The following is a 71,364-nucleotide window of genomic DNA, read 5'->3' on the forward strand; positions in this document are numbered from 1 at the left end:
ATGACGAATATCTCTCCAATATTTATGTTGACCATCTGGACCATCTAGATTAAACTTTTTTTCATCACTGAAAACAACTGTTTCGAACTCCTTGTCTCAAAACTTAATTTTGTCATAAAAAGCTAAACAAGCATTTTTATGTCTTTGTGTAAGGCACGGTTTGGGAACTTTCGACTCATATTTTAGCTTTAAGTCTTTTTTCATAATTTGTTGCACGCATTTCCTAGTGATAGACAAATATAATGCATTTCTTATTTGTCTGCAACTCATCCTCTCATTGGTAGCAAGAAGCTGAATATGCCGTTTTGTTCGGTTGTTAATAGTTGGTAAGCGGCCCTCTCGCTTATAACACCATAGTTTTCGAGATTTTTTAAAAAGTTTATTATAGTATTCAGGTGTCTATAACCAGCAGCAGATATTTCGCCACTTTTCATCCCAGCAAGACTCATTTCAATAATCTTTCCGCACTCTTCACTTGAAAATTCCGTCCCACGCGGCATTTTTTATCTAAATTAATTAAAATAATAAATATTTATTAATAAATAATAAGTATTTTACTTACCAATTCTTCGTTACTCTTCAATACTTTAAAAAAAAAACTTTATAATACACTTCACAACTTTATTTCCATTTACTGTTGACACTTCGAGAAGCAAAACAATTTTGCACATATAATTATTTTCTATTAAATTTGCTACCTATTGTTATTAATTATGATAACGGTACCACAAATAGTATACAAAAAAAACTATATATGTTTAGAGAAGTTAAACTCAACTACAGAATCAACTGTATATAAAAAAAATTAGTACCATTATTCTAAGAAGAGAATAACGAAAAACAAATTTTGCACATATAATTATTTTACAGGGGTATATATATAATTCTTCTTTTTTATGTGTGTTCAAGTGAATTTAAGAATGGTTTAGATTCACAATTTGGTCCACTGGATAACGTTTTTTTAATTATTATACAGTTTTTTGGTATCCATATACATTTATATTAGACCTTTAAAAGTTAATCATACTTACTTTGATTTGTTTAAAAAGTTTAAACTCTAAAATGAATCGTTCAGCTATCCTGTTGTATTTTTGAATTCGCTGGAATACCAGGAATACCAACACATAACTTAAGATTAAAAATTGGCTCACCTATAATTGTACTGCGGAATTTAAATGCACTTAAGCTATGCAACGGCAATTTTACGATTCATTTTAGAGATTTTAAACTTTTTAAACAAATCAAAGTAAGCATGAATAAATTTTAAATTTCTAATATAAATGTATATGGATACCAAAAAATAAAAAATTAATTAAAAAGACATCATCCAGTGAGCCAAATTGTAAATCTAAACCTTCCTTGAATCCACTTGAACACACACAAAAAATTTCATCAAAATCGGTTCAGGAACCGTTTAGGAGAAGTTCACTGTCAACACACGTACAGAAGAATTATATATATAAGATAATAATAGTATTTAGAAAATATGGACGTCCAACCACTGACGAGAATAGACATTTAAAACAATTAAAATTTAAAATCGATATTTATATCAAAGAGTGCTATTTCTAACTGAATTATCATGTGCCGAGCACTTTAAAAAACGAAATCAATTAGCCAAGGTTTGTGTAGATATTACAGGACACTTAATTTCTTACTTAATTGAAATTGAAAACTATTTAAAGCAGGATTTTAAATACTCTGCTGAAGAGAATTCTTCACAATCTTATTTCTTAAAAAAAATAATTAAACTCCCATCAAGTCTCACTCTCATTAAACACTAATCTAGAAGATAGTCAATATATTCACTTAAAGTATATCTACAAATCCTTATTTCTGTATGGCAGCCATAGTCATAGAACATTTTTGGAAAAATAAATTTAATCAACTAGGGTCGACCTATGACGTTACTTGCAATACAAAGAAGACGCAACAAATGTATAATGAGAATGAAAATAAAACTAAAACTATTTTCAAATTAAAAAAAATAAAGAAATGTAAAAATTTGGCAAACAAATTAAGAAGTTTGCGAATTTCTAAGTTTACAGATAAAAGGACAAGAGCCTTAATATGTACTCAGTTAATTTCAAACTACAGACGTTGACAAAATCTTGAGTGTAATCAAATATTGGTTGGTTGAACCAAAAAATCTTTGAAAAATCAAATCTTAATTACTAAGCAAAGATTTTAAATAGATCTAGAATGCCGTTTCTCCTGTGCTCGTTATTAAGACCAGTTGTTGAACTGTCTGTTATTAAGAAATTTTAATATCTTAACAAAAATTGAAACTGATCGCGTCATATATAACCGAATTTTATTTAATAAAGAAATTTTATGAGGAATTTCATTTTTTAATAATTAAAATAAAAATATTTTTATTTAATCAAAATTCTATAATATCATAACGAAACATATAACGGGACACAGTATTCAATTTAAATTCCATTCGAAATATCATATGTTTTATTTAAGCTTTAAATATATAGACTCCAAGGCTACAACTCCAAGGCCACAAATTTATTTCTGAAGTGAAATGGATGTGAATGTGAAAGATATATGTGGTTTCAACAAAACGGTGCTACAAGTCACATAATACTTTTCCAGAAGTGTAAGTTTTCACTTTGGTTCTGTTAATAGGAGACCAAATTTAATGTGATTTGTCACTAAACAAACAGTTTTCGAATGGTTACACAAAGAATCCTTAAACTCTAGACGCTTTGAAAATGAACATCCCTCAAATTACCACATACATGGCAATAACGTTTACCGACTACATATAAAATATACGTTAAAGAGATTCAGTGCTGATTGATGTTCCATTATGATGTATATTATACGTCATCAAAAAGTCTAAATTATATATTAAAATAAAAATTTGAACTTGGGTTGGTCTGAAACAGGATTTTTGTGGTTATCTAAATTTGATCTGGATCGCGAGTGGGATTCTGTGGTTAAAGTTTTCGACAAAGCCTGCAATTAAAAACTATTAAATAAAACCCATGATGAACAATAAAAAGAGACAACAACAGAAGATATTGATTTATTTCAATACTCTCCATTTAAATAACTCAGTTGGTGGTCCCTAGGAAAGTATTTTGCCATTTTCTTTGACTTACCCAGTATTATAAATGCTCTAAAGTGAGGGTACTGAATTTTTTCCTTCATTTATTAGTCATTATATTGAAAGCTTTGGTATTGGTTTGGTTGACATAAACGCATATACCATAGCTATATAACTGCTTAATTTTTCTCATTGATTTTACAAATTTTTAATAATTATTTATTACTAAGAAATATTTTTGAGTACATATATACACTCCACATATATAATGTACACATATTCATATAAGTAGTTAACCTAAAATAAATAATTATTACAGACTATAAATTTCAGATTTCATTTAACATTATTGTTAATTATATTACACCTGCTTTATATAACAAAGAACCTATACCTTCCAACGAGAAAACCAAATGGAAACTATAGGTAATGAATTTATCTTAAATCTGTAATTATCTTTATTCTGTTAATCTTCAACAGACATTTCAAAAATAATTACTTTCCGTCTTCTTTCCTGTTCCCTTCTCTCTATGTCGCTATTTCTCACATTATTTCAATTTATTATAACTTTATAAAAGTCTGAAGAGGTGCAACTCCAACTCATTTGATTTGAACCTGTGAAAAAGTGAAGTTTGAGAATATCAGAGGTATATATATTTTGCAAAGCCTCAATTTACAAATAAATTAGTGTTTTGTTGATAATTAACAAAAGTCTATTAAATATTTAATAATTAATCTGTTGAATAAGTTGAATTAATATATTGTACTTGAATGGATATTTTAAAATTCAAGGACAATTGGTTCTTTAAATTACAATTTTGTGTTTGTTAATATTATTAATAATTAATTTTATTAATTAATTCAATTACTACAAAATTAGATTAATTTAATTAATACAAGAATACATACTGCCTCTTCTTAGTAGCAGGCTAAGGGTGGTTTTTTTAAACTTTAAGAAATATTTTTTTTAGTTAGTATTTTCATAGCTTAGATTATGAGCAGAATAAATATAAAAACCTATAAAAAAAAATATATACATTTGTCTACTATATATTCATAAACATACCATATAAGTAGAGTTTAAAAATTCCGTCACTGCATGCAAGTGACAATTAATTAGGCAAACTGACTTAAGAAATATCGGATTTAAGGGGTTTAGTATCGGATTGAATATGGGCAAGTTATCAATTCAATTTATTTTTCAAAACATTTTATTACCATAGGTAGGTAGGTAGGTTAAAGTGACGCCTTGTTTCCAAAAAGTCCACTTGAACTCAAATAATGGCCCATTTTAACACCACAGCATTAGTACGTGCATAGATTGAAATCAGTATACAACGAATCCCAAACAAGGTAACGACTCGCCCATTAGGTAAAGGAAAACCAGCCTGACAGCTCTACAAATTTAACTAGGTGCCTAATATTATAGGATGACAGCTGAGGTCGATGAGAAAAGGGGCCCGAAGATTTTTCATCTTTTCCTAACTAAAGAAGGGCATTAATGGAGCACGGTCTCCTCCTCTTCCTCATAGCCACAACCTCGACATAAGTCATTGTAGGGTAGACCTAGTCTCATTGCATGACTTTCTACTTCGCAGTGATCCGTCAGCACAGATACCGCAGAGCTGATCAGGTTTCGCATTACTTGAAGTAACTGAGTAATGCGTTTCTTGTCTAAATTAGACCAAGTCAACCAAGTCAATTAGATATAGTGTGTTATTATTTTATTCATTATCACAGCACTTTAGAACATATTACCATCTTCAGTTTTACCATTCACAAATTTCAATATATTTGACATTGCGACCGAATTAATAATTTTGCTTAATCAATTTAACTGTTTTATTTGACATCTTATACTGGCATCTTATATTGGATATATTATATATATATATCCAATAGCATTCATTGATAGTACAATCAAGACTTTGATGTCAATGCACCATTTGGCTATTTGAAGTCAACGTGTCAGTGTTTTTTCACCGGTGAAAATTGTTGAACAACCTGCAGTCATTAAATTCTTTAAATTAGAATTTCGTACACATAGGAAATACTTTCAAAATATTGGATTGGTTTGTTAAAAAATGTTTGGGAAGCGTATTAAAAACTACTTTATGATTGGTAACTCGGACGAAATAAACCGGGAACAGCGGTATGTTGCGATTTTCATAATATTTTCGTTGACTGTGTACGAGTGTTTAGGATGATGTGCGTTTACATGATTTAAGTCAGTATTTCACTTTTCCCCTGCATTTTTTAATATCATGTTCTATCCCTTTATTTTTTATTGAGAATAATATTTATCAGCCTTATATATATATACATATATGAACTAGGTGGCCCCGCGAACTTCGTGCCTCGTAACAGTCAATGAATGTTATATTAAATTTTATGTTCATCAGCAACCGATCACTTGGTGTCTGTCCAGGAAGCAGCATTTGAACAATTTCTTTCCATTTTGGATTACACGTATTGAATAAATCTGGCCGACCGTAATGACGGACATAAGTCATTGCATCTTGCGCATATTCATGCATATAACGTGGACTACCTGTGTACGATGCCGGTAGAATAATAAATGTAAATATAATAAATAAATACTGTCATCAATATATGAGCTGAAAGGGTCGATTTGTTTGTTTTGTGCGAGTGTTTAATATTAACAATGCCACGACCCAGAAAGTCTAATCTTTCCCAACAAAGGCGTAATGCAATTAGGCGTCGAAATATTATGCATTTGTCCACTAAAGAAGAACGAGAAATCGCACGAGAAAGGAGCCACATTAGTATGACCCACCTTCGCGCTTCTCAAACACAACAGCAAAGAGAGGCAGCCCGTGAAACGGCTCGGTTAGCAATAAGAAATCGTCAAGCTTATCACACAGATCAACAACGAGAAAATATCCGACGATCAAGAAGAAATGCCTCAACTATTGATTTGTATCGGGCAGCGTTTCTACACGATTGGGCAAATGATTACACTTCGCATCCTTTCGTTCCCATTGATCCAATGGACGTTACTTGCGAACATTGCGGAGCATTAAAGTTCGCTGGAGAATCGCCAGGATTATGCTGCCTGGCGAGTGGCCTGGCAAAGTGAAATTGCCATAATTGACTCCGCCACCTGAGCTATTGCATTCATTGCTTTGTGGTGAAACACCAGAATCACGACATTTTCTAGTGAAGACTCAAAAGTACAATGGCTGCTTTCAAATGACTTCATTCGGGGCAGACATTATCAAAAAACATAGATTTAATCCGACGTTCAAGGTAATTTATGTTGAAAAGAGCAAATGTTTAAAGAGATTAGATTTAAAATAAAATATTTGTGTCTAAAATAAATAAGGAATGTTAACATTTTGAAAAAATTGGCATTATAAATCAGTAATATTGACTTCGCTTTCGACTCCTCAGATTCAAGGCCAGATTCACCATCGAATTGGATCATTGCAACCTGTTGAAGATGCACAACATAAATTCTTGCAAATATATTTAATGGGCAATATGATGAAACAACTTGAACGGCGTCAAGAGATCAACACAGCAATGAAAATAGCAATTCTTCAAGATCTACGACAACTACTTCATGAACATCATGCATTGGTCAGGCTGTTCAAGACTGCGTTGAAGCGCATGCCATATATAGCGTTCCTAACTTAGCGCCTAACTTATATTCGGTTGAACCAAACCAAACTGCGTTCAGAGGAGTATATCCATTTACAAGATGCAATTAGCACCGACGGCGATGCAGCTAATATTGGTCGTTTGACTATTCTATCGGCATCATACACAGGTAGTCATATGCATGAATTTGCGCAAGATGCAATGACTTATCTCCGTCATTACGGTCGGCCAGATCTATTCATTACGTTTATGTGTAATCCAAAATGGAAAGAAATTGTTCAAATGCTGATTCCTGGACAGACATCAATTGATCGGTACGACATCACTGCACGTATATTTAAGTAAAAAATTCAGTCGCTGATGAACCTAAAATTTAATATAACATTTATTGACTGTTACGAGGCACGAAGTTCGCGGGGTCACCTAGTTTGAAATATTTGAAAAAAAATTTAAAAAGAAATCAATATCACTTAAACTGTCGACCTGTCAACAGTTTGAAACAGAATTTACAAATTTATTATTTTTACTAAAATTAGTGGATTTTTCCAATATTTTATAATATATTCTGCTATTCAGAACGAAGACGATTCCAATAAATCAAAGATACTTACAATCGGTCCAGAAGTTCTTGAGTTATAAGTGGTCTAACTAACACCACTTTCATTTATGTATATAGATATATATGTATTTATATATAGATTTTATTCGAACAGTAGTGAACTGCAACAACAAAAATTTATTTTATATTATATTAATTAATTGAATTTTTAACTGACCATACAGCTTTTTCGAGTATTGCCAAATACCCATCAGTGGTCTTGGAAATAATTCTTGTATTTAATTATTCGTAAATAAAAATTTTTTGAGACTGCAAGTAACAGGAATCGGACTCGCGTCCTGCCAAATTTTAGCAGGAATCGGACTCGTGGCCTGCCAAATTTGAAGTTCAGAATCAGCGCACCTTAACCAACTGACCCAATATATATATATATATATATAGATTTATGTGCTTGATAAATGAAGTGTTTAATTTTGTATGAAAAATCGTTTTTATAACACTTATTCGCTAAAATTTATTTATCAAGCAGATAAATTTATACGTTTATAAGGTTTATAAGACATTTATCAGTTTAGATGAGTACCCCTATGATGTGTATAATTTTTTTAGTTATTTGAAGGGACAAAATTATTTGAAGAGAGACAAAACATAATTTACAATTTAAAGGAGAAATAACAAGAAAATGTGTTAAAAGATTAAATGAGTAGCTAGATTAAAGAGATCACAACTTTCAATTGAATGCGTCTGCTATCCAAGACATGGATGTTTCCAGTCTTCGAGACATATACACAAAGACATTTGGCTAATTTGTTCAAAAATGTCTGCGAAAACCATCGTACCTTTGGATCGATCGGTCTTCAAGCACGTATCCATGTCTTCAAGACGTCTTCGATGACGGATCGATCCGTTTCCTACTGGGTTATGAAAATATAAACGGAAACAGAAATATTTATTTATGCAAATAAAGTTACATTGAACAACTGTAAAACAGATTTTCAAAATTAAGAATCGCTTTCTCTGTTCTACCAATTAACTTATATAGTAATTTTGTTGAGTTATTGCTTAGAGTTCTTTATATTTGAAATTGGCGAAAGAAATAGAATAAACGTGACACATTTCGAGAAATAATTAAAGGACTTATATTTATTAGTTGAAATAATTTTAATAATATTTCAATTTAATAATTTTATTTTTATTTTGTGTGTATAACAAAAAATTCCACAAAAACCGCTGAAATCAAAAATTCCATCTTAAACAAATGAGATTTAAAAAGCATAATTAGATCTATTTAGATAAAACCTTTCTTCAATAACCTGTCAAGTGAATTCAGACAATGTTTTGATCCTAATAATAACTGTTTAGAAGGAATTAACTTATGTTAAATGGCTAGTTCCGTTTATGAAATCTTTATTGTCAGATATTGAATCCTATATCAAAATAGGAGTCAGATATCTAATATATCTGATATACATAATATTTGTTACTAAATACCAATTCTAATAATACTGTTTTGTCATCTTTTCTTCTTTACAGAAATTATATTCTAAGAAATGCAACATTATTCTGGTAAATTTTTATTATTTCTCATTGGTACTTCAATATCACTCACTTCTGCATTTAAGCTCAATATTGGCAGCGTCAAAATTTCAGATCGTAATGGTAAGTACTGACAAAAATTATAAATTAATGGGAACAAAACTTATGCTACTTTAATTACTCAATAGGACTTAAATGTGACAAACTCTCTTGCCCTCCGGACACAGAATACTGTGTGGTTACCATTGTTGATGCAGAAGACGAATCGGATTTAAATCGTAAAAATTATTGCCATGCAGAAGATGATTCTATTTTAGAAATGAATGAAGAATACAAACGAATTACTTCCGAAGACAACACACCATTTAATTTGAAGGTATATAGAAACGGAAGAGCATCCGTCACAGGTCGTGGAATTCGAATTCATTCACAACTTTAATTGTAGCAGTAATATAAATTTTGTAATTCTCCACGACGATGCAATACAAATAGTCTTGCAATTACGTGAAATTTAAATTTCTTGCAATAATTTTATGTATTAATTTTATTTATTGTATTATATTTATAATTTAATCTATTCAAAATATAAGAGCTCTTATTAAAAATAGTTTTGATCAATATAGATATTTTACTTTGATTTGTTTATAATTCACAGTACAAAAGATTTATTGGTAGTTGTGCTCCACTTCACATGACGGCTTCGTGCAGTTTTATTTTATATATACTCCTGATAATAATCTATTTAGTCCTTAACTTTTCATTATATTTCATACTTTTTGCGTATATCTGGCAGAGTACAAATGATATATTAGAATACAACAAAGCAAACATCGGGAGCCTGCTTTTTATCAGCACGGCTTCAAGTTTGAATACAAACCAGAACCATAGTTATTGAATGGATGAATTCGTATTTGCATTTGTTAGAAGCCACCTTAACCATTTGTTGGAAAAATAAAAATCATATGATTATATCTTATTGCTAAATAAGATATATAAGATATAACATATTTTATATGAACTTTTATTGTTCTTCATTATTTTCAAAAGATCGAATTAGATATGTAATAAATGTGGTCAACATATAATAGAAATTTAAATTAATTTGAACTGATTCCAGCTTTGTTACATCTCTATACTATCTATTTGTTTATCTATTTGTTTAATTTTGTTTATCAATTTTTAATTAATGAGCAAATAAAACTATATCAAAAATTTACTTAATACAATTTAATAATATGGAAAACTTTGTTAGTGAACTCTCAATGAACACAACTTATATTAAAATTTTGGCAAAATCAATGTAAACTCCTATACATTCCCTTTTTCTCATGAAGTGTAAATATCTTTATAAGGATTATATCGACCAGATATTGAACCATCACTTGTCTTAATAATAATCAGTAATTACTACTAATAGTCTCCAATGACAATCGACTCATTGTGAATTGAGAACAATTATATATAGAATCATTTAGGTAAGTTTCTTATTAAAGAATATGTTTTTGAATTTGCTTGGAATATTGAACTAAACCGATATTTCAAATTTATTATTTATTATTCATCAATTGTATTTCGATTTTTAAAGCATAAAGATTAATTGTTGATTTGTATAAAATTTTGTAAACCCCTGATATAATCTTTACACATATATAATATATTCCTCATTCTCAATATATTCCTCATTGAATACTCAATGCAATACTCAATACTATGAATTGCTTGATTTTTAATAATTTAGAATGAAACATTAATTAAATTCATCAATATAAAAAAGTCACCTTGAAGAACTATAAAACAGATTTTCGATAATTAGAAATATCTCCTCCGTCTCGCTGTTAAACTATATAAAATTTTGTTGGATTAAAAATTTTTAGTCAAAATAGCGGAGAGAAGTAGTATGTATATAAGACAGAAACTTATAAGTTGCATTATACTAATAACACTATATATTATATTATAGTAATAATTAAAAATTTAATTAAAAATTTAATTAAAAAAGTAATTCACTTGATTCAGTAACTTAGTGTTTTAATCATACAACCTAGATAAGAACATTAATATTATTTTAAAATAATTTATACTCATGTAATTATTTATAAATTCTAAAAATATTAATGTTCTTTGTAAGTAAAATTATTGATATTAATTTCCAAATATTTTGAAAGGAATTGTACGTATCATTTAAAAACAAAAGACTCATTTATTGGGGAGCATATTACCTGCTTCGATATATAATATAATAATAAGATTATAATAAGATTATATATAATATAATCAATAATAATAGTATTTAGAAAATATGGACGTCCAACCACTGACGAGAATAGACATTTAAAACAATTAAAATTTAAAATCGATATTTATATCAAAGAGTGCTATTTCTAACTGATCTATCATGTGCCGAGCACTTTAAAAAACGAAATCAATTAGCCAAAGTTTGTGTAGATATTACAGGACACTTAATTTCTTACTTAATTCAAATTGAAAACTATTTAAAGCAGGATTTTGAATACTCTGCTGAAGATAATTCTTCACAATCTTATTTCTTAAAAAAAAATAATTAAACTCCCATCAAGTCTCACTCTCATTAAACACTAATCTAGAATATAGTCAATATATTCACTTAAAGTATATCTACAAATCCTTATTTCTGTATGGCAGCCATACTTATAGAACATTTTTGGAAAAATAAACTTAATCAACTAGGGTCGACCTATGACGTTACTTGAAATGCAAAGAAGACGCAACAAATATATAATGAGAATAAAAGTAAAACTAAAACTATTTTCAAATTAAAAAAAATAAAGAAATGTAAAAATGTGGCAAGCAAACTATGAAGTTTGCGAATTTCTAAGTTTACAGATAAAAGGACAAGAGCCTTAATATGTACTCAGTGAATTTCAAAGTACAGACGTTGACAAAATCTTGAGTGTAATCAAATATTGGTTGGTTGAACCAAAAAATCTTTGAAAAATCAAATCTTAATTACTAAGCAAAGATTTTAAATAGATCTAGAATGCCGTTTCTCCTGTGCTCGTTATTAAGACCAGTTGTTGAACTGTCTGTTATTAAGAAATTTTAATATCTTAAAATTGAAACTGATCGCGTCATATATAACCGAATTTTATTTAATAAAGAAATTTTATGAAGAATTTCGTTTTTTAATAATTAAAATAAAAATATTTTTATTTAATCAAAATTCTATAATATCATAACGAAACATATAACGGGACACAGTATTCAATTTAAATTCCATCCGAAATATCATATGTTTTATTTAAGCTTTAAATATATAGACTCCAAGGCTACAACTCCAAGGCCACAAATTTATTTCTGAAGTGAAATGGATGTGAATGTGTAAGATATATGTGGTTTCAACAAAACGGTGCTACAAGGCACATAATACTTTTCCAGAAGTGTAAGTTTTCACTTTGGTTCTGTTAATAGGAGACCAAATTTATGTGATTTGTCACTAAACAAACAGTTTTCGAATGGTTACACAAAGAATCCTTAAACTCTAGACGCTTTGAAAATGAACATCCCTCAAATTACCACATACATGGCAATAATGTTTCCCAACTACATATAAAATATACGTTAAAGAGATTCAGTGCTGATTGATGTTCCATGAGATACATTTGAATTATGATGTATATTATACGTGATGAAAAAGTCTAAATTATATATTAAAATAAAAATTTGAACTTGGGTTGGTCTGAAACAGGATTTTTGTGGTTATCTAAATTTGATCTGGATCGCGAGTGGGATTCTGTGGTTAAAGTTTTCGACAAAGCCTGTAATTAAAAACTATTAAATAAAACCCATGTTGAACAATAAAAAGAGACAACAACGAAAGATATTGATTTATTTCAATACTCTCCATTTAAATAACTCAGTTGGTGGTCCCTAGGAAAGTATTTTGCCATTTTCTTTGACTTACCCAGTATTATAAATGCTCTAAAATGGGATACTGAATTTTTTCCTCCATTATATTAATGATTATATTGGAAGCATTGTCATTGGTTTGGTTAACATAAACGCATATATCATAGCTATATAACTGCACTCAATTTTGTTCATTCATTTTACAAATTTTTAATAATTATTTATTAGTAGAAAATATTTTTGAGTACATATATACATTCCACTTGTTACATCTCGCTTTTATCTTTTGTGAAATTATACATATATAATGTACACATATTCATATAAGTAGTTAACCTAAAATAAATAATTATTAAAGACTATAAATTTCAGATTTCATATAACATTATTTTTAATTATATTGTACCTGCTTTATATAACAAAGAACCTATACCTTCCAACGAGAAAACCAAATGGAAACTATAGGTAATAAATTTATCTTAAATCTGTAATTATCTTTATTCTGTTAATCTTCAACAGACATTTCAAAAATAATTACTTTCCGTCTTCTTTCCTGTTCCCTTCTCTCTACGTCGCTATTTCTCACATTATTTCAATTTATTATAACTTTATAAAAGTCTGAAGAGGTGCAACTCCAACTCATTTGATTTGAACTTGTGAAAAAGTGAAGTTTGAGAATATTAGAGGTATATATATTTTGCAAAGCCTCAATTTACAAATAAATCAGTGTTTTGTTGATAATTAACAAAAGTCTATCAAATATTTAATAATTAATCTGTTGAATAAGTTGAATTAATATATTGTACTTGAATGGATATTTTAAAATTCAAGGACAATTGGTTCTTTAAATTACAATTTTGTGTTTGTTAATATTATTAATAATTAATTTTACTAATTAATTCAATTACTACAAGGTTAGATTAATTTAATTAATACAAGAATACATACTGCCTCTTCTTAGTAGCAAGCTAAGGGTGGTTTTTCTAAACTTTGAGAAATATTTTTTTTAGTTAGTATTTTCATAGCTTAGATTATGAGCAGAATAAATTTAAAAACCTATAAACAAAAAAAAATACACATTTGTCTACTATATATTCATAAACATATAAGTGGAGTTTAAAAATTCCGTCACTGCATGCAAGGCAAACTGACTTAAGAAATATCGGATTTAAGAGGTTTAGTATCGGATTGAATATGGGCAAGTTATCAATTCAATTTATTTTTCAAAACATTTTATTACCATAGGTAGATAGGTAGGTTAAAGTGACGCCTTGTATCCAAAAAGTCCACTTGAGCTCAAATACGTGCATAGATTGAAATCAGTATACAACGAATCCCAAACAAGGTAACGACTCGCCCATTAGGTTAAGGAAAACCAGCCTGACAGCTTTACAAATTTAACTAGGTGCCTAATATTATAGGATGACAGCTGAGGTCGATGAGAAAAGGGGCCCGAAGATTTTTCATCTTCTCCTAACTAAAGAAGAGCATTGATGGAGCACGGTCTCCTCCTCTTCCTCATAGCCACAACCTCGATATAAGTAATTGTAGTGTAGACCTAGTCTCATTGCATGACTTTCTACTTCGCAGTGATCCGTCAGCACAGATACCGCAGAGCTGATCAGGTTTCGCATTACTTGAAGTAACTGACTAATGCGTTTCTTGTCTAAATTAGACCAAGTCAACCAAGTCAATTAGACATAGTGTGTTACTATTTTATTCATTATTACAGCACTTTAGAACATATTACCATCTTCAGTTTTACCATTCACAAATTTCAATATATTTAACATTGCGACCGAATTAATAATTCTGCTTAATCAATTTAACTAAAATTCAGACATCTTAATTCTGAATCTGTTTTATTTGACATCTTATACGCGTACCAGCAATGTTCCCAGAGCAGCATATACCCAATAGAATTCGTTGATAGTGCAACCAAGACTTTGATGTCAATGCTCCATTTGGTTCTTTGTAGTTAACGTGTCAGTGTTTTTTTACCAGTGAAAATTATTGAGCAACGTGTAAAGATTAAATTCTTCAAAACAAAATATTTAAAACGTTGGAATTGTTTTCAAAATAATGGGGATGTGCACCAAAATCCACTATTCAAATCATTCAAAACTTTCAAAACAAAGTTTTAAGAAACTTAGTCAACGCTCCGTGGTTTATTAGGAATACTGACCTCCATTGGGACTTGAAGATCGAATCTGTGGCTGCAGTAATCCAGAAGTTCGAGGTAAAGCACCAAAAACGATTACAACAACATCCAAACGAGACAGTCAACCTCTGTCTAATACATCTGGCCTGCTGAGAAGACTTAAACAAACAAAGCCTTCAGATCTACTCCCGAATTAGTAGTCTAATAATAATTTAGATTACTACTATTAACACTAAGTCTTTGACAACTTCACAATTTTAATAAGTATACTGAAATGTAACAAAACTGCTTGATAGTTCTTGTATGAACTTGTCGTAGTCAAATGAAACATGTATTTATATTATTGTACATATTGTGTTTCAAATAATAAAACAAAAAAAAAAAAAAAATAATGGTTTGATTTGTTAAAAAAGGGTTGAATAAGCCTTAAAGTTGATCCACATGAAGACATCTAAAAACTGAATAAACACTGGAAAATCTTCTGGTAGTTCATTTCATTTCAGTTTAGACTCATTTTATCTCGTTTTTTTATTTTTGTTCCACGTATTTTTTAAACAATCTAGTAAAGTAAGATGAATAAATATTTAAATAAAAATATTTAAAGATTTATATATTGGTGTTCATTTTAGATTCATAACTTAGGCATGAAGAAAGTGAGTCAAAATGCGTTTTGGTTAGTAACTTTCGTCTTTGCCTTAACGAAATATATAAACGCATACAAGTACAGTTTTAAGACTTTGGAAATGGCAGTTACTAAAGGTAAGTACTCAAAAATATTTATTAATAAAATATATCAATGGAGATTTTAATCAATGATTAAGTAATTAATAATAATTATATACATTTTTAATGTTATTTAGATGGTGAATTTTTATGTGATACACTCAATTGTCCAAAAGAAGTAATTATTTGCGAAATTCAAAAATTTAAGTTCGAGGAGAAATCAATACGTACAAATGGTTGCTATATAAACCCAGCAACTCCCTGGGGATATGTAACCATTACTGAAGAAATTGACCCAAACTTTTCGATGTCAGTGAGCATAGTAGCAGAAAGAAATGGTCACATACGTGTTGTTCTCGAAGACGATTTAATTCTGCCAAATGGTGATGAAATAAATTTCGAAATGACTTAATAACAAAGTGTAAATATTTACCAAGTTTCATTAAAAAAATACACTTATGCAAATAAAATCTTTTTATATTCAAATAAAGTAGTACGATATTCTTACATCCGTCAAATGACAGAAACCTTGACGTAGTGCGAGCGCTATTTGCTTAACACTCTGACGGATATAATGTGTCAATAATGTCCCAAAAGAATACAAAAAATCCTTTTCATTATAACTAATAATAAAATGTGATATTGGCATTATAACCCAAAAGCAAAAGTACATCGCATGAAAATTAGCAGAAACCACAAGAAAGAAAATTACGCTTTCACAAAAGGAAAATCATGGTAATGCTAATCATATAGTGACTTTATCAAAGAAGCTCACTTTATGAGTGTAGCATATTCTTTAGGGCTTCAACGATTGTGAGACAGAGTTCGATATTTCGACCTGTGTATCGAAGGCCATGAAGTAAGTTTTTGTGCACGACAATGCACCATCGCATAGTGTAGTCAGGGTATATGAAGTCTCGGTCAACATACATATCATTTTTATCGATCACCAGCCGTACTCACCTAATTTGTCTTCATGCACCAACCATTAAGTGGATTTAGAAGAAGGTAATTAAATTGAGCAATTAAATGATTAAAATAGAAATAATATATTAAAAAATCAAGACAATTTTTCTCAGACGTCTTAGATTTTGGTTTACTATGTAGTATTGATATGATAGTAATAATGTTGATAATACGCTCTGTATTTCACTTCACTTCAACTCAAGTACATATTGGCAATTATAAAATATACAATGCAGTTCTGACAACGATCTTTCAGCTCACCACATCAGAAATTCTTGTGAAAGATCGTGTGAAAGATCTTTCGTATACTGGCAGCGGTGTTCTGCAACACTGAAAGCTGTTTTCGGTTTTTCTAAAGCTCAAATGGAAGAAATGGATTGATCAGATCTTTCGATTGTCAGCTAAGTTTTTGTTTGTGTTTTTTGTGCACAAACTTTTTTATATAAAATAAAATATATAAAAATTAAAATAGAACCAAGTCCTGTTATTGTATTTCGAGATTCATGGAGTAAAAGATTCATGGAGTCTAAAACTTTCATAATAAAACACAACAGCTTGATTGTTTTGTTCAAGCGATTGAGTTGTGAGCAGTAGAGAACCGAATTAACCATTGCTTTAAACTTGACAGAATATTTCCTTCTTATTTTACCAACGACTTAATATGACCTGGTTTTCATAATGAATAATACTCTAGTTTATTATAAATTTCTCATCACTCATCACATTAATTTCGTTATGTTTTAGCAATGAATGATTTATATCAACCGAATTTATTTGCATTAATTCATATGGTATCCAAACATCAAGTGTTTTTGTGTTTTTTTAAATAATTTCTAACTATGATGTGATTGATGTTTAGTACGCCCACAATTTCCTGATAGCTTTCGCCCTAGTAGCCGTAATTTTATTAAGAGTAGTCAAAAAATACTAGCAACATACGATAGAAAACATGTGAAGCAACAACAATACTCTTAAATCATTGAGAGTAAGGTTTTACTCGCAAAAAATGTTACGTCTTAAATTACAATGTAGCCAAATTCAAAAATCAGTCAATTGTTAATGTACATTGGAAATATATTACGAAATTTCAGTCACCCATTCAAATCATATGAGCATTTCACTTACTCAATGTACAAATACATATTAATTTAAGTATCTAAGATATAAGGGCGGCAAAAATCCTTCTACTGAACCCTCCACGAGGGAGTCGCCTGGAAATGGGACACACAGCATTCTCGTCCTGTACGTTGTCAGGGCAGTGCCCAGCTAAGATCAGGAAGAATTGAGTGAGTGTCCTTAGCTCTTCAATAGCTACGCACCACTCATTGCTTTTTGATCATGGTATGAAGGTCCTCTTAACCCGGGAGTGTTACGCGATCCGTGCTCACCGGGCGTAGGTTTGCAGTCAAGGGGTCTGTCCGACTGTATTTTTACGGAGCCTCTTCAATACATGACCGCCTTGAGGAGTAAGTTTGGTCTAGCCATGGTATGGGACGCTGCTGTGGTGGTCGCCTCTTTCGTCCAAATTTCCTCGGGTCCGCCACGCCTATCTTATCGGGTAAGGGGGACGATTATGATATTTAATGAACTCTTCCGATACTGTCTCGGAACTCATGGGTGGAGAGTATAAACGCACCAAACTCACGGAGGACGAATTATTGAAATCAGATGATGAGATCGTTGCTGATTCCAAAACTGATTATACCAGCTACAGTACACCGGCGTCTTTTCCAAATTCATCATCATCCAAAATTTCCGACAACATTCCCTCTACCAGTCACAGTAGACCGAATGCTAATCACGCACCAACGCTCAAAATTGCCAGTCTCAGCAGTAAAGGTAAGGTGAAATCGCGTAAAAAAACAGCCAGCATGGCACGAAAAAATCGCTATCAGCGAGCGCTTTTTATGCTTAAGAAAATCGAGAGCAACAAAAAAGAAGGAAACGTTCATGAACGAGACGAAGCCGACACTGAAAAATACCGCGCCATTGTGGAGGAGTATCTTCATGATGAGGGTCTGCGCCAATCTGATATCACCGGCAAGAACGTTGGAGATGGTGGTAAACGTAACAGATCTCAAGAAGATCCAGGCATGGCAGCGAAGCGGCGCAAGAATGTAACGGGGGATGTGAAGCCAATACCAAGACCGACACAAGCTGCTCGTCCCTTCAGTGAAGTGGCGAGGGACCATCTCAGTGTGGCTTTGATCGATGAACGCAACTCCAACAGCAAAATGCTGATGGAGAGATGGGCGTTGATTGAGACCAAACTGTCCGAATTGGTTATGGCTGAGCTCATGACCAATCCGGGGTCTGTTCCATCCTTTGACTGCGCAGATATCGTCCGTGGTCATCGAGTGATTAGATGCGACGACGAGTATTCACGGAATTTTTTCAGCAAGGCGATCACTAAGATTAGTGAGAACTGGGACGGTTTAAGACTTAAACTTATCTCTGCGGCGGAAATTCCATCTAGGCCTCGAGCGCGCGTTTGGTTGCCTAAAAATCTTGGCCCTCCGGACCTTATTCTGCAGCAACTGAAGCTGCAAAATCCAGAAATCCAGATGGAAGACTGGTCGGTTCTCAAGACAGAAGAACCGCAAAAACACAGCCAATCATACCTCCTTCTCATCAATGAAGAATGCTTGCCAGTCATTGAGGCTAATGACTGCAAGCTCCGTTATGGCATCCGGAAGGCCAAAATAAAGATATTCAAAAATGCGCCACCGGATAACATTTTGGATGAGGTTGAGGGCACTAGCAAGCTGCTAGATGACCTTATCATTAATAAAAAACTCTGTTGATGTACTGATGGTTTATCGTGCAGGTAAACCTAAAAAATTCCAATTGTACTACGGATAATCTGATTGTCTTACTCAGAGAGGAGGTCATCGACTTTGTCATCATTTAAGAGCCTTGAGTTCATAGTTCATGTGTCAAAGGACTCAACCTTAACGTCCTTTTCATGTCAAAGGGTAAGCTTAGATCATGCATTTTAACAAAAACACACCTTCATGCTTTTCTCTCTTTTCATTTAAGCTCTCTAGATACCAAAATCATCAGGGTAGAGCGGAAGCAAAAACCTGCAGTTTTAATAGTAGCCGTCTACTTTTCATACTAAAGGGAGTAGAATTAGTTCACAATTTCGCACAGACCAAGAAGCTAGCTTTGCTGTGACGCCAGTGCCCGGCACTCGTTGTAGGGAAGCTAGGAAATCAATGAAAAAGGTGAGTCTCTTTTTGATTTTATATTAAGATGCAATCTTGAAATTTGTAATATGAGTAACACTATAGCATATGTAACATATAACAGATAGGTTGGGAAGAGGTTCTGTATATCACCCTTTGCTCGACTTCTCGTTCTTTAGCGATAAATGATTGAAGAGTCGCAGCCAAGAACTCATTCTCTGATCATAGATACATCATGTTTGTGATGGATATTCCCATAGTAGCTAAGCAGTCTCAACGTAATCCCAGGAAGGCAAACTGGGATACTCTCAGTACATTGCTTAATAGCAAGATCAACAGGAACCCGCTCCAATTAACTAAATTAGGGAATTAGATAGTAGGGTCTCTTATAGCATTTTATCTTCCTTTAAAGCATCACGTCCTCGCTCTAATGCGAAGAAATGTAACCGTTTTGGAACGAGAAGCTCTCTACGTTCCGTAAAAATTCGCGAAAAGCTTTCAACGAAAGCTATTGTACCAAAGTTTATACTCCATATAGAAATGCTCTAAAGATTATAAAAAAAAACACTTTAGAAATCCGAAAAAGTGTCATAGAATTCTCATTGTGGGGATTTCGGCCAAAAGTGATTCTCTGGTCCTACACAGCAGTCATTTGGCCAGTTTTAACATACGAATGTGATGAACAAACAACAAACAGTACATCGCTGAACAAACAGTACATTGTTCGAAGGCTATTTCGACTGCGAAACAGGAACTCTAAGATCATGCCCATCAATGCGCTTACAGTCAAGTTTCACACAAAGGCTTGAAGATTTAAACTGTTGGCGCTCGATTGCGTTCGAACATAGGAACCTATTCATTAAATGGGATTAGAGAATGGAACTACCCATATCCTCGCTTACTTTTCGACAATAACTTTACCAACAGAACTCCTTTAAGCAGGGATTGGCAGGACTACTTACATTAGTAGGAAAGATAGCGATCTATACCGACAGTTCTAAGAAGAATAAATGTATTGGAACTGGAAAAAAAAACTTTTTTTGTACTTTTTTGGTTTTTAAATTGTAAGAAATCAAATATAAGACATAATATAATGAAATAAAATGAATTAAATAGCAAATTAAGCATTTTATCTAACAATATTCAAAGTTCAATGTGCTTGCTGTGCCAATAATTATGTTCGCCACTTTATTTAAATTAGTTAATTTATTTATGCATTTGAATGGATTTTATCTATTTTATTAGTAAATGAAATGCAAATTAATGTCACATTTTCAGTTTTCAGGAACATTCTTTGCCTCGCCTTGTTGGAGTGCCATCCATTCTTTTACTGGGTATATGTTTGGCTTCCGTATTTTCACAGCATTTGGTGTTATTTCTACAAGAACTACTTTGCATGTCAGCAAACTTATCTGCCAATGAGAGTTCTCGAGTTACTTGGGATTGAAATTGCAACTACGACAAGGGTGTAGTGTTTTCAAACTTAGTATGTCTATTTACCACCCGCAAAAAAGTGACGATCACTTAGAAGGTAGATGAGATGAAATAAAATAAAATTGTTATCAAAAAAAATGCGATGAGTTAATGGCAAAGTAACATTTTCCAACAATTTTAGAACAACGTCCCCTCCAAATTCGACAACTTTACAATAAGGTGTTGCGGCACTTCCATACAATATGGTTTGATACTGATGAGCAAAAACACCAGGATTTAAAGCCAAATCGATGGCTTTCCACGGATAAACATTTTACATGAATGTCTACCGATATAAAGTTTAATTTGTGCATCAATTTATAAGTCATGGCAGAAACATTAACACAGATCGATCGCAGTATAATTTTGTATAATTTTAGTAAAAAGTATTAATATATTGGCCCAAGGGGTAGAAAACTATCCATAAAAGTTTAACATTTTATAACAAAACTATAATTGTTATTAAATGGATTTTTTTTTGGTCATATAAGAACTTTGATATTTTATTTACAAGACTTAATCATTTTTATTGTGCTAATGTCAATGAGTGACAGTGAGTACTCCAGAAAAAGAATTAAGTTAAACTTTTATGTGTTATTATAATAACTATAACTTGGTTTAAATTGCAGGCAGTTTCGAATGCAATCAAATAATTTGCTCGACGACGACTGCGAAGTTGAAAAGAAATTAAATGAATTGGATCGAAATGAATTTCATCTTGTAAACGCGTGCTTTGCACACAATGATACTGTCTTGGATGAAGTAACTGAAAATCTAACCTATGAAGTGGCAGAACTCGTACATTTACTTGCTTATAAAAATGGAAGCGTATTAGTTTTTGTTTACCAAAAAGTCACAAAACCGATACCCATTGCAATAGCTGCACCAGTGGAAACGGAAGAAGAAGCATTTAGCGCTGGAGTTCTACCAGAAAAAACTTATGAAACTGTGAAGAACATTTGCACCGGTATATATATATATACAAAAAATTTACGTCATGGTGGTAGTAGTATTAAATTTAAGTTATGTCATGTCTTTGGTAAAATAAAGCAATTTATATATTAATTATATATATTTGATTAAATAAGCAAATTTTTATAATGAACTGTTTTATTTGCCTAGAGCTTCTCTCAATTTCAAATCTAAGCCTTCATTTTTTCCATTCCCAATTTTTTTTCTATTGATTCCATTAAAAGTCATAAACGACGTAGGTCTTCTAGACATTAATAAAAAAACTTAGTCAATATCGGCCACTTAAGGGTGACTAAGCTTAAGTTAGGGATCAGAAGCCATTACCGACAAATAAACTGAAAAAATTAGTGGTAAAGAAATTGTCAAATAAAAAAAGGGTTAGACAAATACTTTCGACATCAAACCAAATAAATATTAATTTGAGAAAATGGATATTAAAGTATCAATCAGGTTTTCAAAGAAAGCTTCACAACAGACAAAAAAAAAATGTTCGGCACAGGCAGAACTCAGTGCCAGTTTGCATGATGTCAACGATATGCCCAGATTGTTTAGGTCTTCCAAGTGGTTTTTTTAATGTACGCCATCGAGCTAGCTAGCCAAAAATATTCATATGATCGGGAACCCAGATTAGAGAAATATTGAACTGCGTCGACATCTCATTTATAGATTTGTAATAGTCAAAACCTGAGCTCAAGAACTTTAAAATAGCTTGACTATCCGATAGTATGTATATATTCGTATCAAGTTTATCATTTACTTTTAGACAAGCTATAGCCTCAATTATAGCAATGAGTTTTGTCTGAAAAAACTACAGTGATCTGGAAACCTATAATAAGAGGATATATTCAGCTCTTCAAAAAAAACTCACGCTATACAGAAAAGGTAGAACGTATTGTTTAACCGAGATACCGTCCTATTGGTCCTATCCTTCTGTATTCATTTGAATTGAAAATTTGTATTATAGCTACAAAAAGGTACGGTCCCGTCACAACTGCAAACAAAATTTCACCCCATGAAATGACTTTTTAAGCATTCAATGGTCAAATCTATGCCCTGGATAAGACAATGATAGAGCAAAGCCTGCGTAGAGTACAGTCAAACCTCGATTAGTTTATTAGAAAGCGAATCAATATATGGAATCAACATTTGTTTAAAAAGTTAGTTCATTATAACGTTATAAATGTTCACCAAATACATCGACTGGTATATTTCTTATATAACGATCTGTACTTATCTCTTAGCTTAAAAGAAATAATAAAAAAGTTAAGTACTTTAAATATTTGTTAGAAACAATTGCTTCAATATTAATAAGAAAAAAATAAATTAATTTTAATTAAAACAGAAACTCAATAATGACGTATTTTTAAATTACGTTGAATACATATGTCTATACTTTGTTTATTAAAGGTTCAATATATTACTTTCGAGTACTTACTTATGAAATTTCGAGCTCATAAGATTTCAAATTGTGAAGCTGTGAACATCGCAAGATAAGAAGCAAAGTATTAATTTATCTGACTTATTTTAGCACAACTAAATTGAGTTCAGTGCATCAATTTAATTAAACTACCAGTAAAGATATTACATATAATTTTAAAAGATATAATTATTATAAAAGATATGGTTATGAATAGACATATAAAAAACATTGAAGATATAATTCAATTTATTATGTCAAATTAAAAATATAAACGACTAAATGGAAATAATTAATCAGACCAGGAATCAAACAATATATTCGAAAGAACTTTTTTAGATATATCAGAAAAAATTATTATTAATTTTAAATTAAATATAATTTATATTAAGAGAAAAATGAACAAAACTATTAAAAATTTGATCATATTTCAAATATTTATGCTCGTATTAATGACAGGCGCACACCAGTACATATATCAAATTGATGACTACCATATTGAAGTTAATGAAAGTAAGTACTCACTTACAAAATATGCCTAAAAGAAAGTAATATCTCCAACAATATAATAATAATTTAGCCGATTTCAAATGTGATAAAATATTTTGCCCAGAGGAGACTGAACGTTGCGAGATTGATTTGAAATTAAATGATGAAAATAAAAATGAATTATTTTACATAAATACGTGTTACGGTGACAATGATACTGTTTTGGAGCAAGATTTTAATCTTCAAAGTTACGAAGAGGCAGAGCTCATAAATTTAACTGGTTATAAAAATGGCAGCGTAATACTCATTACATATCAAAAAGTTAGTAAACCTGTAATGGTAACCACACAACAATCTACAGAAGAGAGCTTTAGCGTAAGAGTCATAGCGGAAAAGGTTTATTCAGATGTAACGAATATCGCTAGCGATATATTTAATAAATTCGGTTCATGGTGGTAATAATGTAAAATTAATTATAATTAATATGTCTCAAAACCACTTATTTGTATAAGTAGTATTACCATTTACAACTTTATTTTGTATATTATAAAAATAATAAAAAATATAATTAATTAATTCAGTTATTCTACAGCTGGTTTATGATTTCGTTCTCATACAAACACAGCAAGTGAATTTGTTAATAAAGCTTTCACAAAAAAGTAACAAAACTCCAGAAGAGTGTAAGGACATAAAGGTCAAGTACGGCTTTGGGTCAGTTATTTAAGGTGTGCAGCCTCTGAGCTTCAAATTTGGCAGGGCACGAGTTCGATTCCTATTATTTGCAGTCTCAAAAAAAGTTATTTACGAATAATTAAATACAAGAATTATTTCCAAGACCACTGATGTTGGGTATTTGGCAATACTCGAAACAGCTGTATGGTCAGTTAAAAATTCAATTAATTAAAAAAATATAAAATGAATTTTTGTTGTTGTAGTTCACTACTGTTCGAAAAACCTCTATAATAATAATAGTATTCCTTTCTATTAAAGTATATCACAATTTATATTTAAATGTATTATATACATTTCGTTCGACGTTTGTGATATTATTTTGTTTTTTTTTGTTTCCTAAATATACATCATTTCTGTTCGAATTTTCGTATAGTTTCCTATAAATATATAAGAACACTACACCTATTGTTTAGCCAATAATGAAATCCAACAGAATTTGTTAATTTATCAAAAAAGTAGCTAATGAAAAGTAATCCAGTACTTTAGATAAAAATTTCGTTGGTTAACTGAAATTATAATACTAGGTGTAGTAAAAAGAAATCCATTATTTACTCAATAGTTTTCTGTTATCTTTAGTTATCTGTATCATGCATTGTATAAGTATGGTCAGTTACGCTAGATGGCGTTACAAAGTTGAGATTTTGTACTATTTTTTTGTTTTTTTTTTTTTTTTTTTTTGATAAAAAAACACAAGCGAGGCGAATAAAAATGTGGATAGTGCTTATGTTTCTGATACTGTAACAGGCAATCGTACGCAATTTCTCAAAGATGCACCACATACTGAAAGGCCAATTGTCGAAAATATCAATAAAAGCATGGAAATTGTCGAGTTCGACCATTATTTAAGCACTGTTTACTGTTCAGTTGCCGAAGAGCTAAAATTTCAATTGCACAAAACACTGTTTGGAATTTAAGCCATTTGAGTAAAGTTAGATACAAAAAGAAACTCGAGGTGATACACGAGTTAACTCAAAAAAAAGGCATTTGGACCGAATTTCCATTGCTGCTAAAATGCAACAAAATCGATCCATTTTGGAAGCGGTTGGTGACTGGTGATGAAAAGTGGTGACTGATCACTGACGACAACGTTAAACAAAATCAGTCGTAATATATTTCTTTTTCTACACCTATTATAATATATAGGTATGAAAAATAGAGACATACTTGCAAGAAAAAATCAACAGGGAAAAAGAGAATATTTCAAGAATTCATATAATATAGAGTTAAGGATTTCCCCGTATAAACGCTGAAGAATAGTGTGGTGTCTTCACCAAATGAAGTGCACGCTTTTGAGTTGTATTACAGACTGACTTTTATTATTATTATCAAAAGCTTACGAGCTAAACATTTTTGAGTATACACTGTAACTTAAATTGTTATAAACATATATATTAATTATATATATAACATGCTCCTCCTAAATGAGCTATTTATTTATATTATATTTAACATTAAATAAATAATTTTTGAAATTATAACTTTATAAATGAAACATTTCTTATAATTATAATTAAACTAAAATTAGAATAAATTTTCAATAAATCAAAATAAATAATTCAAGTAACTTCAAAAATATAAATAATTCACAATATGTCATAATGTAATTCAAAATATCTTATTAAATTAAATTTATTATTCTTTAGTTACTTTACCATTCTTACGTGGTCTTAAGTTACGTACATTATTATCAATCAAAATATTTTCATTATTATTACTTACTGAATTTTCAAGTGGTGTGTGAGTTTCCATGATATTCTCAGTGACTGAAGGATTGTTGTCCAGAATATTAGACTCAGTGTGGCATTTGATATTATCATTTTGTTCTAATTTTTTAGTAGCACCTGCTCGTATTTGGTCAGTATGCCTCTTTATTTCCCTCCCATTATGTGAAAGTGTACAAAAGAAAGATCTTGGACCAATTTTTTTTTTAACATTTGCTGGAGACCAGCTTGATCTGTTAGGGTTTGTGTAGTCACGGACATACACATTCTGACCTATATCAAAATCAACATTTCGTTTACCCTTATAATTATTAATGCTTCTTTCTTGATTACATATTATTTCATCTTTAGTTAATGGAGGTCTCATGAAGTCGAATCTATTTCTAATCCTTCTACCTAAGAAAATCTTAGCTGGAGACTCTTTAGTAGAACAGTGTGTGGTGTTTCGGTAATCCATAAGAAATCTATTTAAAACAATTTCAAAATTTGCTTCATTTTGATTATGCAAATTTGCATATAAAGATTTTTTAAGTGTTTTTACAAAATTTTCAACCTGTCCATTGGTTGAAGGATGACCAGGTGCAGTCAAAATATGTTTTATATTGTTCTTTGTGGTGAAAACTTTAAATTCTTCTGAAGTGAATTGTCTACCATTATCACTCACAATTGTATTTACAATTCCAAAACGACAAAATAATTCTCTTAATTTTGATATTACAAAACTTGAAGATATGTTTCTGGTTTGATATACTTCAACCCATTTAGAAAAAGAATCAATTATTACAAATAAATTAAAACCTTTAATAGGACCTGCAAAGTCTATATGAACTCTGCTCCATACAGTATCAGTTGGAGTCCACGGTATTAAAGTGCTCTTTTCTGGGCTTGCTAAAAGTTCTTGACATGGAATGCAAGTTTTGATCAAATTTTCTACATCAACATCTATATTTGGCCACCAGACATAAGATCTAGCTATAGATTTGGTTTTGACAACTCCTAAATGAGATTCATGTAATTTGTGTAAAACGCTCTGTCTAAGTTTTTGAGGAATAACAATTCTATACCCCCAAAGTAGACATCCACGATCAACTGTTAATTCTATACTCTTGGTAGTAAATGACGTAAACTGATTTCCTTTTAAATTGTTAATTGTTCCATTTAAAACAGCATCAGATACTTTTGAAAGAATTGGATCGCGTCTAGTTTGTTGTGCTATATTTTTAAAATTTAGATTTAAATGAGATTGCTCTTGAATACTATATATATAGCTTTTATCGTCGTCATGGTTGTCATTCATAGTTTCATCATAATGAGTCTGCGGAATACGTGAAAGATTATCAGCATGATTTAAATGTCCTTTAACATACTCTATTTTATAGTTAAAACCAGTCATAATAAAAGCCCATCTTTGCATTCTTGCTGCTGCCATGATAGGTAAACCTTTATTTTCATTGAAAATTGAAATAAGTGGTTTATGGTCAGTTCGCAATATAAAATTATTGCCAAGCAAATACTGTTTTAACTTTGAAACACAAAAAATTATAGCTAACGCTTCCTTTTCAAGAGTGCTGTAATTTTGTTCACATTTAGATAAAGCTCTTGAAACAAAGGCAATTGGTTTGCAATCATTCTTTGAAAATTCATGAGAAAGAACTCCTACAACTGCACTATTCGAAGCATCTGTTGTTAGTATAATTGGTAATTCTGGGTTGAAATGAGTAAGTACTTGGTCTGATGTGATATCTTTTTTTATGCATTCGTATGCATCTTGACATTGTTCAGACCATACAAATTTAGTATTTTTTTGTAAAAGCTTATAAAGTGGAATCATTTTGTAAGCAAAGTTGCTTCTATTTAGAACACAAAACATATATACGCCTATATGTTTACTGTCGATCTTTACGACATTTACGATAATGTGTATCCCATGTAGCGTCTCTTTATTATGAAATATTTCTTCGGATATATTTTTAGGGGCGGGAAGTGGGTGTCATAATGATTCCATATGCTTCAGCCTTTCATTACACTCACACACACTTCCATAAAATTCTTAAGCTCACTTTAATTATTTTACAACTGTGTTTTCGTATTCCCTATAAGCCTCAATAATAACAAAAACAAATATTGTAAGCCATAGACTCATTTTTCATCATTCAGTGAGCAAAAAAAAACTTGTATGCAAAAATTATAAAAAAAAAATTTACGAATTTTTATATTTAATTTAGATATTATAATATCAATAAATAAAATGTATTACATTATTATTATTCTATTATTTCTGTTATGCTCAGCTGTTTTAACCGTATTTAATTTTTAAATAAAAATTCAAAAAAGATATTTATAATGTATATTACAAATATTATATTATTTTGCAATATTTATATAATATTATACAATTATACGAATTATTATAAAATTATTTATAGTACATTATTTACATTTTATATATAATTTAATATATAATAAAAAATATACATAAACTTACCGATAAGTTGAAAATTGAAAACATTTTTTTGTTTACTTAGCCAGCATTCACAATATACATATGTATGTAATACATCGTACGTGTGTTGACAGTTTAAAGATTACTATTATATTTTGTTATAAAATTTTTCACTATGTACATAGCTATGTACACACACATATACATAACAAGTGAAACACATATACGTTGCGTAAAGAAAACATCACCAATGAGCTAACGGAAAACTTTAAATTCAGAGGGAAATGTATTGTTACACTTAAGACCGAATTCTTTATAATTTTTTTTAAACAATAATTAAGTTTCATTTATTTATTTAAATATTAAATTAAATACACATAAAAACATATTAATTCGCGAATAATATTATTGCGACACATTCGATCAAATATTAAAATTTACAAAAATTTCGGCGCAACTTATCGAAATCAAAACAACTCTAACGGCTTCAACCGATAACGAAACACTGCAGCAAAGCTTGTCTTGCACATGCGTCACAGCAGTGCTGTTTTTATTGCAGTGTTGCATTTTTTGCAATAAAAATATTTAGTTTAAAAAAATAACATATTGTGCTCTATCAAAAACAATATTAGGCGTTTTCGGTGGCTCGCAAGTACGGCAAAAAATGCATGTTGGCCTATGTTGGCCACGCGAGTCATTGGCATCACTGTTGCAATCTGTCAAATGTTTTGTTTTGACGTTTTGATGTTTTGTATATGTGCATATAAATCAGTTATATTTTTAAAATAATATAAAATTAAAATGAACACGGAATTAAAAGGAATGGTAAGAATATTGGAAATTTAAAAATAAAACACTAAGATAAGTAAATTTTTGTAGGTACTGTCGATGTTGGGAGAAGAAAGCACCGTTTTGCAGCGGCCGAGGGATGCAAGTTGCTTGAAGGATTTTTTAAATGTTATGAATGCCGCAACAGCCTCCTCTGAAGATTCAAGCCAGAGTGAAGAAGAGCAGGAAAAGTGTAAAAATTTTGAAGAAAGTATAGAATCAATGAACCCAATGGATTTTAAAAATCACTTCAGATTACGACGAAGTACAGCGGAAGACCTTATCTGTAAATATACATTGAGTTGTTTGTGATTAAATTACAAATTTAATTTATTTCTAGTGCGCTTCTCAGAATCGGAGAATTTGTCGGATACAGATTGTGGTGGTATTAAACATGTAAGCTGCAGAAAGTCTGTCTATATATATCTTTGGTACGTTGGTAATACAGTAACTTATAGACAGTTAGGAAATCTCTTTGGAGTGTCAGTTTCTACAGCATGGTCAACAGTAAAAACTGTTGCTACGTTTTTGATTTCCATAGGCCGAGATTATGTATCATGGCCACGAGGAGTCGCTGCATTAGATATAATAAATACATTTGAACGTAAACACAAAATATCAGGCATTATCGGAGCAATCGATTGTACACACATTCCCATTAAAAAACCACAAAACCATGGAGAAGATTACTTTAATCGCAAGCAACGTTATAGTATCGTTCTCCAAGCTGTTGTGGATGCCAATAAAAAATTTATTGAAGTTACTTGCGGAGAACCTGGATCTTTGCATGATTACAGAGTTTTGAGAAGGTCAAAGCTATATAGAATGGCACAATCAAGATACGAAGAAATATTTCCAAACTCGACATTTATTATTGGAGATTCTGCTTATCCTTCTACAAACTGGATTGTGTCACCTTACAAAAATTATGGGAATTTAACCGATAGTCAAAAAAAATTTAATGAAAAACACTCATCTGCTCGTATTGTAGTTGAGAACGCTTTTGGTTTACTAAAAACTCGTTTCCGAAGATTATTAAAATTTACGGAGCAGACAAATTTGGCTGCAATAACAAATATAGTTGTAAGCGTTTGTATTTTACATAATATTTGTATTATAAAGGATGATTTGTTTGAGAATGCTGAATCAAATATTCAAAACAATGACGAACAGCAAGCTGATGAAGAGCATGAATTAGATCATGGTAATAATAGAAGGGAAAGGCTTTTTAATTATTTGTTAAGAAAAGGTGTTATATAAGTTTATTAATTAATATATTTATTGTAATTTTTTAAATAGAAAATTTTGTTACATTTATAGAAACTAACTTAACTTAGTTCAATAAGTAATAATATTTTAATGTGTAAATAGTTTGTAATTTATTTATTAATAACATAAATTAATGTGTAAGATTAGTTTTAAGATTAAAATATTATAATGTTTTTGAACGAAAATAAAAATACTATACTATTACAACTAGAAACTTATTTGAACTTAAAATATTTTACATAAAAGTAAAATAAATAGTACAAATTTAAAGAAATTCTTAACTTAAAAATATATATTACATAAAATGAATATAACATATTTTTAATTAAAATAAAAATATTATATCAAATTATTTCACATCATTGATAAAGTATTTTAACTTACACATATTTTTTTATAAAATTAATATAAATATATTTTTTATTTTACACATATTTTGCGTAAGTTTTTCAAGTAACTTGAATTTATTTTCCTCCAATTTCAATTTTCTTTCCTCTAATATCAATTCATTATCCCATTTCTTAATTATTTTTTGCTTCAGTTCATTCATAGTTTCTTTAAAAAATTTTAATTTCTCTTCCTCTATTCTTTTCTTAACAAATAATTTGTTATCATAATATTCCTGACGCACAGATTTTCTTTTGCGGTTAAATTTTGAAGGTTGTGGCAATTCCTGCATTTGCAATTCCTGCGTTGATGATTCTTGCGTCGGCGATTCTTCCGTTAGTGATTCTTGCGTTGGCGATAGCTCAGCGTTCGTTTGCACAATGTTTATTTCCAACTCTTCCAGCACCTCTATGTCTTCAACATAGCTGTCAAACCCTAACGTCGCAGTGTGATTAATTGAAATAATTGGTTTATCACCAAATATTTCGTTCATCAACTCCATGTAGGGTGGTAAGCATGGCGATGCACCAGTCCGTCTGTTGTTATCTTTGGCTGCTTTAAATGCACTTAGAAGTGTGCGCATTTTTCTTTCTAAGCAGACTGGAGTAAAGTCATCCTAAAATAAATATTTTTTTTTAATATAATTTAATTTATTTTTTTATTCAAATGATTGCAGAAGTTATGCGATACTTACTGCAATTCCATGTGCTATCATGTCCTCAAGTACATGTTGATATCCAAGTCTTTTTTTTCTGGTTTCCATAAACTCTTCCTTTCGTGCCAAGTAGCACTCTAGAAAACACTTCATTTCCTTTGTGGTCCACAGTTTACGTGTATTTCTATAAAAAAAATTTTTAGAAAAACTTTAAAAATTATGTTTGCTTTATTAATTTTATGTATGTAAACTACAAATTAAATGAAATAAAATAAATGTTACTTGGTAATAACTAACATAATAAAAAATTCAATGTGCTTAATACTTACGATTTCTCCATTCTTATTATTTCTTATTTACTTTTCAATATTTTTCAAATTTTTGAATTCTGTTTGAATTTTTATTTCCTCAATTTTTGACATTTGATTGCACTATTCGTTGGAATTTTCAATGAATGTTCACAATAGTTCGCTTATTGCGTTGGTAACATTTTTTTTTTTACTGGCCGATGTGGTTGGCCAGCATAACTATGCTGGCCGATGCAGAGAAAATAGTGTTGTTGTATTGCGTACATTGCGTACTTGCCGTGCTTGCGAGCCACCGAATACACCTATTATAATTAATATAATAATTATAATTTTTATGTTTTGTTTTTATTGGCAATTATAACATTGCTTTGAACATTGCTATGTTTTCTTGACTCTAAGATTTTTATTTATGCAATTTGGAATTAAATTATTATTGAAAACAACTATTAAAGTCGTGTGCGAGTTAGGCTAAGTTGATGCTAAACCAAATGGGAGATTTTTTGGGATTTTTTGCACTGCACACATTTAGCCATTTATCAACACGTATCGACATATCACTACATTATCGGCACAACTTAGAATTTCCCTCATTTAGAACGCAACTTAGCCTAACTCGCACACGTCCTAATTAGTACGCAATATAAATAATTTATTTCTTAATCAAAAATTTACTTATAATTCATTTTTTTAGGCACCACCGAATTCTGACAAGTCTAACAAATTCAGCATATTGATAATTTAATAATTTATTCATATAACCATACAGCATAATATTCCACTAATTCTATTACTAATATCATATTAGTAAGGTTATTTTCGCACAGCGAGAAGGGCGTAATGAGCACATAACTGTAATTTGGTATAATTTAAAACCCCACCCCTTCTGCAAAATTTTCTTTCTATGGCTGTACCATAAAATACTCACGTCGGATGGCCCTCCTGTTACGGAACCATGCTCGAAGATTGAATCTCTCTTTTAATCAAACCTGTCACTGCTGCTATTATGCTTCTGTCCAGCTCACGTACTGCGGTGATTTAACACATTAGGAGCCCTTTTTCTTGAGAATTTTAACCAACTACAAAATCTGATACTATGGTCGTGTGCGAGTTAGGCTATGTTGATGCTAAACCAAATGGGAGATTTTTTGGGATTTTTTGCACTGCACACATTTAGCCATTTATCAACACGTATCGACACATCACTACATTATCGGCACAACTTAAAATTTCCCTCATTTAGAACGCAACTTAGCCTAACTCGCACACGACCTATGTAGCATTTTAAGTTTTGCCAAAGGTTTTAAATGGTTTTAAACCCTGAGTTAATCCTATGTACGATAACACAATGGGGAAATAGGCCTAAGTGGATCCTCCAGGGATCGCCGGTATAACCTAAACTAACCTAGGGTGGCCCTGAGTTGTATGTGGAAAAATTATTTGTTTACAGATTTGTTATATCATTTTCTAGTACCTCAGTGTTAAGAAATAAATATGGAAAAAATTTCAAAAACCAATTGCCGTTCCGCTACGCCATTGAAAGTAAAAAATTTAGGTATAGTTGCTACATTACAGTAGCAAAGCCAGCAATTTTTTAATTACATCTAACTATTTAATAATATTTATATATATAATATATAATTTTAGAATGAGAAAGAAAGTTTTATAGAATTATTTCAAGAAACGTCCAAAATCAATTAAAAATGTTTATTTTTAACAGCCTATATCTCTGAAAACTTTCAAAACTTTCAAGAAATGCAAGTTTTTCGTTTCAAAGCTATATATAATCAATGTCTATTTTTGTAATAAGAAATAATTAAATATTTACGGTGTTTACTGTTGTTTAAAGTTTAATCTGCACCCAAATTTCTGATATTCATGGGCGGTGCGGCATCAACTTTTTTTCAAAAGTTTTTCCTTTCCACAAAGATATTAGAAAATAATACAACGAATCTAATATTAAAAAAATTGATTAAACTTTCACAGGCGGTATCAATCTAAGCAGAATAAAATTCTGATCTTACTTTCACGGGCGGTACCAATCTAATCAGTAAAAAGAATTTTGGTTACCCTAGTAATCGTGAATGTAAATAATGCATACATATTAGTTCCCATAGAGCCTACGAGGAACAGTGTCACTAAATACTATAATACATAATTTTAAGGTAAATTAACAAACTATATATAACTATACCGTTTCTTTTTTTTTTTGACTTATTCTGCTTTTACTTCCAGTAACATATCTGAATCTGATATTATATTATATTGAAGGAATTTGTGATGCGGCAAGGCTTAATTTCAACTTTTTTTAAATCTTACATCCTTGGCATAGACATGCCTAGACATTTATTATGCTAACTTCATAAACTTAGAGCATTCTTCCAAGTCCAATTTTTTCTATAAATTGTAGTATTGAATCTACATTACAGAGTTTTTTTTTCATCCGATATGAGATGCACACCTAAATACTTCTTTCGTTTATGCATCACTGTAAGAAAAACTCTTAGTTTATATTTTAATGTGTCATTCTCTTACCTACAAAACCTACAACTTTCGTTATAATACGTTCCAAATTTTAAAATGTGATGATTTATCCATCAATATTTTGTTTTTGGAACCACAATATTTTATAGTTCCAAAAATTAATGTTAATTATTCACTAGTACCTATGCTTATTAATACGAACAAGTTTTTATTTGAACTTATCGATGTTTGATCCATGTCATAAAGTGTAGAATATATCATTCAAATGTTCCACACAAAATATTTTATAGTACTGGATAGTTTTGAGATAATTTTAGATGTCTTGTTATCATATAGCTTGCAATAGTTAAACAATAACTTGACGAATATTCGTCGAGATATTTTAAATCATTAGGAAATAGGAGATTTAAAGACAATTCTTAACACATTTCTTATCATAATCCTACAAATAAAATCCAATAATAACAAATCGCTTTATATGAATGGAAAATTCATAAAACCAAAACGTGAAACTACAAGTCCGAGCAACCACAAAGCCACTATAAGACGTCTTAATAGGTTTGTAATACTGTCATACTAAAACTACATATATTCCATATTCACATTTTCACCTTTAATCCAAAAAAAAAACTGATAATCATGTAAAGCGACCATCATAGACGATTTAGGTAACTTACTTTTTCGTCATATAGTATGGGCGTAAACATACCATACTTTTTGAAGCTACAATGGTCTATCGATAGTTATTTACGGATTAACAGTTCTCTTGTTGCGACAATTTTGTTTGCTGACATATCTATCAATCGCAGAATGAACTTCATCACTTGAGAAAATTCGATGTGAACGATGAGTAGCATTTTTATAGTAATTTTTCACAATTTTAACACGTTACGCGATTATTAAACAATCCACATATAAAATCATACCCAAATTTTAAAGTAAATATATCATATATTTGATGCCTTGAATGTGGAGTTCCCTTTAATATATGTCAGACAAACATTAATACCAAATATGGACCACGAAATGGATAGTCCATTATATTTGAATTATATTATTGGCAGAATAGTGTTATTGGTTAAATTCTGGTCTTTATTTCTTCCAATTTATTCATTCTTTCCTATGTTTTTCTTCAAATAGGAATTAACTGCAATCATCTCCTGCAAGTCCACAAACGTTTGTTACCGAATAATGTGCACCTCGTTGTATTAAATTTTATTTTTTAAACAGTTACCGCATTTATTGCGGACCATAGACTACTTATAGACTCACTTCTACTTATTTCTAATGGGTTTTTTTTGGCTAGCTATCCGTTCTTGTAATTTTTTTCAACGCTGACCAAAATATGATTCTTAAGTTTATCTGATAATAATTCATTTCAAGTTATTAGTTTTTTCTTATTTTATCAGTTATAAACTTTTCCGGTACTCGTTCACGTCCACAATAAGCAAGATCCAGTACTATGACAAATCATTCATTAATAATTCTTGAATGAGTAATACCAACTGAACTTTAGTTTCAATATCAGAAACTCCTATGGGGAAAAATAGTGTATAAAATAAATTTTTTTTTTTACTTTGAAGATAATGTAGGTATTGAGAATTATCAACTGAGTTTAATTAAATTGTTTTAATTACCGGTAATTGTTATCAGCGAACTTGAAACCAAAACTTGATTCATTCAAATTTCAAGATTAATCAAAATGGATTTGTGATCGATATCAGCTACACTTTCGTTTTTGGTCTCCATGGAAATTTTATTAAAATTATTTGTTATTCTTTATCAATTTCAATTAAATCACATTTAATGCATTAATTTCTTAAACAACTTATAATTACTTTTTTATTATTACTAATGTTACTAATCTTTTTTGTGATATATTATCAAACAACATGCCAACTTGACAAACTGACATTATCCCCCGCCATAAGATAATATAAGCTACATAGATATGGAAACTCTGGAGAAAGTATATAAAGCGAGAAATTCCGGTATTATTCACATTTACAGAAGTCAATTACATGTAAGTTTAAATAATTTATTACTTTTAGTTTTACTTTTGTTTTATACATTTCGATCAGCATTTAGACTGATTGGATTGCTGATTTAGTCATTTAATTATATATGATTTGATTTTATAATAATTTTGGGTTACTTACTTACTAACTTACTTAGGTAGTCTTTACAGACGTGTATCTTCTATGGTCACGTTAAATGTCTTCCAACAGCCAACCCGATCAACGTTTTGATGTCACTAGTTGGTAGTCCTGACTGCCATCGAACAGTTTATTATGTGACCGTTAAATCTAAATTAAGATACGAAAGTCCTAAACTGCGTTTAACACCAGCATTTACCGAATCAAAAATCCTTCAAAATAAAGCAATTTCACTAATTCTCACTACTTGATCAGTAAAGCCAAGCCGCTTAATTTTGACCCTAGACCATAGATTTTCTTCTCAAAGGCTTCTAAAACAGTAGGATAGGCATGATAAGTGACTTGTGCACCATGGGTTTCATTTGTCGATGAAAGACTTTCTTTTTTGTTGCCTGATTCGGCTGATATAGTATTCATTGGGAAGAGTAATTTTAACAGCGATATGGAAACCAAACACTCATACCCAGTTGCCTCGCTTGTTTTTTTAAAACATCAAAGACCATCTATTTATTATGTATATAAATTATCATATTCAATTTTTTTTTGTTTTGAACTATAAAACTAAAAGCAAATACTTAGAAAAGTATCACACCTAATCCCTCGAAAGCTCGTTAACTTAATAAAATTAACATAGGTATAATGTCAGAAAAAAAACTACACAAAAGACTATCACTTTACCGAGCTATCGAGCGTGTCTACATCTACCCCTATTATGTTAATCTAAAATTTCTAAATATTTTTTAGTTTCCTTTCAATATGGGTCAAATCTACAAAATCGATGCTTTTGCTATTGTAGCTTTAATTTGCTGCATCTACACTGTTCCAACGGTAGGATTCAATTATATCGAAAATATGGTCCTGTCTTATGACAACGGTATGAGGAACTCATAACATTATTATTGATGTACTACAGTGTTTTATTCCATTTTCAGATACACAAATATGGCAATGTGACTTAATGACATGCTCTAAGGGTATGTTTGGCTGCAATATTCAACTTCATAACACCTACAGTAATTCCTCGAAATATATCCAACATATCACAACTTGCTACGATAGTAATTTCAATATTTATGCATCCGCATCAAGATTAACGCCAACCGATGGAAATGAAACTGTTTCGATAAATATATATTCGTACTTGGGATGTTATACGGTAGCGAGCACAGGTTATTCTAGAAGTAGTCAAACAATAAATGGTACAGTTAGTGTACAGGACTGGCCAATGTTCCAAAATATCACACAACAAATGGTTGATGATATTGAAAATCAACCATGGTATCTTGAATAATCATTTTTTTACTAATCGGTTTTACTGATTTTTTAAATAAAAATAAAAAACATTTATCAATGAGAAAATATTTTGTATCTATTTGCAATTTTTTCTATAATATATAATTCTATAATAGAGTTAAGGATTTCGTTTGTTAGGTGGTTATTTCATGAGCACTGCTGGGATAAATAGCGTTTCTTTAGTATTAATTTACACTATCTATCTTTATACTACTTTAAACTAGGCGAATTGATAAATTCCTGGCATAAGTAATACATATCAATTTTTTTGGAAAAATTATATTTCATGCTACAATATAGTTTCATTTCAGCTCGACCGAGTTCAACGATCTTTCAATATTTGGATACCTTTTAAATAATGAGATTTATTAAGTCCTCCGAAATTTGACTCAGTTTACCATACCTCTTCATCATTTGATGCAAGTCTCTTTTTCTGGAGCAATCTTTTCTAGTTTGAAAGCAGGTAATATTCACTGGGAGCCAAAGCTAGAGAATACGATACCAATCTGTATCATAATTCATTTATTTTGCCATGGTTTTCATTGACATGTGAGCGGTCGCGTTATCCTGCAAAAACAAAATTTTTTTCTTCAACAAATGTGGTCCTTCTTCCAAATAATCTATGAAAACTATTCCACTTGAATCCCCAAATACGAAAGCTAAACCTTTTCCAGCCGATTGTTGAGGTCATGGTCGTTTGGGAGCGTTATCCCAAGGCTCTACCCATTCTCTGGTTTGTTGTTTTCCATCAGGTGTGAAATAATAAATCCATGTTTTATCAATTGTCACTAATCGACACTCACAGCCACCTAGTGCATAAACATTTCCAAACAACGTTTTGAATGACGAAGTTGTTGTCGTATTTGGTCAATTGTGAGCAAACGTGGCATCCATCTGGCCGAAAGTTTTTCATACCCAAATATTCTTGCAAAATATTCGTTACACATTCATATGATACAGTTGTCATCTCTGCTTTCTCGTACAATTTAATGTTTCGATCATCCAATACAATATCGTTGTTTTTTTCAATATTTTTTCAATTATGACCACTTTTGGATGATTCGGACATTCTTCAAAAACACTCATACGACCAGGTTTAAATTCAGCTTCCCAATATTTAATTGTTGTTAATGATGATACAAGGTTACCGTAAATAGAATTCATTTCCAATTTGATTGCATTATTGTTCATTCCTTTCAAATTGAGGAATTATTTTTCTTAATGTTATTCAATTTTTTCCCTTTTATAAGAAATCACCAATGAATACTATTTCAATTATTTGCAAAAAGTTAACTAAACATTTGAAGAAGTCGAAGCTTTGACAGCTGTCATTTAAAACTTGCCATTTGTACAAAAGATAATTGGTTTTTTTATGGCCTTACCACCTGTTATGAAGTCAGGTAATTCACCTAATAAAGATAAAACTCTATTAGTCTTTTATGTTCACTTTGTTTTGTTTTTAATTGTCCATTATCTATAACCACCAGAGTCCTAATTTTTTTTTTAGGTGATGAAAATGACCTTTATTCTCTCTACCCTTAACTTTTCACCTGTTAAGATATCTTGTCATTTTATGTATGTGTTTCGGTAATTTAACATAGATGAAATACCCTACCTTGTCAAAATACATTATGCAGATATTGTCTACATATAGAGATATATAGATATATAGAGTCTACATATAGATATTTTTGAGTTATTTGAAGATATTTACTACATAGAAGCTGTACAATAATGTAAAAACTGGTCAACTCTGTAGAACTTCTGACTTCATTTCAATTGTTGAAAATAGATCGTTTTTTATTTTGAACCCATATTTTCTGCCATTTAGGAAACTTTTGAAGACTTACCGTTGAGACTAACTATTATTTTAATTTGCGTTTAAGCCTACGTATATAACCTTGTGAAATAGGAGTTCTTCTCTCTATTCGTATCATCTACGTTATCCCCACCAGTTTTAGTTTGGTAGAGTATTCTTCGATGAAAACATATTATTCGTATGAAATTACGTTTCCTTCCCTGAATGTTCGTTTTAGTCTAATTATGTTACTAGCATTTCTTAATACAGATGTCCATTTTTCAATTATTTATTTTAATAATTAATATAGGAGAAGGAATAAACGGGATACTAGCTCCCAACGAAGCGGAGCACTGCGACCATGATTGATCATTTGATCATTTGTGCTGCAACAGACCCTAACCGAACAAATGACATCCCGCCTTCCAAATTAAACTCAGAATGTCGGCCGTTGAATACCTCCTAATGTCAGAAGAGGAGAGTAGTTCTCTACCCAGTAACCTCCTTCTGGCCCAGATCAAAGCTGGGCAGTCACAGAGAATGTGACTGGAATGCTCGTCTGCTTCTAAGCAGAGTCGACAATCTATCTCTTCAGACAGACTCGAATTATTTGATAAAAATAATTAATTATATACAATATAGAACAATTTATATAAAAATTAAATTACTTGCAGAATAATATTAAAAATATTGATAATAATTTTTAAGCTATTTGATTGACTTAACATCAATACATGTGTAACGTATTAGTAAAATCGGTACCAATTAATATATTTCTTTCCACTAAGTTATCATTTCAATGATTAATCGATTTTATTTTTATTTAAAACTTTTTTGAGTCATCATCATCATTAGTTTATCATCCTTGGAAACCGATCAAATTTAATCAATACAGTTAAAAAGTATTTGATTATATTAAAGAACTAGATTTCCTTTTAGTTATGTAGATCACATAATATTATTTATAGGTATAGTAAAATCATATTCAATCGTATCGTTCCAACAACTTATATAATCAAATATTGTCAGGTAGTAAATTAATTTTTCGTACGTCGTAAAGAATTCAATTTCAAATCGTTAGGTTATAATCTAACAGTTATTGTCTCTATATATTGTTGATTCTTTCCATCTTGTATTCTTTTATTTTATAGAGAAAGATATCAACAATTGCGGCCGTATGCTTCTCTTAAGAGTTAAGGGATCTTATTTATATATATATATTTCAACAATTGTTCGCATGTAATTGACTTATAAAGCCTTTGAATCCATTAATGTTAAGAAGAATTCCACAATATTTGAAAGTCCTTAAATATCTAGAAAAGTAAGTCGGTTACAGTCTTTCAGTTTTAAAGTAATTATGCATAGATGTATGCTAGAGAGTGTAGATCCGTCCCAATCCATTTCTTGCAACCCTTTGCAATCTGTAAGTTATATGTTAAGAAAAGCATATAAGTTTTTCTTGAATATGTTTAATTAAAAGAAATAACCGAGACACAGTTCTTTAAAAAAACATTTAAGTTATTTTTTCATTTTAATTTTTTAAAGTATATAGTTAACTGTCTATCCACAATTATGGATCAACACTTAATACATTTTATAAATTGGCATATAAGATAAATATATAAATATATTTATATTAAGAGATTAGTATTACTTAAAATAATTTTTGATGAATTAATAATTTAATTAATAAATGTTTACGTTAAAAAATTAAATGATTTACTTACAGGTATGATTATAAAATAGTAAAATATGTGTATTTTATAAATAATTGTAAATTTAATATGTATTATATATATCATATACATATATATATAATATATGTTTTATGCATATTATATATGTATTATATACATTATTCATATATATTATAAATGTATTATATATATTATATTATGTATATATTATATATATAAATTATATATGTATATATATGGTACTCTCTCTGCAAAGTGAATAATTTTAAGTCATAACTGTAATATTTCTTACTGATAATGTATGTCATTATAAAAAATTATAGCAAAATTTCTAATTATTTCAATTTATTTCTAAATTGTTTTGAAATTGAAATTTAAACTTCAATTGTTACAGTCGACGTATTTATTTATACAATATTAATATTATACTTATTGCATATATATATATTTTTTTACTGAATATGAAAATTGATTATGGTAAGTAATTAGCGATTAAAAGTAAGAATTAATAATTTAAAAAAATTATTAAGTTTTGTTATCATAAAGTTTGTCTTTTCGTATGTATTTTCTTATCAGAATTGTAACATTTTCACAAACATATCGGGGGAATTACCTTAACTTACCTTACCTGCCCACTTTAAACACTTATCACTAATGCCACATTTAATTGATCAGGTTGAAAACTAAATGAGTTTGGATGACATTACAAAAAATAAGTTATATATATATAAGGTATATAAATAAGGTATATATAAATTTATTTAATTACATAGATATATCGTTTAATGATCTATTTCTGAAGACTTTAGACATCTGCCTGTGAAAGACATCTGAGTGATCTCACATTCCAGTAATATAAGAGTAAAAGTGTTAAATATTAATATTTAAGTTTTTCAAATTTATCCAATATCGGTTAATGATTACTAATGAACACCTTTTATATACTAGTCCAACGATAACAAAGCTATAGCACAAGTGAAAATTTCTATCACTGGCACCAAGCCTTTTTTATTAAAATAGTACATACGGCTATGTAACACATGTGATCAAATATGGAAGTCTTTTATATAATATAAATAGATTTAGGTAGATCTATGTCTATAGAGATACACATATAAAACTGATTGCAGTGGGAACTAGTGAGAACGCTGTTAAGTAAGACAGTGTGTTTACTGAGATGACGCATAACTCAAAAGAATTCATAGACGTTACAGGTTAAGAAATTAAATTAAGATACAATGCATATTATATAATATAGATGAGTCATTAACCTAAAGAACCTTAAAACTGATCACACAGTTAGGAGTTAGCTTGATTAAAAGGAAGGATGCAAAAGCAAAGTAACTTATACATCAACTTTCTCTCTCACAAATTGTTGGATGTAAGAGGATTATTATTAGTAGTAGTAAAGGTTTTTGTTCATTCAATCAATATTGTTATACATTGTTATTATATTAACTGTTTCGAAACCCCAAAAGCAATCTTAAGAAATGATATTTGATAAAATATCAAATTAAAAAGCAATAAGAGACGTTATATGGTTTTAAATCTTCTGTTTATTTTAGAGCAATCCAAATTTGGTATTTAAAAAGACATGCATCCGCATGCCTAATCTCAATTTCAGTTAAAATGTCCAGCACAGAAAAATTTATATAATTTAATGAACTGAAAACTTGTCACAAGATCTTTCTTTGAGCATAGCAAACGAGATGGCTAAGATAGAAATATTCAACAAGGTCGATCACCAAGTGGCGTTCAACACTCCCAGAGGGAACTACGCAAGCTGGTACGTATTTTTTTGACATTTGTCGTCTATACCCATTTACGTTCTAGCCCACGTATTTGTTATGTTATTCCTTGCATTCTTTTCTGCTTTACAGATCCCTCACTGTGCAAAGATATGAAACATGAAATCCTGCCAAACGATTTTTAAAACGCATACAAGCTTCTATCAATCGATGCCTCAAATGCATACTAAAGATATAATGGCATACGACAGGCTATGGAGAGTAAATAGCAAACTCTAATCAAATATAATGTAAAAAAATTTAATTGAATCGGTAACTTGTGAAGAAAAACCATGCTTAACATCACAAAACAAACCATCAAATGAAACCCTAAGGGTTCCCATAGATTACGATGTCCAATGCGCACACGGATAATGCAGATCGAAAAAGAGTATAAAAAACTGAAATAAGTGAAACGAATAATATCAGATCTAAACAGATTTAAAAATTTAGTTGCGACCCTATACTACACTATAGAGTAAAAGATATTAATATGTATATATACTATATATACTACAGTATATATACAAATGGCCATTATTATAACTAAAAATACAGCTCAGCCATTAATCTTCAGAAAATATCCGTACGTCTGCGTTATTTAGCGAGAGGCCACAATATCAATAGATATTCAATAGTCATTTGTCCAGTCCTCTATAAATTTTTGCTTACGCGTTTCGCCTGGGATTACCCAGACTCTCAGAGTGGAGAAGTTTGTGTATGTCAAGCGAAAGCGTCTCTTCTTGTGTCCGTCCTTATAAATAACGAATGTAGAATTCAGTAACATAGTGATAATATTCATAATAGAATTAATCCATAAATAATAGAAGACGTAAAAATGGCGTCTACTGTCAGCGGTGTCGGGATAACGAGGCCACTCCTATATACTACAATACTTTACCATTGCCAATAGCCTACCATGCAGGATACAGCTGGTGGGTGGAGAACGGCTCCTCTTACAATACTTACGTAAAATTATTACATATAATAGTATTATTTTGATAAAAATAGTATAAAGCAAATACGTTTTGCACATCGCAAATATCCTACATAGAATGACTCATACCCCACTCTAAATTTGACTATTCGTAAGCCCAAACCTCTAATTATCTTCAATTGATATATAAATATATATTTATAAATAATAAAATTTCGTAAGATTAGTGTTATAGAAAATACAATATGCACTATATACATATTGTGTAATTTATTACATCAATTATTTTTAAAAAAATTATTAAAAATTATGTGTTTTTTATTTTGTATATTATTTAGTAAATTATTTACTTTGAACAAATTATTTTATATCTATAATTAATTTTAAAATAAACTTTAAAAGAAATTGAACTAAACTTAATATACTAGAAAAGTATTAAATTTAAAATCACAATATAAAGGAATTTTGTTAAATTAAATTTAAACAATGTTGACAATAACTTTTTTAATAAATAATAATATAACAAATAAATAGTAAAGTTTAAGTAAAAAATAAAAGAAAGAAATTATTGCACAATTATAAAAGGTAATTGAATTAATATAAACATTAATAATTTATACAACTACTACAGCAGACTTATACGTTTTTATAAAATTAATTAAAATTGAATAAAACATATTTTACTATTTTTAAAATATATATTAAATTCAAAAATAAATTAAAAAATAACAAACTGAAATAACTAAAGTTTAATTATAAATTACATTGTAAGACGAAAAACAAACAAAATTATTTACGATATTTAAAAATAGAATATTAAACCTTAATTTGTAAATATACAAATTAATTATTGTAGTAAGTCAGGCTAAATAATTTTAAATATGGAATTAAATGTAAATACTTTACAATAATTAAATTCTGTAAGAAATATTACATTAAGAAATAGTTTGTTTAATAAATATAAGACGTCTTTTTTTAATTTTAATATAATCATGTTTAAATCGGAGCTCCGTACCGGCTCTGAACTGAACGGACACTATTTGTACCGGAACCTTACAGTTTTAAGTGTGATTCAACCGAACCATTGAAGTTTTGTAAATTCTGTGAGAAAACGTTGACGTGGAGAATAGAGCCTTCACACCAACCCAATAGTTTAAGGCATCGAAGCAATTCGATATAAAATCAAACCAATTCGATTTAAAATCAAACCAATGGTTCAAAGTAGATAAACTAATGAACCATATCACTTTAGGTATATATATGTGGTTTACAACTTTTCTTAATAATATTTATATATAATTTATTCTTATCAATTATATCGATATAAACTTTTAAGTATTATAATTATATTTAACATTTTTGTAAGTATAGAAAGTGCAACAAAATAGTTTACAAAAACAAAATTGTGCATTTTTTATCACGTTTTGTGCATAAAGAAAAAAACAAAAAAAAGATAAACAATTCTGCATATTACTAAATTATATATAAATCGTGATTAATATACAAAATATAATAATTATACTATATGCAAGTAATATACTAATTATAAAAGAAATATAAAGTAATCATTTACAAAATAAAAATGTACATAATAATAATATATGAAATAAAAATATACAAAATAAAAATATACAAAATAAAAATATTCAAAATAAAAATATACAAATGAAAATATACAAAATAAAAATATACAAAATAAAAATATATAAAAAAAATATACGAATTAAAAATATACAAAATAAAAATAAACAAAATAATAATATACAAAATAAAAATAAAATGTATAAAAAATATCTTATATGCTAAATATGAAGAAATCATAAATTAAATTTAAGACAGATTGGTTTTAGTCCCTTCGAAACTTTAATACCCTTCACATTCTAGGGTTTAAAGGGTTTAAAATCAATAAATAATAAACAAAATATAAAATAAATTTTAAATAAATATGACATATTAAATATAAACTTAAACAAAAATATTTGAAGGGAACTTTAAAAGAATAAAGACTAGTTATCGGTTTACTTTTTAAACTAATTTAGTTACTTAATTAATAGTTATCTGCAGCGGCTAATAATTCTTCCATCAACGACGGTGTTTCCTTTTGTATTGTAAAATTATGCGATTTTCCTCCATGCTGCGTGTAGTTCATGATATACTCTTTGAACTCATCTCTTAATTCATAAATATTAGTTTCGAGTTTACTCAAGTTTGGCACACATTGATTGCTACGCTTTATTAAATCTAATACTGCACTAGTTTTTGGACGACCTGTGGTGAGAGCTGATTGTTGTATTAACTGCAAAGAAAATAAAATTTAAACAATGTATAGAAAAAAAGCAAATAATAATGAAAAAAATATTTAAATCTAAAAATTTAATTTTATCTTTTATTAATATTATCTTTTTATCTTTTTAATAATATTATCTTTATTATTTTATCTTTTTAATACGCATCCAGCAGACAACGGAAATCCACTGCAGTACTATCCCACGTAAATTATACAAGTAAATAAAAGCAACCCTCTGTCTACGGCCAATCGAGGGTAGTAAGTTTCACCGGAGGTGAAAGAACCATTAAACTACTAATTGGGACATGGAATGTTCGCAGTCTTTATGAGGCTGGAAAGTTAACAAACACGATTTTAGAAATGAGGCGGTTTAACATAGACATTCTTCGTATAAGCAAAACATGGTGGCCAGATTGCGGTGAATTCATAACATGAAATTCTAACAAATTTAAGTTAAATGTAGTGTAAAAAAAAAATGTTTATTGGAGTGATGATCGCCTACATTCGAAATCGAATTGGCAAATAAAGAAAATGAAGAATTCTTGGACTGATCATACATACATCTTTCTATATAACCGTTCATATGATTTTTGAAAATATCCACTGATTTGATTATTCGTATATAATTTTTAGACTACAAGTGTCAGAAATTGTACTCTGTCAAAAATGAATCGTGAACTTGTTTGTTAACACACAAAGCCCAACTTCGCTCAATTTGAATTATTTAAATTTTGAATTTTATCAATTTTTGTTTACTCGTAAACAATGGGTGCATTTATAAAACTAACGCACAAACCACAACTATACAAATTTACATAACTGTTATAAATTATAATATTTTTAATTGAAACACTATTGTTTGTAGAAAATATTTCTGCCTACGTGACTGTCATGGATTAAAATGTTTAGTACCTTTTTATAATCGTCAATTAAATTGGGCACTTCATGCACAGGATCTTCCCGTGCTGATTTACCAAAATCAGATGCCTCAAATTTCTTCCGTTCATTCTCCAAACTTTCTTCAAGTGTCTATAAAATATAAAATAATTAATTATTGATTTATTTAAATGCATTTAAAATATTACTACCTTTATTTTTAGTTGACTTTGTTCATATTTGAGGCGCATCTCTTCTAAAAGCCTTTTGGTTGTTTGTAAATCAGATAAATCTTCCTCGGTCTTCTTTTGTTGTTCTCTCAATAAAGTTGCTTTCTGTTTAGTAGCTCTTAGTGCTTTTTTCAATGATTTTATATTTTTAAGTAAAGTATTTGTGTGTAAATCGTAACGTTGTATTTTTCGTTTATATTCTGACTCCAGTACCTTTGTCAGTATACGCAAATGATCATCGGATGATTTAGAACTTATCGTAGTTTCACTATCACTACAGGAAGGTGTTGTATTTTCCTCATTAAGGTCTAGGTCCGTAGTAATTGTTGGGAAGAATATTGCATTACGTTTAGTTACTTGCTGTGAACTTAGCTGATCTTTTAATTCTTGTATTTTTTTCTGATATTCATCACGTTCAACTGTTATCGCTTCAATTTTGATTTGTAATAGAGCCAGAGCTTCATCATGTTCAGAAACTAATTTATAGTTAATTTCATTTACATCATTTTGTAATTTTTCATTATCTAAATTAAGTTCAGCAATTAGAAACTCTAGTTTTTCATTTTCTGTAATCTTCTCCTTTAAAGTCTCTTCTAATACTGCCAAACTCTGCGCATATTTGGATTTCTCTTTTAATTGTTCAGTATGATATTGCTGATCGGTTACTTGTAGCAATCTTAATAAATCTTGTATTTCGATATTTTGTTCGGCAAATATTTGATTGAGTTCCTCTAACTCCGCTCGTTTTATTTCCAATTCACTTCTGTTGCTTTCTTCTAATTCATGTGCTTGTTTTAAGGCCAATAATAATTCCTCCCAATCTGCTTTTGAATCATTGATTTGCTGAATTTTTTCATTTTTACATTGCAGACACTCTGTTAGCATATCAATACGCTTCTTGTTATTTTCTACATCTACAACAGTTTTGCTAAGCAATTGCTCTTCCAGTTCCACAATGTCTGATTTTAAAATTTTAATTTCTGCCGATTTGGAATTCTCTTCGTTATAGAATTTATTGGCAGAGTTAAGAAGCATATCGTGCTCTTCTTCAGGCTGGGATAATATTCTTAATTGTTTTTTCGAATTTGTTAGTTGAGCATGTTGCTCTGCATCGAGGAAGACAGGTATAACACCACGTATATATGTGGCAACATCCTTTTTATTTGTATTAGTCGGCGTTTCGACTTCCGCTAATAAAGATTTATTTGCAATACAGCTGTCTAGATCAGTTGTATCTGTTTGAATATCTTTGTCAAACTGTTCAATAATTGGTTGAGTTATGTGTTCAGCTTTAGTAAGGTTTTCTATTTCTACTTGTTGTGCGGCTATTATTTCGTTCTGCTTATCAAGATCTTTTTTTGCCTCTTCAAATTGTGCTGCCACGCTAGCTGCTTGCGTTTTTGAGGCGCTTAGTTCTTGTGCTGTGGCTAATTTACTAGCTTCTAAATTGTTTACTATATTTTGTAAGCTATCACATTTACCTTTTAATTCTTCATAATGTTTTTCGTTATGAGTTACGAGTAAATTTTTGTGCTCCTCGTTACATTTAGCTACTTTCTCGCATTTATATAACTCAGCATCCTTTTTCAGAAATGCTTTTCTTAATGACTCCATGTCATCATATTGTTTTTGCAATTTCAACTCTAAATTTTCCTTAGCCAACGCTTTATCTTCCAGCTGCGCTTGCAGTTTGAGAATTTCTTCATTTTCAGTTACTTTAGCTAAACTCTGTTTCAATTCTTCATTTTCTTGCATTATAGCACTGAGACTAACAATGTCCTGAAACTGTGGTGGCGCCTTTTGTTCATTATGTATTCGTATAATTTCTTTTAAAGTCTCGAACAATTTCATTTTCGCATTCATAGCGCTGTTTTGGTTAGAGGAATCGATTTCCTCCCGTGTAATTTCTTGACATAACGTTGTACATTCCCTTACATTTTCTGCAACTAGTGAGGAGTTTTCTGAGTTTCGTTGCTTGGTTTTGTCCAGTCTTTGCACTGTTTGTGGTGTTTGTGAAACTGCTGCAAAATAGTTTACGTCTTCAACTTTTGAATTATTTGTACTTAGCAAGTTATTCAAAACATTTTCTTTATTCATAACAGCTCTGACTTTAATATCCTGAAAAAATTAAAAATAGTTAAAAAAAAATTTTTTTTTATTTTAAATACTTACAGTTTTGTTTTTCAATGCACCTTCTTCGCTCAGACCACTTTGAAATGTGTCTAGTTTATTATCTACTGGGGTTACTTCTTGCAGCTCCACATGTACTTGTTTATTATTATTTACTTCAAGAGCATTAAAATTTTCAATAATATTCAATTTTGAAACATTTTCTTCTGTATTTTTCAATTCATCATCACAGTCAACTTCAGATATCTTCGTAAAGTTGATTTCATCCTTCTCTTTTGGTATGTTATCGACTTCATCACTCAACAAAAGCTCCTCGTCAAACTCAATTACCTCAATATTCTTATTTTGATTTGAATTCTCTAGTCCAACATTATTTCTCGTTTCTAAATCCACCTTCTCTTGCTCCTTCATATCCAGCTTAGCTTCCAACTCAACTATACGTGCACTTAACTCACTAGTTTGTTTCAGATATGTACTTAATCTACTTCTTAACTGCTCCACTTCTATCTTATCTTGTTCTGTTCTAAAATTTAACTTTCCTTGCTCGATCATACGTAACTCCAACTCGAACTTGGTACGCTCGTGCAATGCACATAGATTCGCATATTGCTCATTTAGCACAATCAGCTCTCTTTCCAGTGCCTTCAGTGATGTTTGTGTGGTTAGAAGTTCCTCTAAAGCAACATTTTTCTCACCTCTATGTTGCTCCAATATCACATGCAGTTCATTAATTTGCTCCGTTTTCTCCACATTGGTTTTCTGTAACTGCTCCAACTCTAGTTGGCGTGCATCCAGCATAAAATTTATATGCTCTATTTGTCGCTCCTGTTGTTCATTCTTCGTTTTCAACTCTCCAAATGAATCAAGTTCCTCCCGCAACTGTATGAGAGTACACTTCAATTGTGCCAGTTCCCTTGTCTTATCATTGATTTCTTTGTGATATGTCATGCTCAATCGATGCACTTCATCAACATTCGCCTCTTTAGTTAAATTTTTTTTGAATTCATTTTGTAATTCTAGTATTTGCTCCTCTTTGTGTTTTAATAAATCTTCTTTAATCTGCAGTTCTGCGCGTAAATCGCTAAGAAGATTTTCTACTTTCAATTTTTCTGCATTTTCACTTAAAAATTTTGTTTCTTTTTCATCAATGGTTCTTTGTAAGTCCCGACGTTGATGCATAAGCTCCTTGCATTTGCTGACCATACGATTATTATCCACTTCACAACCAGCAAGTGTTACTTGCAGTTCCAAGATCTTCTCGTCTCTTTCCTCTGCCAAACGTTTCAGGTCTGTTATCAGCGCTTGCTTCTGTTTGCGTAGAACTTCTATTAGCACTTGTTGATCATCAATTATGGCCTTTTGTTGTTCAATTTCAAAAACACTCACATCCTGGCAAAATGCCAAATCTGTAGTGCGGCGTTGTTGCTCTTCACAGAGCTTAACTGCCTTCACCTTGCTAGCCTCAAATTCTTTTTCAATATTGGCACATTTTTCATACAAACGCATGCATTCACGCTGCAGACGCTGGTTTTCTTGCATATATTTACGTTCCTGTGCATACAAACGTTCCATGGCATCCAAACGTGTACACTTTTGCGCACGCAACTCTTTTTTGTACCATTGTTCAGATTTGCTAAGGCGCTCCAATTGGCTACGTAATGTACGCACATCTTGTAAAGCCATAAATAAAGTTTTTTCTTTATCACATTGTTCCTGTGATGGTTGGTACACATTTTGGTTGTGTAATTCCACTCCCAAAAAGGGGCTGGAGTTGGCACTTACGTTGGAATGGCTAGAAAAATTCCCAGAATCATAAGAAACAGCAGCAATACTAATGTAACTACTGTCCGGCGTTGTGGGGCAAATATTGGTGTTGTCTGTATATGTGAGTGGATACTCGCTCCAGCCTGGTGCCGCACTTCCACATTCATCATTCAAATTTTGTTCCTTCTCTTTTGAGCTGCTCATTACCGTTCTTACTAATTAATACATTTATTTGGATTTAAAGTGGTCAAAAATATGCAAATTTATTTGCATATGATATCATTATATATATTTAATTTATTTTTCGCTGATGTATAAGACTTGTTTGTCGACCTTGTAATCTCGCCGTACTTCGCCATCATTTTACTTTGAATTTTTATGAAATTTTTGCCTCTTGTTTATCTTTAAACGTATTAAATATTTATTATTAATAGCATTTTTATTTATTATTATTAATTGTTTTTATTTATTAACTTAACTTTTCATTTTTATTTTTGGTATACAGACAAAGTATCAACAGCTGTTTGCTAATAAACAAGCAGTGCTGCCAGCACGCAAATAAATAATTGGCATACACTAAAAAAAATAATTTAAATTAGTAGTTTAACACATAATATTATGCTAAATCCAATATAATCCATATAAATGAAAATAGGAATTTAATGAATATCGGTATAATAATTGAAACCGTCTGAACAATTTAAATTTAACTCAATAGTGAGTTATTGGACTCAATTAGCGATTTTTACGTCATTAAAACTGTTTTACACTATGACTACGAAATTCCACAAAAATTACCAAACTTCAATAAATTAACTAAATTTTTGTCTGTCTTTTCTTTACTATTCGAACCCTACTAACTATTAATTAATTTCTTTTCGTCATAAAGACGCATCATTCTCGGTAAGAAAATATTAACAATTAAAATTTATTATAAAATTTATTATAATATATAATTTAGAATTGAATTTATCTCAGAAATGCCATTATTTTTACGTTATTTAAAATTTGCTTTTATTTTATTAAATAAAATGTAACACAAAGTTGAATTTAACTTCAGAAATTGGTTATTTATTTATATACTTATATATTTAACATATCCGAATATTTGTTGCTCGTTTACATTCAAATTATGGTTTTTAATTAAAACTAGCAGACCTGGTTGCAGAAAATTTGCATTTGTGGTATCGTATCGAATTCAAGTCGAGTGTATTCTAACTTTAAACATCAAGGTCATCTTTTTGGTATAGTCTCAAATTCATGTCGAGTTCATCTAAACTTTAATCATCGAAGTCACTTTTTTAGTATCATTTGAAATTCCAATTGAGTTTATCAAAATTTTGAACGGTGACCTTGTTTGTTTAATACATCGCCTAAATGAAAATAGGTATTTAAAATTCAAATCTTTATATTTATATTAATTACATACGGTTACATCTTTCTTAAAACATTAAAACATTATTTTTGAACTTATTAGTAAATGAAATGTTCATATGATTTTAACGAATGATTGAAACATATTTCCATTGAACATTTACAATAGACTGATTTTTGAATTTGTCTGCACTAAAACTTAAGACGCGAAAATTTTTACGAGTAAAACGAAACTCTGAAAATTTTAAAAGTATTGTTGTTGCTTCTCATGTTTTCTAACGTAAGATGCGAGTATTTTCTTTGCTACTTAGAGAGAAAAAATTACAGTTATATCTATTAAAACAACTCAAATAATTTAACATCGAATTCAACGTTTTTTATTTTATCAAAATCAATTTTTATTGAATAATGCTTAATGTCTGTCCTTTTGTCATCTTCTTCACTTTTGTTCATGACATCGTCATGAGCATTTTTTTATTTTCAATTAATTCTCAGGTAACAATTGTGACAAACCAGTGAGGACGTTACCATTAACATGTGAACATTAACCAAACTAAAATGTTTAACATTATTTTGGTGTGAGCGCCTCCTAATTATAAATAGCAACAGCTGATGTTGTACTGTTTTCAGTTATTCAGTGAAAATTTTATTGTTGTGCCACTCTGGTGTGTGCAGTAGTAATTTGTCATCAGGTTTTGTTTGCATCGCATTTAATTGATTTCTTTATTTTGATCGCGAAGTGAAAGAAAACCAAAATATGTGAAATTAATTTAATTATATGGAGGCAATGATTGTAAATAGATAACGAATAAATGTTTATGAGTGCAATTATTTATATATGTATAGGTTTATAAGTGTTTGTTATGTGTTATTTTTACGTATTTATATAAATAAGGTATATTGAAGAAAAAAAACAAAACAAAAGGTAATAGTCCAAATTGCAGTTAAAAGATTTTTTGATTGCGTGTTTGTGAATGAAGCCCTAATATGTTTCTTTTGATTGTAGAATGAATGGAAAATATGTTGATGACGAAGCATTTATAGTTTTCCATAAAGGCGTAGCCCTACATTTGCATTGGTCGAGCGTGCCACCGTTAGAGCGTGCACCAGTGTTACGGCTACGTGAACTACAGGGGAATTTGTTGGTATTACTCACAATTGATGGCTCGTTGTACTTGGCACGGTATGAAAAGGTGAATTCAACATTGCACGTTGAGCTTAAACTGACCCGGATCGTTGATGTGGACTTTTGCCGTACCAAACGCAATTTGTTTGTTGTCACAGATGCGGGTCTGGTACTTACACAACAATTATCCGTGGCAAATCCAACAATAAGTGACAATTGGGAAACCTTAATATTTGACCCATTAGAACTGGCCGAAGAGGGTATTGCAATATCACGTGTATGTTGTTCCTCTGTGGGAGTCATCTTCATCACTGTCCGTGGTGACATTTATAGCATGGGTAGCTGCGGTGAAATCTCAGCGCAGACACACCCACAACATTTGCGTTTATTCGAAGAAAATAGGGAGGTTATAGACGTAGCAGCTGGCGATGATTTCTTTGTGATACTTCTAAAGCAACTATTCGTAGAAAATGATGACAGTGATGAATTTAAATTGCAGGATGCAAGAAATAAACAACGAACAAGTAAGTTTATTGCTATGTTCCAATGTAAAAACTAAAACTTTTTCAATATAGGTTATAATATAAAATTACCTGGAGGAAACGCTAAGACTTCTCATAGCCATGATTCAGAGGAAATTCTCAATGGCTTTGTAAAAAAGCAAGACTTAAATTCTAATACTTCCCTACATTCATTTAGCAGTAAATCAAATCAATCTGATGAAGAACATTCTTTTGTTGTGAATCTGAAGTGCATGCTAAAGCAAGGACGCGGATTTTTGGCTACAGAAGTGTGCACGTTTGGCGCGTCAAATAACGGCTTACTGGGTACTGGCGATCACATCAAGCGCACTTCAGTTAATAACATTCAAAAACTAGAAAATATAGGAGTTTGTAATATCTCAACTGGCCGCGAATACACTGTAGCGCGCTCTGTGGACGGTCGCCTTTTCCATTGGGGCTTGAATACAAAGGGACAACTTAATGGCAAACCAGAAATTATCGACATTAGTTCTCCTACGGAATTTAATTTGGACAAAATTATTCAAAACAATAAGCAGGAGTCATGCTCTAGTGTTTATCAATCAATGCTTCCCTATCTTATCAAGGAAATTTTTGATAACAATGAATTCCCGCTGTTAGATAAAGACTTTCTAACGCTTTATATGGGCAATGCAACCAAAAATTCATTTCCTCTCTTTCTTGCGACTGAGGACTTTACTGTCCATAATTTTCGGCAATTCCAGAGAGATTACCAATCCATTTTTCGCAACTTACAAGTACAAATGAAATGCATGCTGAAGTACAGATACACGGTGCAAATGCTACAATTGTACCAACAGAAAACTGCTCCAATGCCCTTGAAGAATTTGTGGCCCCTATACTGTAGCTTTCATAAGATATTGTATATGCTGGCCAGTGTGGTGAAGTCCTTCGAAAGTTTCTATCGAAATGATTTTGATAATCCTGCCGATTTAATCTTCATTAGATACTATCGCGAATGCATAGAAATATTTAAGGAATACACCCAAAATTATTGTGATATTTACTGCATTGATGGGTTTTCGGAAGCCGTTAGAGTATTTCAGACTTTCTCTGGGCTACCGCTCTCACCTGATCAACGCGAAGATACAAATTTACCATGTGTATTCCGGCAGCCCTTTCAGATATTCCCAAATATTATTGAGTTTTTGGAAAAATTACTGAAATCCAGACATGAATTCACAGAACACTTTGATTCGTGGCGGGATTTTGCTCGACAAAATCTCATCGACTTGGAATTAGCTGAGAATACACTGGAGTTTTGGCAAAGTAACGAGCGCAACTCTAAGCTCAGAATATTCCGTACCATGGACAGACGTGTCATTCTAACTTCGACAAATTTGCCAATAAAATTAGCTAACAGTATTATTATGTCGAGTTTGCATTTCATTCTGTTTTCGGATTGCTTGTGTCAAGTTGGAAAACAAGTGCTCATTTATCCGTTGGTAGCAATGTGGCTTAAGATGGAAAATGAGACTAGTTTTCAAGTAATTACGCCCGAAAGAACCTTTACGCTAAATGCAAATTCACCTGCCAACAAAATGCTGTGGTACGAACAGATGGAATCAGCCATAGTTTCAGCTCTCCATCTGCCAGAAGGCAGTAAATTGTCAAGCAGGCGCACCGCTGCATACGTTTTTAGTCGAAATCATGCAAAATATGCAAGAGTGCATGCAAAGGGACGTTGGCGTAATGGGGTTATGCATGGTAACTGTTACTTGGACTATCCTGATGGTAAATGCTATTATGGAAATATGAGACACGGCGAGATTGAAGGTATTTATTCAAATAACATAAAAATTTAAACAAAGTGTGTTAATATTTCTTTTTACAGGATTTGGCAAGATGCTGTTACCTTCGGTAGGTTTGTATGAAGGCGAATTTAAAGCGGGAAAATTTCATGGATATGGTAAATTTGAAATGAAGGACAAGGAAGAATACGAAGGCTATTTTCGTGATAATCTTTTTCATGGCCATGGAATGCTACGTAGTAATTACTATACTTACATGGGAGAATTTCAAGCTAATACCAAAAGTGGTTATGGCGTTTTGGACGATATGGTGACTGGAGATAAGTACATGGGTATGTTTGCAGATAATAAGCGTGCTGGTGCCGGCACCTGCATCACCATGGATGGAAACTATTTTGAGGGTATTTTTGCAAATGATGAAATGGTTGGCACAGGTATTGCAGTTTTTGAAAACGAATGTTATTACGAAGGAGAGTTGACTATGCGTGGACCCAATGGTAAAGGCACCTATTACATGTCAAATAAACGTTCTGAAGGCGATGTAATTATGTGATATATATTTTATTTCTTTTAAAATTTATTGTGTGATATATATTACAGATTTTAAGTAATGACAATGGTGATATTTCTAATTTGCAACTCATTGGTAATGTACTTAGCGGAAGTCTTGCTGGCAACTGGAACGAGGTTCGAATAGTAAATGGAACTATGGCGGTAAACATACAATACCCAAAATATCCGAAGTGAGTAATTTAGAGTGTAAAACAAAATATTTTTCTTCATATTAATTTACGCAAGAGGTTTTTCTAAGGTTCTATACACAAGACAAAATACTATAAAACCATGCAATAAATAAAGACTCAGTCAGTCGGTATATACCGTATGAAGTTAAGTCAAAGCGAAATGCACAGCCAACCATGCCTGTACATTTGTGAGAGAAAAAGAAATATGTCGGTTCAAATTTGTTCATGTGAGCCGAGGCTATCTGTGCGTCATCACTTAGGCAAAGCAGTGTTGTTCAATAATAAATGTCAACATTTGTTTCTTTTAGTACACTTTATTAGAATTACTGACATTCAGAGAACAAAAGAGCGAATTTTAATGAGCCCATGACACTCTGTTGAAAGTGAAAAATGGAAATGACCTTCTCCATTTTATATTCCCTGATCATCTTTGAATAACTTTAGGGGTTACAAGAGTTTTAATTGCAATTCGATTGTCATTCCAGATATACTTCTTGTGTCATTTCTCTCGATAATTCGGTAAGTTACCTACAATGTGGCATAAACATCCTTTAGAAGACTATCGTTAGTCTTTAGTACCACTGAAGATTTTGGAGCAGAAAGTATAAAAGATATTAGTTAATCTTAACAACATTTCAGAACTTATCAATTGATACGGTTCTGGGAATAACACACTAAAACTTCGTCCGAAACAAATTGAAATTGACAAACATGATCATTCAATGACATCAGAAATAGGGAGCGCTGATTTGAAAGCTAATTTTGCCATTTATTTTGAGCCTAATGATCGCTATCGTCGAAATATCGGATTCAAAGATCCATGAGAAGTGAATCAAGCAACCAATTAAAAGCAACACTAGTGACGGAGTCATCGGCAGGGTTGCGGAGAAATATCTTCCTTTGTAGTCTGGCTAAAAAAAAAATCGTAGAATTAATGAAAGTTATGATACTATACTACCGAAGTATATATCATTATAAGTTTGATTAGGCAGTTGTTAAGCCAGTGTACAATGGCTAGGCTTAGACTCCAAATCTTGCCCAAAACTTTTCTATACTTCTAAAAGATCTTTAATGTATGGGAGACTGTTCAAGATCATTTCTAGATAATTCACTTCTCAAGATAACTGCACGGTTTTTTTTAAAATAATTAGTAACAAGTCTACGGTTTTAGTTTCTAATGAAGATAACGATTGTATATTTATTTGGATTTACTGAAAAACTTTGTAGGTTGCACCAATTTTCGAGTCCGTTCCGAACTGACGCCTGCTATCATTACATTGGCTAATAAATAGTACATTTTCGTAGTTATCTATATATGAATTATTTGTGTTAATTTAGTATATATATTATTTTTGTTTTCTAATAAGTTTCTTTTTCTATTTTCAGATCCATCGGTGAACTCGTTGTGGACAACAATAGAAAATGGCGTTCATTATTTGACAATTTTGCACAACAATTTTTTGGTGCATATAAAAAAAGGCCTACAAACGATTCCAATGGCATAACAACAACAAAGAATATTTGGACTTGCATTGTCAGCTTTATGAATGTGCAAAAAGAACGCGAAAAGTCTTTAGAACAAGAGAATACTCCATATCAGTCAACTAACAGTTATTTCAATAAAAACATATCTCTGGGATATTCCAATAGTTTTGATAAGCTTAGCATTAAATCAACAAATAGTCTTTTGACTACAGCGAAATCAAGTATACTGGACGCTAGTCACAGTTTCTTAAATGCTAAACTTTCACATTCACAAGAAACTCTAAACGACGCTGATCTCAATGATGCAGACTTTTTCTATATCAGCAGTTCGCCAGCAGTTCAACAAAATGACCAGCATAGCTCCAACAGTGATGAATTGAATATTAGCAATGATGGTAATAATTCGTTAAATAGCTTGATGAGAACACAATTCAGTATGTGGACTAATGATTCCGCTCTCAATTCACCGTCATCTTTAGACAGCTCTTTAAATCTAAGTACAAGTTTGAATAATAACAGGTAAATAACTAGATATTTTTACCCCCTATTTTTATTGATTTTTTTTTTTTATAGTTTTACAACTCAAAATAATTCAGATTATATACCCAGTTTTGGTATGAATTCATTGACAGAACAAGATGTAAGCGCTATCAAAACTTATCTGAACCAAGCCTTTCAGGATCGTTACCATCCACTATATTTGCTAAATCAACGTATCGAAAATTGTTTTCACACATCTTACGGTTGCTGGAAAGTAAAACCTACACCAATATTGGCTAGACAAGCTATGCTTGAATGGGAATCTATATCAAAACGGGTTTATAAATTTATTAGAAGTATGTTTCCTGCGCTTCCAGAAGATTACTGCATAATTGAAAGTAGCAGAGAAGTTATATCGCATATAACTCTATTATATCCCATCATACTATCTAACGCTATTTACTCAATACTTTTCGTTCTTTATGCCAATAAATATAGCCAAAAGGATGAAATGTATCGACAAAATATAATGTATGCAGAAAAGTTAAACAACGACGAATTGGCGAAATGCTTAGGCCTAGACAGGTAAATATAATTTTATTTAATATAATATATATAATATATATGATAAAGAGGTGAAAATTGAGGCAAATTATTATATTTAAAATAATAACTTTTATTTTTAATTATTGAGGAAACATATTACATTTTAATGAAGTGAATTTATGGTTGACCATACATATCGTGGCTTTGGATATTGCCAAATATCTAGTATCAGTGATCTACGGAAAGTTTATTTTTGTGGTTATTTTTTATGAATATGAGATTAGGGCCTTTACATTATGGCCTTTACATTAATTGGAGTAACCACTATATTATTTTTATTAATATATATATATATACCATATATAATATATTGTGTTTTAAATTATCATTTTTTAACACAATCTTAAATAATACATATGATATTGGACATAATGTTTTCGTATTTAATAATTTGCATATTTTAAACAGTTAAGCCCGAAAGAAGGAAATGATGAATATATATAAAATAGATATAGCAAATTATCATTCAGAAAATAAAATGTGAAAATGAGATATGAAAATATTATATTAAAGGATGTCTGTAAAATATTGCGAAGAAATAAATCTTCTCGATCAACAATTGAAAGAAGCATTGCCGTAAAGTAGAAGATTACTGAAATAATACCTGAAATAACATAAAGTAACATCATAATTAATAAGGAAGAAAGTTCTTCAAAATGTTCGAACAGTTCAAGTACACTCAAGATCGAACACTTCAAATGTTTGAACACAATTAAGCTGCTCCTTGGAGATGTTCAAACTAATTGAACAACGGATCTATTCAGTGTTTGATTTTGTTTCGATTTCTTGCAGCCCACCGTGCTTGAGCCAAGTACTCATTAGAAAATTCGAAGCAGTTATGCAGACTAATATGGAAATTCAAGTTTATCAAACAAGATCTGTAAAAAAGTTTAAATACTAGAAATTCATTTTAACAAATCCCTTAAGATAATCTCTAAATACGATGGAATCTCTAGTGAAAGAACACTAATCAAATATAGCTAGCAAACAGTTGTAATTATGGTAAATAAAGAATGGGGAGAAATTTCTATGCTGAGCGTATTCAATTTTTATAAGTGAAATGATGTCATAAAGTAAAATATTGCAAGAAAATCAATTTTCAAAACAAGAAATGAAGATTGTCAAGATGAAAAAGCATGTCCCACAAAACAAAAATACTTGGCTTCCAAAATTAAAAACAAATACATGAAATTAGTAATTAATTTTTATACTCTTATATGCCATTTTTTATATAAAGTTATTTATAATGATCAAAAATCAATAAATTAATCAATATCAATAATCAATATCTAATAATCAATATGAATAATCAAAATTAATAATAAGGTGAATTGATGGCATTGAATGTACTCCCTCTCACAATACAATATATAATACAAAGTTTTTTTCCAATCCAAGAAAGAATTGTTAAAGTGCATTCCAATCGGTTCTTGAACGGTTGAGTTCTCAGTTCCTTAATTGTGTAAAAACAGTAACCCGCAAATGATACTTGAGCTTAGGGAATAGCCATAAGTCATACGGTGGAAAATTAAGCGAATACAATAGTTGTAGAACGATACGAATTTTTCTCGAAGTCATCTTAAAGTATCAGAGTAACGATAGTGTAAAATATAAAAATTATTGTGAAGCAAGAACGATTATAACCTCTTTTTATATATAGCTTCACGAGAATCTTCTAAAAAGCTCAAATAATATTCCTTGTTAAAATCTTGGCTCGACGATGAATTCATAATGCATCACACCTTGATTATTGAAAAAAAAAAACTGTTAATAATACTTTTGAAGAGTATTCGGTTGTTTCGTCGCTTGTTTCCTGGTCGTATTCCAGTCTTATCTGCAGTTATCATGCATTTCATTTAATACCGCTAGTCATAGGCCTTTTTGGACAGATTTTAACGCAAAACTCTTTTTCCAAAAAATGGAACAAGATTTTAATATTTTCAGACACAAAACATCTTTCAAAATGGTGTGGACTGATTCAGATGAATATAGTGATAATATCTGTTAGATATCTAATCATTAATCGATCATTTTCAGACGCTGAATCTTTTATTTTCTTCGCATTTTGTTTAGCAGTTGATGTTAATAGGCGTTTAGGGTGATTTCACTTTAATGTCACAGTTGATTTCACATGTTAATGATGAAATTAAAAATTTCACCTTACTTTTCGATCATTATTATTAAGTTAAGTTTGATCCTTCTTTATTATGGTCAACTTTTCTATCTATATAATTTTATATTTATGTTACTTATATACGTTTATTTATATTTTTATTTACACTATTCTAGAAATAGAAGACGTTTCTAATAATATATATTTTTTTCAGTTCATTTTTGCCAGTAATTAACCACCCTCTGTTTGACGAAGCTATCCAAACATTCCAGCAGCTTCAAATCAAACATAGCCCCAAAGCCATGCTGACTGTGATAGAAAAGTGCATGCAATTGATAACTGATACACATAAAGTAGTTGAACAAGGTACTTTTCATCTGCCATTCTTATTTAAGATTAATTTCAGCGCCTCGCTTTTTTTTTTTTTAAATTTTTTTTAGAAAATGCAATAAAACTGGACGCTGATAATATTATGGCACTGACATTATTTTTGGTATTACGTGCTATAGTTCCCCACTTAGGTGCTGAATTGGCTCTACTCGATGATCTGACAGGAGGCTCCAATTTTCAGTTCGAAATGAATGGTCTAGCAGGTTATTGTTATACTACCATAAAGGTATAAATATATATATACTTTTTTGTTTTAACATATTTTTTATTAATAAATATTTTTTTATGCTTTAGGCTTCCTATGAACACATAACAGCGAAACCACTAAATAAAACTTAGTTCGAAATGCGATTGCTCAGAATTATTTAAGCTTATAAATTAACCAAATATGTGAAATGTTATTTGATAAAAGGCAATTACTTTGCCTACATTTGTTAACATTACTGTTGCGTTGTTACATATTATTAAGGATTTACAATAGTTTAAATATTATATAGTAGTTGTACATACATAAAAACTAATTTTTGTTCATATAATACTTTATTTTTTAATTTATGTAAATATTAGCTAAATAATTAATGTTTTTAAATGTGGTGCATTACTCTTCACAACTTCTATGTTTATCTGTATTTATGTATTAAAATATTATATACCTATGTATATTGTTTGCAAATAAACAAAAACAGAGCAAATATATTGAGTATTAGCTAGACTTTAACTTTAAAGAAAGCCATTCCTTAATATATACAAAAATGATGTATAAAGAAAATATATTAATAAATAAAAGATTTTGTTTTCAAATTTTTAAATGGTAAATGTTCGTTTTAATTTATAAGTTTAAATAATTATTTTAAGCAAAAAAAATTAGTGAATTAAGTTAAAATATAAGACCAAAAATATGTATAACTAAGATTGCTCTTTTAAATACTATTCGTAACTTTGAACATTTTGATTGTCGAATATCTCACCTGCTAGAAAATGTTCGAATACCCAATGGAATTCGATTAAAATGTTAAAATTCAAGCATACTTGAATTACTCGCGTACAGTACTAAGTAAAAATTGTAAAGTACTTATTAATATATTTAAATCGTTTTTAAATAAACTCTAGAAAATGTTATACAGTGTGCTTCCGAATAAAGTTTAATGGTTATATCCTTACTATTGTTGTTGTTAAAGTAGTCGCCTGCTAGGACTTGTAAAGCAGATAAAATGTAAGGTTTACAAAACGAATACATGAGTTGGTATGTGGATAGGTGGTGGTTGAGGGAGGCGGAATAAAGAAGGAATAGTGATTATATGGTAAAATCCTTACTATTAAATTAAATGTAATTATAATTAATACCATAAAGGATTACTTCTTTCTGTTAATGTAGTAAACTTTTATTCTTTTGTTCACCATCAAACAGAAAATTTGCAACAGGAAAAAAATTTTAAAATATCTTTTGCTTTCCATACAACAAATATCCTGGACTGAGAGAAGGTATGAAGAAAGGCGTGGTATATGAAAAAAACATATATCATCTCCAAAATATTTGGAATTCTACTGTGGAAGACAAAAACGAATTTGCCGAAACAAAAGTTAAATTTCTAAAAAAATAAAACCGTCTTTAAAATATCTCCAAAATATTCGTGATTAAACGAATAGCTAATAATTTTATCGTTTCAAATATTGTGCAGAAAAAAATATAATTACCTATGTTATATAATTACATATATAATTATATAATATATAATTATATATATGTAATTATATATATATGTAATTATATATATATGTAATTATATATAATTACATATATAACATTTTATACGATACAATGAGCAGATAAGTATGTAATTGGTAATAAAAAAGAATATTTAAATATGAAGTTAACACCCAATCAAGTTGACTGTGAAATAAATTAAAAAATATTTCTCTAAATTTTAAACTACAAATAAATAAAAGTAAAAGTATATTTGTTATTTCATTTTGTAAAATATATGCACAAAATTTTCTGATCATTTAATATAATTTTGAAATTTAACGTTGTAGTCGACATGACCGAATCAAAAATAACTCTAAATGCTCAATTTTTTGATGATCTATGGCCGTTAATACTAGACGATAATATATGTGATACCAAAAGTACTCACAAGTCTCAGTTTTTTGAGCCAGTAAATCGTTTTGACTTTCTGTGGGCTAATAATTTATTAGCGACTAAAGGTTACAAGGATTTTCGCAAAGCTATTGAATTTCGCCACTTCCATGAAGGTGTTAAAGCCGACAGCGATGATGAGCAGGGTAAAGATGATATATCAACAATAGAGTATCCGGGTTATGTAGAATATAATGGTGATAGTTATCAAATTGAAAAATTTCGTTGGTTACATGAATGGCGTAAAGGTGTTGCGGCTGATTTCGCAAATAGAACATTTCCCTGGTACAAGGCAATTCCATTTTATGCGAAAGAAATCGTTATCACCAATGATGATATTAAAAAATTTCACGTACCTTTTGAGAAAAGCATATTTGAGAAAATTCTTGATTTCAAATGCAAGGTAATGATCATTGATGCGGGTAAAGATGTCGGCATTAACGATTTCCAACGTTGGTTGAAGTTTAGTGCATATATACAAATTATTCTTATTATACGTTGTAAGTTATTGGCAACATACTTGGAGCCACTAAACATTTTCAAAATTATTGTAATTGAAGAAAATCCGGATTTCAGTTGGCACCGACAACTAACAGCTTCTTTACGTAATGGTCACAATTACGCTGTTGAAAATGAGCTTGTTAAAGATTTCACAACTCCAATTATATTCATCTTCTCAAGTGCACGCGGATTTTGTTCATGTGACAGCTTCAGAGTCATAAAAAAATTATAGAATATCATGAGCAATACGAATGCCACCAGTTAAAACGTTACTTTTGAATTCATAAGAACTTTAATTGTGGTTTGTCTATAACAATGCATATATTTAATGTTAATATAAGTAATACATAAAACTAATTAAAATAGAAATAATACAGCGGTACAGTTTTAACTGAATAATATTTGCATTATATCTTTTTTAACTTTGAACTTCTTTTCAGAGTCCATTTTTTGCATCATCGCCATCACTAATTTACAAAATATCATATCCTCATCTTCACTGTCAGCACTTTTATCAGTTTCCACTTTGGTGGTTTCTTCATGGGATTGAATGTTATTATTTGAAGATGTGTTTACAGTAACGATATCTGGAATTATGATTTCATCATTCGAGCACTGCTCTTTTTCAGCATGCTCTTGTTTAGGTTTTTGTTCATCTTCCGTTTTAATATTTTGTTTAGGTTTTTCAGTGGATTTCTGCTGCACACTTTTTTTATCAAGATTATTTACTTTATGAGTTTTCACCTCGACTTCTTGCAGGTAATTGTTGGTTGTAATGGCTTCTTCGACTATTGTTACTTCGTCGCCGTTTTCATCCAATTGCTCTACTTCCAAAAACACGTAATCCTCATTATCACTTGGATTCTCAATGTCTTTTTCTGTTATATAGAATTCCGGATTTATTATATTAGACGATTCATTTGGTGCTGTAATTTTTGTGATATTAGGTTTAACACTTAAGTGCGGAATCATAAACGACATTTCTTTTTTATATGTACAAGTTTTATTGTGTAAAAAATTTTGTACTAAGAAATGCCAACGGCTTTTTATATTTTGTTCTAAACAGAAAATTTTTTGTTAAATAAAACATTTTTTAAAGTTTAATACTTCTTACCAGGCATATTAAATTGTTCAGCTAATTGCTTCCAACCCTCTCTTCTGTCCACTAATGAAACATTCTTTCTATATAGTACAGGATTTTGTTTAACAGTCCTTATTAGTTTTATATTCGTATCCATTCTTCGTTAATAACAATAACGCTAGTTCAACTTCTCAGGTTTTTATATATTTTGGTTTATTCGGCGTTTATTTATTTGACCACAAAAACGTCAAAATCATAAGCTATTCACTATAGCATTCAGTGTTAGAAACCATTCACAGTAGTTAACAAGTTAACTACAATACAAGTTAGCTACACTAACACTCCGATTTTCCGTCACCCCGATTCGATTGGCGTCACATTTTGGCCGTGTGGGGGTTCGAGTAAATTGAGAGAAATAGTAAATTATGTCGGTATGGCAGCGAATATTGGTATTTACCAGAATTTCGAGTAGGGTAAATTAGATAAAAATTAGGTAAATTAGGTGTTACAATAGTTTAGCTGTAAGAACTGAAAAATCAATTTATAAACATGATGCTGATAAGATAAAGGACTATGGAAAAGCTGTTACACACTTTTGCAGGCCAAACAAGTTATAAGAACTAGAAGTCCATTAATTGTAAAAATGGAATCCCTTCTATCCATGTGGATAAAAAATCAGAATTAAAAAAGTATGCCATTGAATTTAGAGGTAATTCTCCATCAACAAGTGATCAAAAACCAAAATATTTTTGAAAATTAAATATGTAGAGAAATATAATTCGAATTGTGTCTCATTTTGTCGGTCCCAATTAACGACGCAAATCGGGGTCTTAGTGTATTCTATATATTGTTTGTTATTGTGCTTCTGGTTAAAACGAAAAATGATGCTATGCGTCTTCTTCTTCTCTAATACTTAAGTTGATTTTAGTGCCACAGTGGTGTTGTTAAATTGTGTGCTAGATGGCGCTGGAGCATATATCGCGGATTTCTCATAAATGTTAATAGTAAAAAAATTAGTTTTGAGCTCAGCTATATTAGTGGAAGTAGTATGTGTTTTAAACATTTTTTGTGAAAGAAAGAAAAATTTGTAATTTGTAGTTGTAATTGATTGTTAATTTATTATTGTCACTGACTGTCGCTACTGTACTGTCATATTTAATTTATTAAAACATTGGCAAAATAATTGATATATGTTAGTTAATTGTCATATAAGTAACTGTAATTTGTTTATGTAAATCGTAATTGTGGTTTGAATCAAACCATTTTTTGTGAAAATGTGTTCACTGTATTTTTGAAACTGCTCATACAAAAATGTAATGATGTGATGAGAGGAATTTTTGAAATTATAAGGTCATTTAACAATATTGACATTATGTACTAATTGTAAGTATTAAAAACATATTGTAATTATTTTTTTCTACGTCAAAGGGTAAAAAATTATTTTAATATGTGATTAAAAAAAAGCTTTAATTTTTTTTTAATTTTAAGATTATTTAACAATTAAAATAAAATGAGATAAATCTTAGCGAAATACAGAAATATATATTTATTATAGAGAAGTTTTGAACAGTAGTGAGCTACAGTAACAAAAATGATTTTTATATTATTTTATTTATTTGAATTTTTGGCTGACCATATAGCTGGTTCGAGTATTGCCAAATACCTATTATCAGTGATCTTGGAAATAATTTTTGTATTTAATTATTCGTAAGTAATTTTTTGAGACCACAAGTACCAGGAATCGAACTCGTGCACTGCCAAATTTGAAGATTAGAGTCACCGCACCTTAACCAACTGATCCAAAGCCGTACTTGACTCTTATGTTTGCACATTTTTCTGGAGTTTTGTTAATTTTCTGGGAAAGTTTTATTAACAATTTTACTTGACTTATTATAGTTCTTTAATATTAATTTAATATAATTTAAGTTGACGTAGGGCTTAGTAACTTGAAAATTAAGTTATACGGCATTTACACTACCCGAAAATGGCTCATTTTGGTCAAAAATTGAAAATGAGAAGCAAATGTCTCATTCCTGCATACAAAATTTCAAGCGCAAATGGGACATTCCATCACATTTTGTATGAATGCGTTCCAACGATGTTCGCATGCGTTCTAAATATGTTTCAAATACAAAAGAATACATTGAGCATACCCTAAATAAAACCTCTTCATGGTTTTTTGACAGATTCAAAAAGCTGTTTTTGACATATTTACAAAAAAAGGTAAACAAATGTTTGGTGGTTGTATTTTCTTGAAAACGATGCACCTCTTTTTAGATCTTCTACTTCTACTTCCCATAAAGTAATTAATCGAAGATAAAAATAAGTTTTAAGTTTATATTGTAAGGTTTGAAGGCATATTAAACCTTCATACAACATTTTTTTGGCACAGGCCCAAAATCAAATCAACTGGCAAGTTCAAAAATCAGCTGTTTGAAATGAGAACAAACGAATTGCAACAAATGTGAACACTTTCAAATGGCTCATTCAAAACGAGCCATTTCCGGCCAATGTTATCGCCATATTATATCGATACGCAGTTTACTGATATGGTGTTTAGATAGAGACAGCAGTGTTGTTGTTTTGCGTACATTTTAGTAGCTTTAAGCGAGCAACTTACTGTTTTTTGCTACGCTTAAGAGCTGCCAAATGCACCTAAAATAATATATAATAATTTATTTAATTAACATACACATTTTGTCTACTCTTAAATATGTTGTGTCAGAATTTCTGTCAATGTCCTTTACTTTACTCTTTGCTTTTGTAAAAATTATTTTTCTCTTTCTTTTATATGTGTTTCATATGAGCGACCTATTTATTTATTCACTACTTGTCACTTTCAAAATATTTTTTTAAACAGATTTCAACAGTTGGTCAATTTCAAATAAAGTTTAAAAATGATTTACATAAACATTTATTTACACAATATTGAGGATATAAATTAATAACTATTTTGAATCTACCAACTCTGCAAACGATCAGAGTAGGCGATAATACGATTGCCAGTACGAATTGGATTTCTAATTATTGGTGGTAATTGTGCAAAGATCTGTTGTGGTCTGCTGCCAACGCTTATTTTTACAGGTTTCGGTGGTTGTGGCCTGCTAAATTGAGCTGGTTTTGAGTTGGGGTTTCGAAAAGCGGTTGGGCGACGTATAGGTCGGAACGTTGTTAAACGTTGTGGGTGCGGTAATGTAAGTTGAGTTTGGGGGTATATATTAGCTGGAAGTAAACTATTTGCAGGTCTACGTATTGGCGCTGGTCGGCGTGAAGGACGAAAAACAATTAAGCGTTGTGCATAAGGTAAGGTGAATTCTGTTTGTGGGAAAAAATCACGTGAGTCAATAATGGATGCACTTTCAGGTAATGCATTATTGTCGTCTGGTATATCATGTGCCTGTTGTGGTTGCCAGTATATTTGATTTTGTGGTTTATAAGTTTGATCTGGTGGTCCATATTTTTGATCCGGTGGGCCGTACGTTTGATCTGGTGGTCCATAAGTTTGATCTGGCGGTCCGTAAATTTGTTCAGTAGGTAATTCAAAAGGTGGGTCTGGTTGTAAGCCTGCCGGCGGATAAGGTGCTGGAGCTAATTCCTGATTTGCTAGTATAGCTGGCAATTTTGTAATCTTGGCTGGTCCTGGAAAACGCACACGCTGTCTCGGTGGCTCCGCATAAGTAAGCGCAATTAATAAACATGCGATCAATATAATTTCAAAGCTTTTTGCCATTTTGAGTCTTTAGCTGTTACAATACGCACCGTTAGATCGAAACTACATTTAAATTTAGGAATCGCAGTGATTAAATACTATTTTTTAATTAAATAATCAACAAAAATTAAATGACAAGGTATGACCGTGAAATAGTGTGTGTGCATTACAATAATTTTTTTTTTTGGTAACAGTTTTGGCTGCCTTTTTTGGTTTATGTAAAAGAGAAAAAAACCCGCCAGGTTTGGTGACCGTTGATACGTGCTTGAGGTTAAGTGTTTCAATTCGACGCTTTTGAGAAATTCTTGCCCAAAAGGTGAGCGTACACATTTACAACTCTCAATATTTTAATTTCAATGAGTTATGTGCATATTTCTTATATTAAATGCATATCACATAATAATTGTTTATTATGTATTTTTATATAATGTGTGGTGGGCACATGGTTTACTTTGAAATAATAGCATCAATAATAGAAATAATATTTATAACACACAATTTTATTTCAAAGTATATTTTTCAGGTAAAACCTGTAAAATAAGTAAAGATTTATTACAATCTAAATATATCAAATTAATTTTTATGTGTTGTTGTAACCCGTTGCTTAAGTCACTTTGGCAGACGTTGAACGGTACTTGGTCGTTACAGGCGACGAGTGGCTCTGGGATGTAGACCCGGCCGTTCTTGGAACCAATTTTTATAATAGTGTACTGGTATTCTGGTATTTTAGAATTTTATTTTATTTTTCTAAATGAAAATTGGAATTGTTTTCTTTACAGAGGGAACAACGTAATTAAAAAAATGTGAAAAGTTAATTTAAAATAATTGTTAAAGATAAAGATAATAATAAATAACTTTGATATCTTCTGCATTAGTCTTAGCAACATTATATAAAAACGTAAGGTTTTACAAAATTTAACCAAGTGAAATTCTTCTTTCACTTTAATAAAATCTATGTTGAGGCTAGTTGAGTTGAGTCAGTGCACGTGAGCACTTTTACTCTCCATTAACTGCGAGGTTTCTACGAAACTCCTCTTTGCGCCTTGACTGGATTATTGTTTATCACTTCATTAGAAAAACCATATAATGTTAGATGATTAACATATCTAGTTAAGTATGTCGATAGGATTTAGAATTTTTTTATTTTAAAAATATTTAAAACAAAAATATACTAGTTCTTAGTGGAGATTAAAAATAATCTTTTGTTTTCCAAACTTATGTAGAACTAAGTCCCGTCATACGTTCTGTCACATATGGGCTCTAATGTAGGATTATTGAAAAGACACGAATCTAAAACAAGTCTAAAACGAATCTAAAAGTGATATATATCACTATTCCATTGGTATCTAACTAAAATGTAAATATTATCTATAATTAAAATAGGGTATTATAAGTAATTGTAAATATATAATAAAAATAAAAATGTATATATTTGTTGCAAAAAGAAATTGCAAATAAAGTCAAATATATTTTAATAATTCAACAAAAAAGAA

At 30.4% G+C, this 71,364-nt stretch overlaps 11 protein-coding genes across 15 annotated transcripts; 7 read left to right on the forward strand and 4 right to left on the reverse strand.

The window, feature by feature from the left end:
• The first annotated feature begins 3,654 nt into the window (after positions 1–3,654).
• LOC119668888 lies at positions 3,655–16,008 on the forward strand. Of its 3 annotated transcripts, none has more exons than XM_038078564.1 (3): positions 3,655–3,708; positions 15,456–15,585; positions 15,687–16,008. In XM_038078564.1, the coding sequence occupies exons 2-3, from the start codon at positions 15,471–15,473 to the stop codon at positions 15,959–15,961; spliced, it is 390 nt and encodes a 129-aa protein (XP_037934492.1). In that variant the 5' UTR covers positions 3,655–3,708; positions 15,456–15,470; the 3' UTR covers positions 15,962–16,008. The 3 variants fall into 3 exon arrangements, with proteins under 3 accessions (XP_037934492.1, XP_037934493.1, XP_037934491.1); XM_038078565.1 differs by lacking the exons at positions 15,456–15,585; positions 15,687–16,008 and adding exons at positions 8,778–8,903; positions 8,969–9,298 and having other exon boundaries at positions 3,670–3,708; XM_038078563.1 differs by lacking the exon at positions 3,655–3,708 and adding an exon at positions 13,308–13,351.
• A 1,684-nt stretch (positions 16,009–17,692) lies between these two features.
• On the forward strand, positions 17,693–21,574 carry LOC119672301. Of its 2 annotated transcripts, none has more exons than XM_038083323.1 (4): positions 17,693–19,490; positions 19,555–19,742; positions 20,982–21,234; positions 21,319–21,574. In XM_038083323.1, exon 1 carries the CDS (start codon positions 18,099–18,101, stop codon positions 19,317–19,319), a length of 1,221 nt encoding a protein of 406 aa, XP_037939251.1. In that variant the 5' UTR covers positions 17,693–18,098; the 3' UTR covers positions 19,320–19,490; positions 19,555–19,742; positions 20,982–21,234; positions 21,319–21,574. The 2 variants fall into 2 exon arrangements, with proteins under 2 accessions (XP_037939251.1, XP_037939252.1); XM_038083324.1 differs by having other exon boundaries at positions 19,563–19,742.
• Positions 21,575–23,980: 2,406 nt separating this feature from the next.
• On the forward strand, positions 23,981–24,513 carry LOC119683831. Its single transcript, XM_038097695.1, has 2 exons — positions 23,981–24,078; positions 24,146–24,513. Exons 1-2 carry the CDS (start codon positions 24,006–24,008, stop codon positions 24,511–24,513), a joined length of 441 nt encoding a protein of 146 aa, XP_037953623.1. The 5' UTR covers positions 23,981–24,005.
• A 5,262-nt stretch (positions 24,514–29,775) lies between these two features.
• LOC119683849 (protein ALP1-like) lies at positions 29,776–30,999 on the forward strand (the record flags this gene model as incomplete). Its single annotated transcript, XM_038097719.1, has 2 exons — positions 29,776–30,064; positions 30,119–30,999. Coding segments are annotated over exons 1-2 (1,107 nt in total), but the record flags the coding sequence as incomplete, so codon positions are not given.
• Positions 31,000–31,254: 255 nt separating this feature from the next.
• On the reverse strand, positions 31,255–37,451 carry LOC119683858. The gene is made up of 4 exons (XM_038097729.1): positions 37,282–37,451; positions 32,129–32,273; positions 31,477–32,050; positions 31,255–31,271 (listed from the first exon to the last, which is right to left on the reverse strand). Exons 1-4 carry the CDS (start codon positions 37,449–37,451, stop codon positions 31,255–31,257), a joined length of 906 nt encoding a protein of 301 aa, XP_037953657.1.
• Positions 36,897–38,381, forward strand: LOC119672879. The gene is made up of 3 exons (XM_038084040.1): positions 36,897–36,901; positions 37,779–37,908; positions 37,967–38,381. Exons 2-3 carry the CDS (start codon positions 37,791–37,793, stop codon positions 38,323–38,325), a joined length of 477 nt encoding a protein of 158 aa, XP_037939968.1. The 5' UTR covers positions 36,897–36,901; positions 37,779–37,790; the 3' UTR covers positions 38,326–38,381.
• Positions 38,382–46,387: 8,006 nt separating this feature from the next.
• On the reverse strand, positions 46,388–52,268 carry LOC119669113 (interaptin-like). The gene is made up of 4 exons (XM_038078897.1): positions 50,112–52,268; positions 47,922–50,057; positions 47,746–47,862; positions 46,388–46,842 (listed from the first exon to the last, which is right to left on the reverse strand). The coding sequence occupies exons 1-4, from the start codon at positions 52,035–52,037 to the stop codon at positions 46,594–46,596; spliced, it is 4,428 nt and encodes a 1,475-aa protein (XP_037934825.1). The 5' UTR covers positions 52,038–52,268; the 3' UTR covers positions 46,388–46,593.
• Positions 52,269–53,114: 846 nt separating this feature from the next.
• On the forward strand, positions 53,115–62,974 carry LOC119687115 (alsin homolog). Of its 2 annotated transcripts, none has more exons than XM_038101424.1 (10): positions 53,115–53,220; positions 54,214–54,857; positions 54,909–56,651; positions 56,710–57,167; positions 57,227–57,369; positions 58,756–59,373; positions 59,428–59,919; positions 62,268–62,419; positions 62,494–62,669; positions 62,738–62,974. In XM_038101424.1, the coding sequence occupies exons 2-10, from the start codon at positions 54,215–54,217 to the stop codon at positions 62,780–62,782; spliced, it is 4,470 nt and encodes a 1,489-aa protein (XP_037957352.1). In that variant the 5' UTR covers positions 53,115–53,220; position 54,214; the 3' UTR covers positions 62,783–62,974. The 2 variants fall into 2 exon arrangements, with proteins under 2 accessions (XP_037957352.1, XP_037957267.1); XM_038101339.1 differs by lacking the exon at positions 53,115–53,220 and adding an exon at positions 53,853–54,132 and having other exon boundaries at positions 62,738–62,973.
• Positions 62,975–64,412: 1,438 nt separating this feature from the next.
• Positions 64,413–65,413, forward strand: LOC119671747. Its single transcript, XM_038082508.1, has one exon. It carries the CDS (start codon positions 64,483–64,485, stop codon positions 65,311–65,313), a length of 831 nt encoding a protein of 276 aa, XP_037938436.1. The 5' UTR covers positions 64,413–64,482; the 3' UTR covers positions 65,314–65,413.
• On the reverse strand, positions 65,378–66,408 carry LOC119671748. Its single transcript, XM_038082509.1, has 2 exons — positions 66,196–66,408; positions 65,378–66,139 (listed from the first exon to the last, which is right to left on the reverse strand). Exons 1-2 carry the CDS (start codon positions 66,317–66,319, stop codon positions 65,469–65,471), a joined length of 795 nt encoding a protein of 264 aa, XP_037938437.1. The 5' UTR covers positions 66,320–66,408; the 3' UTR covers positions 65,378–65,468.
• Positions 66,409–69,121: 2,713 nt separating this feature from the next.
• On the reverse strand, positions 69,122–70,004 carry LOC119683868 (pollen-specific leucine-rich repeat extensin-like protein 4). Its single transcript, XM_038097741.1, has one exon. The coding sequence runs from the start codon at positions 69,890–69,892 to the stop codon at positions 69,122–69,124; it is 771 nt and encodes a 256-aa protein (XP_037953669.1). The 5' UTR covers positions 69,893–70,004.
• Positions 70,005–71,364: the final 1,360 nt, after the last annotated feature.

Source organism: Teleopsis dalmanni, chromosome 1, assembly GCF_002237135.1.
Source record: "Teleopsis dalmanni isolate 2A chromosome 1, ASM223713v2, whole genome shotgun sequence".
Classification (NCBI taxonomy): domain Eukaryota; kingdom Metazoa; phylum Arthropoda; class Insecta; order Diptera; family Diopsidae; genus Teleopsis; species Teleopsis dalmanni.

Excerpts from the sequence above, each read along its gene's own strand:
- LOC119668888 (XM_038078564.1), top strand. The coding sequence starts at position 15,471 with ATGAAGAAAGTGAGTCAAAATGCGTTTTGGTTAGTAACTTTCGTCTTT. Across the intron at positions 15,586-15,686 it reads GGAAATGGCAGTTACTAAAG|ATGGTGAATTTTTATGTGAT; the intron begins GTAAGTACTCAA and ends AATGTTATTTAG.
- LOC119672301 (XM_038083323.1), top strand. The coding sequence starts at position 18,099 with ATGAACTCTTCCGATACTGTCTCGGAACTCATGGGTGGAGAGTATAAA.
- LOC119683831 (XM_038097695.1), top strand. The coding sequence starts at position 24,006 with ATGCTCGTATTAATGACAGGCGCACACCAGTACATATATCAAATTGAT. Across the intron at positions 24,079-24,145 it reads CCATATTGAAGTTAATGAAA|CCGATTTCAAATGTGATAAA; the intron begins GTAAGTACTCAC and ends ATAATAATTTAG.
- LOC119683858 (XM_038097729.1), bottom strand. The coding sequence starts at position 37,451 with ATGAATACTATATCAGCCGAATCAGGCAACAAAAAAGAAAGTCTTTCA. Across the intron at positions 32,274-37,281 it reads GGCTTGGCTTTACTGATCAA|AAATACACGTAAACTGTGGA; the intron begins GTAGTGAGAATT and ends TTTTTTTTATAG. Across the intron at positions 32,051-32,128 it reads TGATAGCACATGGAATTGCA|GATGACTTTACTCCAGTCTG; the intron begins GTAAGTATCGCA and ends TATTTATTTTAG.
- LOC119672879 (XM_038084040.1), top strand. The coding sequence starts at position 37,791 with ATGGGTCAAATCTACAAAATCGATGCTTTTGCTATTGTAGCTTTAATT. Across the intron at positions 37,909-37,966 it reads GGTCCTGTCTTATGACAACG|ATACACAAATATGGCAATGT; the intron begins GTATGAGGAACT and ends TTCCATTTTCAG.
- LOC119669113 (XM_038078897.1), bottom strand. The coding sequence starts at position 52,037 with ATGAGCAGCTCAAAAGAGAAGGAACAAAATTTGAATGATGAATGTGGA. Across the intron at positions 50,058-50,111 it reads GTGCATTGAAAAACAAAACT|GATATTAAAGTCAGAGCTGT; the intron begins GTAAGTATTTAA and ends TAATTTTTTCAG. Across the intron at positions 46,843-47,745 it reads TAATTGACGATTATAAAAAG|TTAATACAACAATCAGCTCT; the intron begins GTACTAAACATT and ends TTTTCTTTGCAG.
- LOC119687115 (XM_038101424.1), top strand. The coding sequence starts at position 54,215 with ATGAATGGAAAATATGTTGATGACGAAGCATTTATAGTTTTCCATAAA. Across the intron at positions 57,370-58,755 it reads CAATACCCAAAATATCCGAA|ATCCATCGGTGAACTCGTTG; the intron begins GTGAGTAATTTA and ends TTCTATTTTCAG. Across the intron at positions 62,670-62,737 it reads ATTGTTATACTACCATAAAG|GCTTCCTATGAACACATAAC; the intron begins GTATAAATATAT and ends TTTATGCTTTAG.
- LOC119671747 (XM_038082508.1), top strand. The coding sequence starts at position 64,483 with ATGACCGAATCAAAAATAACTCTAAATGCTCAATTTTTTGATGATCTA.
- LOC119671748 (XM_038082509.1), bottom strand. The coding sequence starts at position 66,319 with ATGGATACGAATATAAAACTAATAAGGACTGTTAAACAAAATCCTGTA. Across the intron at positions 66,140-66,195 it reads TGAACAATTTAATATGCCTG|AACAAAATATAAAAAGCCGT; the intron begins GTAAGAAGTATT and ends TTTTCTGTTTAG.
- LOC119683868 (XM_038097741.1), bottom strand. The coding sequence starts at position 69,892 with ATGGCAAAAAGCTTTGAAATTATATTGATCGCATGTTTATTAATTGCG.